The sequence below is a fragment of the Brachionichthys hirsutus genome, chromosome 4 (assembly GCF_040956055.1).
Source record: "Brachionichthys hirsutus isolate HB-005 chromosome 4, CSIRO-AGI_Bhir_v1, whole genome shotgun sequence".
NCBI lineage: Eukaryota > Metazoa > Chordata > Actinopteri > Lophiiformes > Brachionichthyidae > Brachionichthys > Brachionichthys hirsutus.
The window spans coordinates 11,542,293-11,612,667 of NC_090900.1; the positions used below are offsets into that span (position 1 = coordinate 11,542,293).

Genomic DNA, 70,375 nt, shown 5'->3' on the forward strand with positions numbered 1-70,375 from the left:
TTATCATTTTGAGGTTCTGACAGACTCATTGGACAAAAAAAATAAATAAAGCTGGAGAAAAGCCATACTTCTACTGCGGTGGTGGGAGACACGTGACAAGACAGGTATACTCTTGTGTTGTCCTAGTGTTACAAGATCCAGGGAGGAGGGGCAGCTCTTGATCTTTAAGTGAGCATGGTCTGCAACACCTCTGAGTTCCATCCACAGAGACCACTAAATGAGAATGTGCAATATTTTATTCTATTGGTCTATAACACATGTGTCAAACTCAAGGCCCGGGGGCCAAATGTGGCCCTCCAAGTCATTTTTTGTGCCCCCCCCCCCCCCCCCCAAGAGCTGTGTGCAGACATTTGTTTTTGTAAAATGCTGCATAACTTGTATTGGATGATATTTTTCTTTATTTATTATTTAATATTATCTACTTGAATACATTTGATCATTGATCGATGGAGTTGTGTGGTTTTCTTAACCTGATCAACTGAAAAGATTTATGTTACACAGCAATAATCTATCCATATATTTTTACAACTATGCAATTTAATATGCAATGTTTGTAACTTAAATAGTGAACTGATCAAACAGAAAAATTCAGCAACATGGCAATAACAATAGCAACACGCTGCAGTCAGGAAATTAATAATCTGCTGGCGGTGATGATTGGAAGTTATTTGAACTTTTTTTGTATAAGGTATAATTCCTAGTTTTTAAATTCAGCTGCCTTAAATTTCAAGACCATTTTAGAATATGGATGTACTTATTAATACATAAAGAAGTCCAACCATGGATGAGATACATTCCTTTATTGTAATTAAAATTCTGAAATGCTCTGCCGTGCTGCGAGAATGTCAAAACAAGAGTTTAAAAAAATCAGCTCAAATAAAACATTTCTTCATTGGTGAAAATGAAAAACAATTACATTTCTCAACAATTCCCCATCAATAGATGACATCAATGTAGAGTAAAAGAAAAAAAAAAGTCGCAGTGTAAAATGATTTTTTTTCAGACAGGAAATAACTGGACAAGAGCTGAAGTTTACATTTTTAATTTAAACTTCAGTGAATGATGAAAAACATGACATTTGAAGCTGCTCTGACAGCTGACAGGATGTGAAATAGCATTTTGGTAATGAAATGTGCAGGAGCAAAGCAAGAAAGGAGCACTTTTCCCACTTGGGAGGAAACAGTCACAATGATGCTACAGACAAAACACACTCCTGCGAGCACGACAGGTCCTCCTGCCACACCGAAAACAGCGTACAATTCCATTTTCAGATATTTACAGGATCTCCTGAGAGGAACGTTGAATAGTTTCATCTTCTCAGTGTAATATAGTTAGTGTAAGTTAGTTATGACAACATAGGAGGAAGTTGGTGTGAAAAATATTATGTGAATGAATAAAAGATCTATTTTTATTCTTAGCTTCTGTTTCTTAAAGTCATTAACATTTTACTTTGAGTGGCCTGTTTTACTACCTTACACGTACCTCCATCTAATCTACACACCTAAACATAATGACATGCAGAAAATCAACATACACGGTCGCTAAATTGAATAAATGCACTTTTGGTGACATCAGCATTGGTTTGGGAGCTAATTTTATCTGCAATTACGCCTTAATTTTCTTTTCTTTTATGTGAACGTTTTGGCAAAAATTATGATTTCAGTATCAAAAGAAAAGAAAAGACTTTAATTATGTTAATTAATCAAGTACTTTCACGTAGTTAGTCAAAGAAGGCTAAAAAAAAGAAAGCTTTTTCTTACAGCAGCAATAAACTGAACCAAAAGATGAAATTCTTCCTTTTCTGTTCTTTTTGACTCACGGAAGAAGAATATGTTGCCTTCACTCACGATCATACAGCAACAACAAAACAAAACAGAAAAACTCTTAATTTGAAAAGGCGTGAGGGGAAGTGAGAAGGTTGACGGGGAGTACAAAACATAAAATAGCAAACAATGCAGTCAGACGTCCTTCCTCACTGACTCCGGATCAGTTTCACAGCTCATGTTCCAAACTTTAAAAAAATGAAATAAAATAACACCACAAAGTTTATGACTAAAATAATCTACCGGTATTCAAGCATCGTTAGCATAGCAACTGCGAGATAAATGAATATATCCATTGGTGTAGAAATGTAATAAGTAACCCTGACAGCCAAAAACATGGTTTCAATATTCTAATATAATTGTACTTTTAAGAATTTCTTACTAGCTTTCTCTGGGTCCTTGACCATAACACAGCTTCTTCTCGAACCAGCTCAGGTTTTGTAATGTGGCCAAAATGCTCGAGTTCAACTTTTCATTTTTATGGCAGGAATGTGTTTCTTTGAGGTCAAATTTACAGAGAAATTCATCCAACAGTCTCCATGAACCCCATTTTTTTCTTTTTTCACAATAAAAGTAAATTGGAAAAAAAAAAGAAAAGAAAAAAAGTCTCCATGAACCCCATTCACTTCCAGTTTGGTGACAAAATCCAGTCGTAAAAACCGATGGGCGGTTGTAAAACACTGTTGGTATGAAGAGGAATGCTGTTGCAAGGTTACTCAAGCTCCATTAAATAATATGGATAGTGGGAAAAATAACACATTTCAAGTGAAAGATTTAATAAAAATTAGGTTTGGATGATTAGTTATTTCTTAAATTTCCTCTAGTCTGATTTCACTGAGAAGGAATACGAGTATGAGATGTGCAAAACTGTAATTAAAAAAGCATCAATCAGGGGAATGACAATGACGCCAACGGGACTTGAACACAGCACTGAAATCTGCAGAAAGAAAAGAGGAATACGTGTGTGAATCGGAGGAGAGTCGCTCCGAGCTGATTCGCAGGCTCACTTCACTTCTTCAGGGCATAACTGGCAGGATGAAAGTGACGCAGGAAGGCAGGTGCATTATGGGTACAGTGGCTTGACCGGACCCGGTCGGGACTGTCTGTTGAATGTGTGTGGACTCTATGAGATGGCCTTGGCCTCAGGTAAGAAGGCCTCCCAGTATTTTATCAGCTGGAGGAGAAAATTCATCTTTCAGTTATTTACCATCTATTAAACACTCTAGTTCTAGTTCTTTTATTTGTACATAACAACTAAGATAAATATACATATTTTAAATTTAGATCACATTTACAAATATATTTGAAAACTAGTGGCTTGATTATATTATTGGTGTTACCTGTTGTTGTGTCTGAACCAGTGACTCCAGATATTTGATAATGATGCTTTTAAAATCCTTCACTCTGACTCTCTGTTAAAATAAAATACACTGGATTACAAGTGTCTGTTACTGAAAGTACAGAGAATTCCAGGTGAATATTATATAAACAGACGAATATTAGTTTTTTTCCATCCATCCATCCCTCTGTCCATCCGTCTCACCTCAAACCTGCTGACTTCTTTGCGAATGGTTTTGGAGATTTGCTCAAAGTCCCTCTCTCCCTGCTGGACCTTACCCTCCAGCTGAAACACAAATGAAGGGAGACAGAATCTATGATGTGTGTTAAAATGAAAAACAAACAAACAAACATTTTTTTTGGTCACCTTTTCAGTTGAGAAATCGTGTTGCTCTATTTGGATATTCTGATTAATAAAATCTATAAATATTTTTATAAGCTTTCAGATTGTTACAGATGCTGGATATTTTATTGAAGCTACAACAACAAAGACCGAGTATTTTTTAATGTCACTTTTATACTAGGTCATAATACCTGCTACCAATAAAACGCTTTACCTGAAGCTGCTTAAACTGCATTTCTGTCTTTTGTTCCTTGTTGCTGGCATCAAATTCAGAAGGAGCATCAGTTTACCAAAAAGATCTATGGAGTTTGCATTTGCTTAATTTGCTGGTTATTTGAGGTTTCAGAGTAAACATATCTGAGAAATTATTGAAGCGGTCACATGAACGGGTTTGTCAGATATCACATTTTAGGCTTCCAAGTGAAAATTGTAATCAAATCAAAAACAAATTGAACATTGATGTTCACAAAGGAAAAATGTTTTCCCAAATGTAAATTGGAGTTCAGCGACTCAAATCGTCAAGAAATGAGTGCCACCATGATGATACTCCACTAAATGATAAAGATGATAACCTAATTCTACAATAAGGCAAATAAGAGGTGTGAAGCAGGCAGGCAGGCAGACAGACGGGCAAACGGGTGGGGCAGGTCCTACCTCCTCAATCTCCTGGTTGTGGAAAGGCATGGCAGGGAAAATGCAACAAAATTTAAGAGGCAAGAAAAAAAAAACTCCAAAGACATGACGAAACAAAATCACCAGCTTGAAACAATAGAATACTGGCAGGAGACAAGCGCGTTTAAAGCGGAGTCTAACCCGCAACTTAACGGTATGCAAACACTGTACACTACCAACAACTCAGGAACTGAGCTGACACAGACTAAAAGTGGAGGTGCATATTTGTCATGTTTCTGATCATCAGTTTGATCCTTTTTAGGCCACGTTCATGTACGTGAAATTCCGTGTGACACGTAAATCAGGCTTTTCAGAAATGCGTTATTTAAATTCAGAACTTCATTTGTTATAACCGAGCAACGCATGTTACCAGATTAAATACGTCCACGTTTTCAGAAAAGATGACCTTTTTATAAACGAGGATGGGATTAGGAGGTGGATGTCCTCCATCTGGTGTCTCCGTGTAAAGCTAGGCGGATTCTCCTGTACATTTTATTACACAATGTTAATCAGGGGAACCAAATGGTGCATCAATCCGGATCCGACACCGACGCTATGAACTCTGCAGGCCGCTAAATTGTTGCTCTCCCTATGGGAATATTAGCAACTACATTTGAGCAATGGCCAACTCTGTTTGTTAGCTGAGATTCAACTGCAGGCATCTGTAGAAAGAAAGTATAACTAATACACGCAACTAGTTAAGCTGGATGTCTGCTAACCACCAGGCTAATTTATACCATCGGGTTGAGTTGCTAATGTTGACTAGAACAAAGCAGCATGAGTTGGGAGAGAGAGGGGTTTGGGTAAAAAGATGGATGATGTAATACTACATCTTACTACAACTTGTAATTTAACCCACTTCACAATTTAATAAAATTGTTTTATCTTTCCTTTCAAAAACAAATATACTTAAATAACAAAATGTAAACTGGACATCAGACCAGTAAACTTGCAGGAAATCTCTACTTATGATTTAAAAAATAAAATTCCAGGAATAATTACCTCCTGCTTTTTATTTTCTGAGAATAATAATAATGATTTTCTTTTTCGTAGGATTCTCAGAAGCAGGTTCAAACTCCAGCTGTTGTTTCTGTTTGTAGCCCACAGGTGGCAGTGTCGTTAAATAATCTGACCGACTCTCAAAACACCACTGTGTATTTATATCACTGAGAAACATTACATTTCTCCTGCGGTCAAAATTGACAAATTCAGCACCAAACTGCATGTCAGAGCAACATAATATAAATATGATATATAATATATGTTTGTTCTAAGAACCAACTGTGGAAGCAGTAAATAAATACATTTCTTCGTGTGTATATATATATGAACTGTGTTTCTACTGCTTTACGGCTGCTGCGTTCACAGATTCGACTCCTCGACTGCTAATCTTTCAAACAGAAGTCTCCTCAAGACGTTTTAGGTTTTTGAGCTCAGGACTACGTCCAGGTCACCGATTGTAGATTATTTTTCCTCTCGTCTGGAACAGCTGTTTATCAACTTCCCAACAGCAACAGTGTGAAAACTAAAACTCCTCTCTTCTTTCGACCACAGAAAAAGCCGCTGTGTGTTTTCTGTTGCTGTTGTCAAGGCGTGAACCAAGACCGGCCTCCTGACAGGCGGCAAAACTCATGTCGGCTCCAAATAAATGTTGGTTGTAACTCTACTGCGATCTGTCCTCGTCTGCAGCTCCTGACAGCCTCCACTACCTCCTAAAAACACCCCTTCACCCCCCCCCCCCCCATCTGACAGCTCCTCTGCTCTAATACAAGACCCCTGACCACGCCAACTGTGAGCGTGTGTGTGAGAGCGAGGAAGAGTGTATGTTTCATCCTGACAGAGCGGATGAATTTGTGTGGTGACAGCTTCAACAGACGCTCTAATAAAGTACTTTTCTACTCTCTTGTTTGTCGTACTGAGCTCATGTGGAGTCTGCAGGCTGATGGAAAACAAGATTTCTGGACCCCCCCCCGCCCAAAAAAAGGTTTTCACATGACTGAACTGCAGAGGTGCACTTCTTTTAGCCGACTGGACATACCAACAGAGAGGAGAGTGATTCCTGGGAATTGTAAATTTCATAAACAGGATATAGTATAAAAATGACAAGGAAAGCAATTGCTTTAAATGCTTCGTTATGTAGCATTAGCTTTCTGATGGATTTAGATCATATTCCTGTCACTTTTCCCACTGTTTGCTGACACTCTTTTTCCTCTATGAGAGGAGAGTGAAATTAGCATTTAGCGCCGCCGTCTCACCTCTTTGATTTCATCTTTGGCCTGCTGAAGTTTGTCAGGTTTGTTGGTGAACTGCAGCTTGGCTTCCGCTTCTCGTTTCTTCTGCAGCAGCATCTGGCTGTCCTGCCACTTCTGCCACGTCTTCATGCGGTGGTCAAACACACCCTGGTCACGCACACACACAATTAAAAAATCACTTTCAACAATCATTGTCAAGTTTCAATTACAAGTCACCGTTTACTAAAGTACGATTATCTGGAGCAGCATCCAAGCCACAGGAGCATGTAAATACATGTACGGTATTCCATTCCGTATCCCCTTCAGTTGTCGTTTCAATGCACCAAATCGTACAATAATGTTGCCATGGAGATGGACCAATTATTAACTTTCACAATGTCAGTAAATTTGGTAAAATGGCCATATCTCACAACCATGACGACACAAAAAGGGCAATTTAGAATCCAGATTCTAAATGTAATCATCCTATCCTCGGCCCACCAATCACCAAAACACATAACCTGTATGTGAACAATGGAAATACTCTACGCGTTAGATGAAACGCATAAAGAGCTCAGATTCTGGCGTTCCTCATCGTGAAGCAGGATCTCCGGGCGGTCGCACCTTCACAGCGGCGATGAGGCGGACGTAGTCTCCCAGCAGCTCAGCGAAGAGGTGGAAGTCTGCGTTGGCCTGATCCTGATGAAGCTGGTCGATCTTCTCCTCTACCTCAGCCAGCTGGGACAGAGCACGAGAGAGCGCGGTGTGGTCCTCGCTGTTCCCCAACATGGCCGCCGACTTGGCGAACTGCGCCGTGTTAGCAGACAGCTCTGCAGAGGAGACGTGGCGGCTCGGGGTCTCAGACTGTTTTTTGTGATTTTCACAACTACACCAATTCTGAAAAGTTTCACTTTGAGAAAACAGCAGCTCTGTGTGACACGATGAAGAGACGGCAACTTTCCAGACCTGAAACACAGATGCGACTTTTCACGTCGTACCTTTTCTATGACAGACCAGAGACTCCACGCTGATGTGAAGCTTCCTCAGCTGGACATCCAGATTCTCAAAATGCTGCTGCTTCTCCTCGAACCACTGACACAGAGACAATTAGAAGTTATATCATCTCTTCCACTCTTCTGCCACCCTAGTTCCTTGCTTCCATTTTCCCTTCCTTCTCATCCCTTCATCTCTCCTTCCATAATTCTTTATTTCACCAGCCTTCTTCTCACATCTCTTCCCTTATCAGTTCATATTTCGTTTGATAAATATTTAATTTACACTTTCCTGCTCACTCAATTCCCTTCCTTCATCGCGCCTCCTCCTCTCTTTGTTTCATGCTTTGCACTCTCCTCCCTCTTTGACTCACAGCGTCTGACTCGTTCATCTTGATTGTCATCTTGTTGACCGCATCTGCTGCCTTGTTGACCATTCGGAGAAGTCCGGCGCTGCTCAGAGCCTGAGTGCTGACTGCCCGCGGCAACTGGACAACAAACAAACAAATGAACATTTTAAAAACAGTTCATGCTCTCCTTTTAAAAAGGTGCATTGAGGATATTTTAGTACAAAACATCTGCTTTGGTATTTGTTGTGCCGAGTCGTCCAGTTGGCTTCCAAAGTATAAATTCCATCAGTATGAGCATGAGATAGAGTCACCCCTCTCCTGAACACATTCTCTGTTCGGTGCTAATTCATTCCAGCTGATCCAGCTTCTCCATCACGAGAGCCGAACACTTTGTGCACCGGTGTGTCTTGTTTAAAGTCTTAAAACGCACGATCCACCCCATTGGGAGGAAAAACATTTCAGGATTTAAAGAATTCACTCTCCCGTTGTTCAGTTCCATCATCTCATTCTTCTCTGATTCCTTTTTTGGAGTTTGCTTCTCTCTTATCAGGGTGATAACAGTGTGAAGGCTCCATTGTTTTTGCTCCATCCATTCTTGCATTGGTCTCTTTTTCTTTGGTTCTTTCATCCCTTCATTTTCATCAGATCTTCTCCCTCATTTAAAATAAAGTACTTTCATGCACTCTGTTGTCTTTCTTTTCGTACTTTAACCTTCACATCTCTTCTATTCTCACCTTCTCTTTTCTGCTCCATACTTTCTCTCTCTCTCTCTCTGGTCTTTCCTCTCCTCTGCTCTGATTGTAAAGTCTCTCACCTTTTTAGCACCAGTCAGATTTAATCCAGCCACTTTGTGTGGCGAGCAAATTTCACAGCAGCAAAAACCATCACTTCACTCTGAGAACGGCTGAAGGTCTGAAAATAAGCTCATTTTTCTTCATTTTGGGAAAGTTTACTTTTCCCCCGGACATGCTGGGTTTCCTCTGGTGCAGGAGCAGATTTACCCCCCTACCCTCCAATTTCATTTAATCGGAGCCACAGCGGCAGCAAGGGGACGCTCGGCCCCGGAGGAATATGCCGAGGGTGGGACGATGGTAAACTAGTGGAAGCAGAGGCAGTTAAAAAATAGCTTTCAATTGCCCCCCCCCCCCCCTAGTTGTTTCATTAGGCGGGCCGGGTGAACCGACACGCTCGGTCAAGCGTCCGAGTGATTCATCTGTTAAATCTGTGACACAAGGCCATTTATTGTGGGCCCAACGACTGCTGGCTCCTTCCCAACACAATCCCACCACCGCTTAGGTGGGTAGCAGAGGAGGAGGAGGAGGGGGAGGTGGTGGGGGAGGGGGAGGAAGACAGTTTGAATCAACAAGATGAAATGTTACAGAAGATTTAGTTGGAGTGGGCAATAAGAGGAAACAGGAAACGCCACGGGGCCGTAAACCCTCAGGCAGTTTTTAGCGGCCCAGCCACACTCGCTGCTTTGACCTTGTTGGGACGTTTCACTGCTTGAGTCTGCATTCACGGGGCAGTTTTTGTCTCTTTTGGAGCGGTTTTATTTGTATTTGCCCCATTAGAGGCAGAGCTTCTGAGGCACATTCTATGGTTAGTGTGTCCAACAATGATGTTCCGCGCTACTGGATCCATTTAACACTACCGCCTCCATAACAATTACACTCCGGAGGAACACTTCAGACAAAAGCAGGCATGTGGTTGAAGTTGTTCACGAGACGAAGCCAAAATTCCCTTCACAGGTTGGTCGATTACTGATGACGAGGTTTCTAGTTGTGGCCTCGTCAGTTTACCGGTAACAAAACGTAATATTCAGAAATGGTGCAGAAATGAAGAGCAGAGCTCCGACTCTGCTCCGAGCAGCTTTGTGGGGGTTTGTTGAGTCACACTGACTGACGTTGATGCCAACATGTTGACCGAATTATCAGATCATTGTTTAGTTTACCTCTGAGTTCTCTAGAAACTGCAGGACATCAGTATCCTTCAGCAGGATGGGATGCTTCACTGTTCGCATCAGGTACCTGAAAGAGAGAAAAAATAACGCTCCATAGAAAATGCTTAAAACGTCACTTATTATGACGACCTGCTTCTAATCCAGTCATTCAATATGATCCTCATGGCTGATTATTTAAAGATTAGGGTGTGTGTGTGTGTGTGTGTGTGTGTGTCCATCAGCATGGAGTCCTGCAGCCCTGAGCTCCATCACACATTCCTATCAAACACAACCAGTAAAAGGCAGCAGAATGTCGACCCCACCCCCTCCTCAGTTTTCAACACGCACACAAACACACAACATGCATGCTGTGATAGTGACTTTTGTGTTTCAACCTGTCATACTGGAAAGTTGTACCCGAGTTTGCGTTGAGTGATTGAATTATAATGCGAATAAAGATGGAAATAATTATTTTATATGAAAAGAGAAAACCGCTCATGAACACCTGCTAGCAGTTTCGTGAGTTAGGCTGAACAAACCACAGAGGACAGATTAGAGAACAGCTGACTGCTTTGTATTGCTAGTCTCAAATATGAATTCAATCCAGTGACTGCCTGAAATCAAACAACTGTTGGATGATTTATTCAAGTAGAAATGTTTCTGTGGAGAAACGGCTTCTTTAGATTCTCCAGAACAAGCAGCAGAGAACAATTTATTATGCATCATCGTACCTCTCCAGTGCCGACCTCCTCTTCTCCACAAACTCATTGGACGACTGGTCCTCCTTCCCCACCTTCACCTTGGTCATCCCTGCAGAGGAGAGCCTCATTATCAGAATTGATTAACGATCGGGACAAAAACAATCTCGCAAATGCGTAGGTACGATTCCACACAGACTGTATTAGGGGGGGGGGGGGGGGGGGGGGGTTCCTTAAAAGTGATTGCCAAACATCTGGCAAAAAACATGTCCGACATTTGACTGGTGAACTTCTGTTTTGGAGAAAAGTGATCATGGTAGAGGGAGCGTGTGACTTTGCTTACCCACAATGCTTTTCTCCGGTGCCGGAGGGACGATGTAGCCTATGTGCAGGTACCTGGAGGCAAGTTTACTGTGCAGACCCAGAAAATCACTGAAGCGTCTCTTTACTGAAAAGTCACTGTTCTTAAATGAAGACAAGGAGGTCTGGGTGAGTGACAAAGAGGGAGAGAGAGAGAGGCAGCAGTTAACAAACAGGAAATGACCTGAACGTTCACATTAACGCTGACGCTAACAGTACGCTGCTATTCTAACCCATTCAATTACAGTACGTCATGTTACTGGCTTAAGTATGACTATGCAGTAACATCACATTCATGTTTTTTTAACCATTATGTCATGCACCTCTATAAAAAAGGTGAAAACTTGTGTCTATCTTTTCCTCTGGAACAAATATAATTCTGTGTTTACGTAAAAGCGCGGCCCGATGTTTGGGTTGATGGATAGAATTTTCCTTTTACCATCCAAGTATGAGAGACATCAAATTGTGTGATGTAAATCTCACCCTGGTCGTCACTTTGTAGGCCATGTATGCATTCATTCCATCACCTGGAACACACACACACAATTCAACATTACCTCATCAGTAATGAGCGGCAACAGGCACACAAGCGAACACAGTCAATTTCAAACAGCACTAATTTGTGTGTGTGTGTCCTGCTACTCGCACCTATGAATGTCTTTCTATTGTTCTGCAGTAGCTCAGTTCATTTAGTTCCCTTGTTTCCACCGTAGTGAAGATCAAGCGGTTCAAAGCGCTCCATGATTCTCCTGCAACACTGTTTCCTCTCATTTCCTTTACTTCCTACTTCAACCATATAGATTGATCTTCTCCTCTTCCAGACCAGCGTGTCTCCATCTTCAGATCTTAAATGGAACATCTGCTCCAGAAGGCAGGCTTTGCAGGTCATGCCTTTGCAAGTCCCAGCTCCGTTGGCGTTCATCAGGGTGTTATTCGGTAGAAGTTAAATGGTGCCATGACAGTTTCTAAAGTCAGTGACTGAAATCATATTTAAAACTATTTAAAGCCAAGTCTATCATTTTTTATATACGATTCTACATCATAAGTTTTGATATTTTTTCATTTTCAGGATAAATTAATTCTGATAATTAACTCATTCTAAAATGATGGGGCGACATTACGCTTTGGGGCTGCTTGCTTTTCTGCAAAGGGGACAGGATACCACGTCAAGGTCCTGGAGTGGCCTCGCCAGTCTCCAGACCTCATACAACAGAAAATATCTGTTGGGAGTTGAAAGTCTGTGTTGCCTAGCGACAGCCCCAAACCACAGCTCTAGAGCTACAGGGAATGTTTGGCCTCTGTCATTGCCAACCGAGGTTGCACTACAAAATATTGAGTTGAACTTTTGCTATTGACCACATATTTATTTTCTACACTATTATATAAATAAATTGTTTATTTATTTGTATAATCCCCCCCCCCGTCCTCATCTATTAAAGTGGGATAACTTTAAACTGTTGCTGCCAAATACTTTTCTTCCCCACTGGAAATAGAAGAATTCATGTTTGAAACAGAAATACAAGCCAACATCAAACCGGTTCAACTGGTTGTTGAATTTGTTTTCTAGTCACAGAACTAACAGGCATGTTGACAACCTAATAATCTAAGCTCTGAACAGGAAACTCATTTTAAACTTTGTTTTCTAGTTGCAAAACCAATACGTCACGTTGTCAGCTCTACACCACAAACGTTGGTGCCAATAGGGGCGGTAATGACGCAGAACAGGCTGCAGGGGGCGACAATCACGGCTACGTCGTAAACTGCTGTCTCATTTCACCCCTCGTCAGCTTTGACAGACATAAGATGATGTGAAATATGTCCTCCAGCATATCCGTCACGTTCCGAGAGGGGGGTGAGCATTACAAAAACGCCAGTCTGACCTGATCTTCAGCTGCAGGGATGTGAAATGAAAGCATACTCACCAACTTTCTCTGGGTCCGACACTGATATATGGATGTCAAAGGAATCGGCACCCTCCTCCTCCTCGACCTGCAGGTAACACAAATACGACACTTGAAAAGGGCCGCTGTCGTGGTTACACTCGTTAATACGAGAGGAGAGCAGGTTTACAACGCGAGATACTCAATGAAGTTTTTTCCTTGCGTCTTTATATTCATATGAATAATTAAGTAGAATACTGTAATAATATAATACTTCTCTGAAGTGAGTCAACGTAAGTGTGATCACACCTCTAAGAACAAACATAATGTATGAAGAGAAAATCTATCAGTGAGAAAACTAGAAACCAGGGCAAAGAACAACATACATGCAAAAAGATCAATAAACAGTATAAAAATCAAATACTTTTGTGATCATGACTCTGGCGTCCAGCTGAAACTCTCAGCTCAGACTTATTAGTTCACCTTTTCAAAAGCTGCCCACAAACAGAAAACACAAAACCCGAAGGATGCGAAACACCGACAAAAGTAGAGTGTAAAAATTGTGTGTGTGTGTGTGTGTGTGTGCGCGTGTGCGCGTGTGAGAGCGCCGTCACCTCGTCAAAAGAGGAGTGTGTGAACATATCGTCGTGGGCGAGGGTGATGCGAGGGGCGATGACGGAGGTGGGAGGCGTGATGGGGGTGATGGCAGGCGACGGGCCGTCAGACAGAAGGACGTCTCTCTCTGGACTGTCCAACAACGAAACCTCCTCCGTGGCCTCTACGAGAGCACAAACGAAAAAAGGCACAGTGAATGTGTGTGTGTGTGTGTGGGGGGGGGGGGGGGGGGGGGGGGGCGTACCTGCAAACAGGTCCTCTGGATCGTCATCAAACAACGAGTCCCGTTTGGGCCCATTTAAGTGGGTGCTGATGTCTTGAGCAGGTAGACTGGCTGGTCCGGACTGAAAGACAGAACCAGACCAGTTCAGAAAGTACCGCAGAACCGAGATTCTCGAACGACTCAGGAGTCGAACAAAAAAATGGAGTTTGAATTGCCTTGGAAGGCGAACAAATTTTCAGAGTTGGAACACTCGAGTGGAGCCGAGGCAAACCGAAGACACGCGAAAGAAGGCGGAGCCTAACCGAAAAGGTTCAGTTTGAGTGGACCGGCCAGAGGAGAAAGGTTGTGCAGGTTTGTTGCTTCGCTTTATTCTCTTTAGCGTAGGAACAGAGTCATCTAGTAATATATTTTCGGTTTTTGAACAAATCTGTTTCCGAACAGTGTTACGAAACAATTTATGTTCGAGAACCGAGGTTCCACTGTAAGTAACAAGTAATAGAAAGTGGAGTGCTGCTTAATATCATACGTTACTAGTATAGATAATTAATTCATCTTCTACATTACTATTGTTTACCATATGCCGGCAGTATTTAATACTTAAATCCTTCATTGAAATAAGAGGTTCAAGAGTACATCGTCACTGACGCTTCGTTAGTCCAGCATCAGGCACGCCTTCATCTGAGGAAAGCAGCAACGGAGGAGAAACCTCTGAACTGTCACTGTGCAGACTCAACATATTTCAATGAAGAAGAAGAAGAAGAAGAAGGAGGAAGCTTCCAGCAACTTGTGTCATCCTTCCTGTTGTGCCACAGGACTTCCTGCCTGCCAGTGAGGAAAGGGAAACAGCCTGGCGCTCAGGAATAAGTAGCTAAAACTACACTAGTGACAACGAGGGCGACTTCGGTGTAGCCTGAGCTGTAATACTGCAGTACATTTGTGTTCCCGTTCCTTCGTCTGAATGGTACAGCGTCATGACAGGCGCAACAACGACCGACTCAAGTATGAAATGCTGTAAAGCTTGGGTGCATTGAAAAGTCTTCTGAAATGGGTTTAGCGTTTACAGTAGATCTAATAAAATAAACCAGCACGCCGTCCATCAGCTGAGCGGCTGCTCAGCTACTGCTGGAAGCGGCATTTTCACTGGATGCATGATCAGTTGCACGGAGGGTAAAATGTTTAGAACTTTGACCCTTAAAATGTAATAAAAGCTGTCGTCGCTTGTTTGTCATGTCAGGATTCCTCAAACTGGACTTTGATTTCTACCCCCCCCCGATACCGGGACGGTGGAAGCTTAAAGCGAGCGAGAGCGGTCCATCCTCTGCAACAACTCCTGCAGAAAGAAACCAGCGCTCATAAATCAACTTCACAAGAGTCGTCCTTCATCTGAGAGCTGATCACATGACGGTGTCCCAACTCGGACACCTTTGGACAGGATTAGAAATGAGACAATAAGAGGGACAGTGAAGGTTAGGCGTTTTGGAGACAAAGTTAGACTTTGATGGTTTGGACATGTCCAGAGGAGAGACGGGGACTATATCGGTAGAAGGATGCTGAGGATGGAACTGCCAGGGAACAGGGCTATAGGTCGACCCAGGAGAAGATACATGGACGTAGTGAGGGAGGACATGAGAGTGGCTGGTGTCGGGGAGGACGATGCAAAGGACAGGGTGAAGAGGAGAAAGTTGATTTGCTCAGGGGACAAGCCCAAAGTCCAGTAGGACAGTTTTACAGAGTGCATCGTCTTTATCTAAAACACGAAGGATCAACAGACACTTTTCTGTTTATAGAATCGATTCTTGAGACATGAATTATCGTGGAAGATTCTTTAACTTCCAGTTCTGGTGAAAGCCACACAAGCTAAAGCTTTAACTCTGAGGGAGCCCGTCACACAAACGTTAGGGGGTTTGATCAGCCGGCAGGCGGGGGCTTCTCCCGTCGGCTCCAGCGTGAGGAACGGAGGGGAGGGAAGGATGGAGAGACTCTAGCTGAGTGCATAGAAAGAGGAAGGGGTGAACGGAACCAAGAGGAAGTGAGTGATGATAACGAGGAGCTTCCTTCTTCCTTACTCAGCAAACGCATGGAGAGGTCAGAGGAAGGAAACACACACACACACACACACACGCACACACACACACGAACACACACAGTTTGACTAGCCATCCATTCAAAACGTCCGAGACTAATCCGGATTCAACGGAGAATGATTTAATGGACCAGTTGAACAAACAGCAGCTCTAATATCTGCACATGCTGACAGATATAAAAACAACGAGCATTAAACTGGGAACAGAAGGAACAACCAGTTACATCTGACCCAGCGTTCCACCAACACGATAAGAGAAATCACAGCGAAGGCCGGGACTCAAAGCAGCACGAGAGAAGTCACTCCTCCCGGTGGGAAACATGAACGCAACGCAACGCAACGCTACAGTCGTAGCATCTGAACCAAACTGCCCGTCGCTTTACTTCAACTTTATGTAGCTGCCAATTCCTGCGTTGAATGTCTGGGGAGTTCATACGAAAGGAAAAGAAACAAGCACAAAAGAGGATCGATCAAGAATGACTAAGAGAAAGTCCCAAGTCCGGTGCGCTAAAAGACGGAGACGAATGTCAAAGGTCCGCACGGGCTGTGTTTACGCAGATCTGTTTTAAATGTGGAAGACGCTCTCTTTCTCGGGAAAACCACATGTTTCTACCAAACAGGAGAGAAGAATGTGTGAATTAATCCGAATCTGGAACACTGTGTGTGTGTGTGTGTGTGTGTGCGTGTGTGTGTGCATTCAAGTGAACCAGAAAGGGCTGTGTCGACAGTTACCAAAATCAAACACACCATTTATCCAACCGCTAAACCAAACCAAGCATTACGAAACATGTTTAGAAAGCGGAGAGAGAGGGGGAAAAAAAAAAAAAAAAAACTCGTTCCACAAGTGTGATCATCATCAGGGCCCAGCCAGCGGCTCGGGCCGAGGCCGACAGTAACGCCAGAGGTGCCCAAACACAGTCCAGGAAGTCCCCCGCAGGACACGCAGGCCTGGAGAGAGACGTTACGACCGAGCTCTCGGTGAATGAAAGAGACTCCGTGAAGTTACTGCAGCTTCTCGATGTCGCTTTTATTTTCATCATTGTTTACACGAAACATGGGTTTCCAAAGCCGAGGACGACACAGACACGCTGTGGACACAACACATAACATGCAGGAAACTGTGAGGAACATTTCCAAACTTTACCCGTCGACTTCAACTAGTTCAAATATCTAATATTTATACAAGTACTTTGAACGTTTCGACTATTTTCCGGTCTGTCCTGAATGCATCACCCACACCTGCGTGACTGTCACCTGACGGTGGGTAAACACGATTAGCATGCGCCTTTCTCTGACTGAATATGACCCTCCTCGGCCGCCGTATGTCGTATCGAAGGCCGTCTTCGGCGCTGTTACACGCAACACCGTAATAGTTTAAGTGTCCGTTTCACTGAATGCCGGCAACGGAAATGATTTATTAATTTGGAGCTCCGACAGAAGCAGCCTCGTTCACGTATTCACCCTCACCCCGTTCACGTATTCACCCTTTAGCGGGTCTCCCTTCAGCCTCTCTCCCACCCACCGCCACCATACAGAAGCATCACGCCCTGCCTGCCACAGCTCCACTCGGCCTCCTCCTCCTCCTCCTCCTCCTCCTCCTCCTCCTCCTCACCTCCTGCGTGGCGGACGGCTCTGGGAACAGTTCCTCCCCGTCTTCCAACTCATGGAAGTCGGTGTTCTCCACTGGAGGGTCCCTGGCTGTGTCCGCCATGTTTACGTCGTTGGTGGTGGGGATAGCTAGCAGTAGCAGCTAGCTAGTAGACAAACACAGTGACAGACAGAGAGAACAGCCGACTGACAGGAGGAGAGGAGGAGCAGGGAGTCCCAGCTCCGTCATGTGACCAGCTGAACTCCTGACGGGAGCCAGAGAGGAGAAAGCCGAGAAGAAGTCGCACTCTGATGCCGTTCCTTGAATCCCTCGTTTCTGGGCTACGAGGGCTGCTAATGCAGAAGAGAATGAGAGCCACGTGATTATTTTTTATTTCTTAAAAGTCAACTTTCTGAAATTAAATTGAGAACTTTTATTTATTTTGAAGTAGCAGTAAAAAAATTGTTTGTTTTTAAAATAAGAGAAGTGTGAGAATTATTATTTAAATGTCATCCTTGAATATATAACCTCTTTTTTCACCTGGCCATTCCACAGATGACTCTTTTCAGATTTTTTTATTTTCACAAAAATTATTCATGGCAAGCAATTACTCGAGCAATTAAAATGGTATCCATGCAGACCATAATATTTAAGAATCAATTACATGTTAAAGCAATATTTTTTTTAATCTGAATTTTACTGATAAAATAGATAGATAACGCAACGGCAATGATATGATTTTGCTGATAATACGTTTGTACGTTTCTTGTTAGCGACTATTTGCCGATCGATTAAAAAAATATATATTTATAAACGATCTTTGATTTGTTTCTCACGGACCACTTTCAGCGACGCACCGTCGTTTATGTACAGTTAGCGAACTGCGGTGACAACTTAAGTATGACGTTTAAATTATTATTTTATATAATTGTAATTTGATTGGAAAGTCGCTGTTGTCGATAAAGTTATTTCAACACATTGTTAATTAATATATTATCTGGTCAACAAATCTAACCCCGAATGGTTTAACTTCTTCATAGTTGTACTTCCGTTAGCATGGACGCTAGCTGGGAGACGCTTAGCATGGACTCAGAGGAAGAGCACGAAACCCAGAGTTTGACGCAGGAGGACGACCTGGAGCTGCGGTTAGCAAGCATGGCGGTGGAAGGTAGGTTAGCGTCACCGCAGCAGATGCGTGACGATGGGACGCTAATGCCGTAGCCGCATGTAAACAGTGTATATAAGCGGAAGGACAACGATCCAGCGCTCATTGTTTATATAGGTACACACACACACACACACACACACACACACACACAGCACGTGTTTGCACTATTCAAATTAAACAATAATGGTTTGATCCATAATCACAACGTATCTTCCGAGTGTTTCCCGAATATACCCGTAATACGAGCTTAACTGACTTCTACAGTCTTGAAATTACTCTCTCTTTCATGTCGGGTGTCTTGAGACCTCGGTTCTCCAGAGACCCTTTTGTTGCCTTGCCCAGCCTCCCTCACACGTTACGCCGGAGGACACTTCCAAACTGTGTTTACATGCTGCAGCCACCTTTTCCCCAATTCCACCAGAGAGATTCTATGGGATTCACTCTGGAATGATCTCGGACTTGCTTTAAATAACATAGCCCACAATTCAAAATGGAGGCCGACACAGATTAAGAGTGTCCCTCCCTTTTCGACTCTAATCTCCTTCCAGAGGGGAAGGGGTTAAAAGTGCTTCCTTATTCCCCGGATTGTCCGTTCCTTCGCTCCTTTACTAGACCCGCCTCGGAAGGTGCAGGCTGTACAGACGGACAGCATGACGGACACGCTGGGCGTCAACACGGACCCGGACTGGGAGAGTCAGGTGGCGGCCATGTTCGAGCGCAGCTCCGAGCTGACGAAGCGGTACAGCAGCCTGATGAAGGAGCAAGACGAGGAAGAGGGGTCGCATGAGAAAGTCAAGAAGCAACTGGAGAAGAAGAAGGAGGACGCCTCCAGCCAGCACCAGGTGACCCCCACACACACACGCACGCACGCACACATACACACACACACGCGCAGACCTCTGAAGCAGGGGCGCTAACCGGTGTGTGTTGCACTGTGACTGCTTTCAGGCTCTCCTGGACAAAGTGGAGTCTGTGCGAGTTAAGCTGCAGCTGAACAACTCCAAGGGTACCAGGAAGAACTTCTTAGCCAAGAAACAGGAAATGACATCAGAGAAGAACAGAGCAGAGGAGGAGAAGAACAGGCGAGTAAACGGGAATAGTCTAAATGCATGAATGAACGAATGAAAAGACGAGGGAAAGTGGTTTTTGATTCACATGAATAATTTTAACTTCAAAACACACACACCTTTTATTTCTTGAACAAAGCGCATTTTTATTTTTCTGTATTACGTAGCCAGCCTGACTATTTCTTCTGAAGTGAACAGAAGTTTAAATACACACATCTTTTAAATATTACGGATACTATATGTATTGAAGAGTCAAATAGCCTCTAAACCCTCGATTAAGCCCCGCCCCTCTTCTTCTGAGCATAGATAATAGTTAGCTGATCAGATGAAGTATTCGCCCATCCCCAGCAGATGGACCAACAAAAATATTTGTGACCACTACTCCCGAGAATACTGCATTGTTGTTGAAGTGTTTGGCTGTGTGGAGACTTATGAACAAAAGTTAAGGATCATTTTGTCTAAAACAGAGATATTTCAAGAGTCTCTTGCGCCAGACATGAAGCAGTTTTGCAGCCGGGGCATCAACTTTCACCGCTCAGTGATCGATCATTAGACCTGTGGCTCAGCAGCGGTCTACCACGACCCGGATGAGTAAAGTCAGTAAATGTTTTAGTCAGTAAAACACTTTCAGTTTCGGCTTCGACTACTGCCAAAGTTCAGATTCATCCGGGAATTATTTGTTTTTTACGATAAACGGAAAGAAAATATTCAGAGAAACATTTTCCGAAGGATTAAGTTGACCCGTCTTTTTCTTTCTTTCTTTCCTGACCAGTGGTCCTAAAGTTTTCCTGCTTACTGTTTTGTTAAAAATTACAAAAAGGTGAGATTTCACTCCTAAACTCCAGGGTAACCAAGGAGCTGGGGGAGAGTGAGGGAAAGCTAACGGCTCTCACGGAGGAGCAGCGCGAGGAACAGCAGCGGTGGCAGGAGGAGCTGGAAGCGCTGAGACAGGAGATGGAGCGAGTGAGGAAGAAGGCGAACGACGCCGAGTGGCTGGCTCTGCAGGACGAGGTCGCCGCGGTGGAAAAGCAGAGAGACGTCGCCATGGATCACATCGACACCTGGCTGACGGAGGTACTCTGATCCAGTCTCCACGATCGCTAACTATTAGTCTTCATGCATCAATAGAATCTGGAGTCACGTGAAATAAAACAAATGGTAGCTGGGGAATAACAGTCCAGAACACTGTGAATGAAACCTTCCGGTCACGCTGACCTTGTCCCAGGTGGCGCAGTACCTGAACGCCCTCCGGATGGAGTTCCCACAGCAGTACTATCACGAGAGGCAAAAGTGGGAGAAGAAGCAGGTTCTGGTCCGGAAGAACCAGGATGATCTCCTGAACCGTTTCCAGGAGGTTCTGCAGCAACTGCAGCAGGGTCAAGAGCTACAGTCCCTCCCCAGGATCAACGTGCCTTCTTTACCAGAGGTCCCCTTGGTAAGACCGCCCCACCCCCACTGGGAGTAGCCGTCCCTCATTCATCTGAGTCGGGACGCTTCATTTATATTCCATATATCTTTACCTCTATCGACCCTCCCTCTACTGTAATACCCTTCATTACTCAGGCTTCCTGCTGAGGTAGACCGTTTTGTTTCTCCGTCCTTTATCAGCCAGATCAGTTTATGGGGCTGCTTTAATGGAAATATTCAATTTATCAAAAACCATTTTTATTTTTAAGGTATTTCACCGAGCACATTTACGCCACCGTCGTCTTCTGTGGTTTAATGGCACAGGTAGTCATGCCCCTAGACTCATATTTCCTTAGTCTGCAGCTGGCTGGAACTTTGTGCCAGATTTAGACAGAAAGTTAATCATTGTTGTGTGTTATTCCGGTTTAAAGATATTTGATCTTTGTTACATGTAGAGGAAGGACAAGTCTTTTTTTCTTTGAGTACCGGTAGCAAAGGGATGCTTGCTTTAAAAATGACCTGAAGAATTTCTCTTTTCTTGCCATCATGTTGATGTTTTGTAGTACTTTAGAGTTTTGAAACTTTCAGATGATTTTATATTCTTTGACTCATTTTTGAGGATCTTATTTTCTCCCTCAGGCTGACCTGGTATTCAGTCAGGTGATTCAGTCATTGGCCCCGCCTCCACCCAGGCCATCTCCTCATCCAAGCACAATGAGCCGCGACGTCCCTCCCCAGAGACACCCAAACGTCTACCAAAAGCAGTACCAGCCCCCTTACCATCAGCGCTACCACTCCCCACCACCCAACCACCATTTCCAACCGCGCTTCCAACCCCCGCATCAACCACAGCATCCGCTCCAACCACACATGACAGCTTCTCGAGCGGCGTTTCCCCCAGATAGCCCCAACCACTCCCCTCCCCCTGCTCGGCTAGTCCACTCTGTCCCTCCATCCACAACACCTCCTCCCACCGACAACCTCGACAAGTTCCTCGATAAGCTCGGGGCCCGATTCCCACAATGCTCCAGGATCCTGTTACAGAGGATGCTGCAGCAGGTGAAGAGCTCCCGCGGTATGCTGCGCGGCATGCTAATGGAGGAGGTCATTGAGCAGGTGGGCTTAAAGCTGGCAGAGAACGAAGCTTCTGCCCTGGGGTCTGTCAGCCAGCCCATGCCAGGGTCCCCAGGCCCCGCCCACAGAGCGACCCCTCCACCGCAGAGCTCAGTGATGGGTGGCGGTCAGGCTACCGGGCCCCGTAAACTCTGCCTGATGTGCCAGAACCACGTGGATCCAGAGAGTCGCCACCCGCTGAGCTGCTCCCACATCACCCACAAAGACTGCATCAAGATGTGGCTGCAGTCCAGCAAGAACAACGCATGTCCCTTCTGCATGGCCAAAAACGACTCGGCTCAAAACTGAACCTCTCTGTTCACGAGAGACGCGGATTCAGGTTGTTTTCAAGTGTTTCGTTAACTAAATCGTACAATAAAGATGATATGACATTTAAAAGTATCTGTTCATGATGAAAAACCTGACAGCAAATGAGTTTGCTAAAGGCACATTTTAACATTGTAGCATCATCATTAGAAATTCATAAATAATTAAATAAAAACAAGGAATTTGAATCTTTAACATTCACTTATGTTAAAGTGAGTTTTCTACTGGGGTCCAATGCTAAGGTAACATGCTAATACTGTAGTTATCACATGTATGACAACATGCCATAGACTAGAGCATGCTAACATTGGAGTAGTTAGCATTCAATACATGTGTAATGACATTACACTATTAGTATGACTACACCATAGTAACATGTAGCAGGTTAGTGCTAATGCTACCACAGAGTCAGTCAGCATTTAAATACATTTTATATCAACAGTCTAAGACATTCGTAAATGTGTTCATTTGTGTGTAGAAACAGTGTTAGAGCTCTAGAAGTGTTTCGACTTTTGAATTTTAAACCACTCAACTCCCTGAATATCATCAGTCGCCAGAGCGCACATATTTAAGTCAAATGCTTAACTATTTCTATTAAATAATATTGTTGTGCTTTGTCCCGTTCTTTTACTTGGACGACTTTTTGCTCAAGCCAGCACATCTTAATTTGTTTTTAGCACTGAAGACTCCTGATCTTTCGTTAAAAACTTCATTATTCTAACGTCGAGTCAAACATGCTGCCATTGTTTCATACTCATTCGATCGCCAGTCCATTAACAAACTAAAGTTATTAAAATTTTCCTGTTTGCGAAAATACATTGTAAATTTAGTTGGCATGAGATATTTTATGATAAAAATAAGGTAACTAACTCCCCCTAAAATCATCTCAGATTAAGACAATTCACAGATTTGTTCGTTAAATTAAGTTGCAGAAATCCACTGATCGGCAGTAAAGTGCATTCCGTGAAATTACCACTCAACAGAAAAATATTTGAGACTGAACAGTCAGAATATATTTTTTAAAAGCAAGTTAACTTTTCATTAAATGCATTTCTTATTTTAGGAATATGCATTTTGTTTTTCTTATCAGTTTCACTCTAAACATTGTAGTTTAAATTTCTGTAATGAGCTCCCCCATCATTGGTTCAACATTAATAGTTCCTATCCCTGAATTGTACACAAGGAGTCCATGGCTGGAGTCCAGTGGGCGCTGGATACCTGCAGCAGGTAAGATTCCACCCGACATCAAGATACCGAAAAGAGAGGGAAACGTCTCACCTTTCGTGAGAAAGATGAAGCTGAGATCTCTAAACTCTACAGGACAATGATCTCAAGCAAATCTCAAACTCCACCAAGGCTTGGTTTCTGTAGAAGTTCTGTTTCATTCTAGATTCTGTTGTTAGTCCCCAGACACGGATCCGATAGGAAACCTCTGCTGGAGTTGGAAGTTTCAGCAGGTAAACCATTAATATTCTGGAATTAGAATCCGGAACGCCGTCTGTTTATTCATCATGTCTGCAGCAGATCTTAAAGGGTCTCTACAAAGTACAAGTCGTTGTACCAACGAATGCACTGAGCTGTTTGAAGCCATTATTTCAACAACCCAATATGCAAGTTCAACTTTGCCTCCGACGCTGCAAAGCGATGGAAAAACCAGCCCATAAACACTCCAAGAAACAAGCCTATTGCCATTTAAAGAATCCTTTCCAAGTCAAAAACATACACCCTCACATCCTCTCTCCCTGGGGACATCCCAGACAGCCTTAATGGGAGTGCTGGGCGGTCGATGGCTTGGGTTAAAGGAGCCGTCGCTTCCCAATAAACATCAGACCAAACACCACAGCGTGCTGAAAATAAGTCTCTCCATGCACAGTCCTGTTTGTAGAACTGCTGTGAACTAATGACTTGTGTGTGTTTGTGGAGCGCTTCCTGTTTACTGCCTGAATGTCCATCCTTCCTCTAACAAATGCTCCCTCTCTCTCTCTGTTTAAAGGTTAGTCTCTCTGCCAGCTCTGACCGATTTTACAGGCAGCAGTGCCAATAAAAAGCTGCTCACCTCCCAGTAAAGCTGCAGTAATGAATGGAGAATGCTGGCGAAAACAAAGACAAAACACTACTGAGGGTCCAAAGGATGAAACGGAGAGGCTGCAGCAGGATTCAGGCCTGAAAGAGGAGGGGGGGGGTTTCCCCTGAAGGGGCCAGGTGTAGGGCAGGTAGGGTTGCATTAACTGTTCATGGATGAATTGAAACAGAAATGTGACCTCTGGGTTCAGGTTTGGCAGGACAAGCTCCATTTAGTCAGGAATAAATCCCTGTGATAAACGCAGCAGTTCAGTCCGTGAAATCTGAAACACTGAGACAGAAACGGCAAAGCGCTTTCACAGACTCCGAGATCCTGACGGATGACACTCTTTCTGTTCTAAATAAGATCAATGGACTCTTACTACTTTATCAAGCAGCAGCAGCAGAATTTATAAGTCATTTCTTGGTTTCCGAGTGATCATCCAAGTCTTGGAAAAAGGATCAGGATCAGGACATGGAGAGCCTACAGGCTAATGTCCGGACGCATGAAGGAAGTCCGAGTCCGTATAGTTCTAAAATAGACAATAGCACCACTAAATCCTGTTTTGTTTCATCCTGCATCAAAACAGACGTGCTGAGATTGCTTGCTTGCATGGATTTACGCCAAACTTGTCTGAATTCACTGGTTGCTGAAATTTCATTAAGTAAAATTCGGCTCCTCCACAAATCAGTCCGATCGGGATCAAAGTAAATTCCCAGATCTGCTGATGCAGAATGTTTAAATCTATGGAACTAATAATATAATATAATATAATACAGACTGGTGTCGAGTCCAGCGCATCTTCAAAAAGACAAAAACACATGCATGTTAATCCGGACGCTGCCTGTTGCATGTACTCAAAGTGACTTGTTTTGGTTAAACAGACTTTTACCTGCTGAGAGAAGTCCTGACATGAGAATGAAATAAACTCCTTCCTCCTGTGGGGCCTCAAGTATCAGGACTTGCGTGGATTCCTTTACTAATCACCGCGCGTACGCATGAATCCAAGCACATTTCCTGATTGCATCCCAATCAACGTGGAATTGAGCGCACATGTTGGAGCAGGAGCCAACCCCGCCCTGGCCACGCCCCTATTTACATACGCAAATCATATGCAAATGAGCCCCCCCCCCCCCCCCCCCCTGAGGGTTCCGTGGCTGCGCGATGAAAACAAAAGGATGAGTAAATAAGAGAAACTTCTCCGGAAGCGAGTCGGAGACGCTTTTGACCGAATTAGAGTCGCGCAAAAATACATTGTTTGGCACGCTGTCCTCCGTCCGGTATAAGCAGAGCGTGTGTGAGGCTTTGCGCACGGGGTTAACATGCGTTCTTTACGCACGGAGTTATTAACATGAGCTCTTTACGCACGGGGTTATTAACATGCGTTCTTTACGCACGGAGTTATTAACATGAGTTCTTTACGCACGGGGTTATTAACATGAGTTCTTTACGCACAGAGACAATCAGCGGCTTGTTAGGAAGATCTGAAGCTGCGTTTTAACCGTGATGGTCGTGATGCTGTGAAGACGGGACAGTGTCTGGGGGCGCACCTGCGCATCACGGGACGATTGAATGAATGCATTACTCTTAAAGGATGGAAATGTTACCTGTTGATAGCTCCTCCGGTGTCGCGCTCCAAGGCCGGCCGCAGCATTACGCACAGTTGCGGGAGGATCACCCGCTGGAACCTGAAGCGGCTGATGATGTATGAGTGTTCGTATGAGTCTGACCACACGCTCTCTTCCAATGGCACCATTTGCAATGTCTTCAAGTTCCAATAGAGCCAAGGCAGCCATCGTTGACGGTGTTTCCGGCACCACTTTGCGCAGCTCGGTGCGTTAATTGTCCGTCGGTGTTCATGTGTCTCTGATGTGACGTTTATTTATTAACAGTTTCCCAGCATCACCTCTAGGTGTCGCCAAAGGGCCAACAGCTGTAGAAACGTGCGTACGCCAGCCGTGAAGTTGGCGTGATTGCCACCGCGCATTTCCACGGTCATTTCACTCTTGATCTGAACTTTGACGTGAGAATGTACGCATGCGTACGCACGCCGGGTGTTTGTGCGTACGCACGGTGGTGCACGCGGCCCCTGGTGTGCTGCAGCTTGCCGTTCCTGTTAGATGTTCTGTCTTATCTTAAAACTCTACTTTTATCTCCGCTGCAGTCAGAGTGGTGTGTTTTTAGAGACTGAGGGGAGCGCCTCCAGAGGTCGGGGGGGGGGGGGGGGGGGGTATTAGTGATGTCTGCTGTGGCCCCATGTCAGTGTGATTTACAGACCACCAGACAAACAAGCATCATTACAGCAGGCCTGTAAATGCTGCGCTGACTAACTGCTCCCAAAGTGGAGTCTGGGGACCCAAAGAGGCCACCGAATATCCCCTCCGAGAAATGACAGCATTTTATATTTGACTATTATTTCATTCAGCAGAAGAGACTGAGTGGGAATGAGCGATCTGGGGTTTAAGGCTCTGCCGTCGTCTTCTGACAGAGTAATAACAGTCCAGGTCCTCTGTACTGCCAACGTTTTATGTTATGGAGTCCGTGCTGTGACGCACGGCGCTTCACTAAAGGATGAGTCCACTCAGCATGTTCAGTAATGTCAGCGAGAGGAGAGATCAGGAGAATCAAACTCGCAGCATCTTTTCTCCTCCTTTAGCAGAGTGAAAGTGGAACATTTTCTGTGTTAGAATTATTCTGACATCTTTTCAATATAAATATGCTTAATTGTTATTTATTTTTCTTGACCTATATCCTGTGGAAAATCTGCTTGATTATTTCCCCTTTGAAGATCAAATGTGTTTCAAAGAAAGTCATTAAAACAAGGCAATAGTAAAAGAAAGAAAATGAACTTTGAATGAATTATTTTCTGTTGTTGGATTCAGTTCTCGCTTTTATTTCAGACGCTCATAAAAAAGGTTTTGTGTGATCAGTCTATCTGACTCCAGCAGTATTCAAAATATTTGAGTATTATATATACAGTATATATTTATTTCAAAGCACTTTAAAGTCTAAAATGAACATTTAGAACATGCCCTTCATCTTCATCAATCAAAAATATGAAATTACATTTAGACAAACCACAATATGGTTCCACACTAACCGATTTCTGATTACAAATGATGCTTCATTGTGGTTTAAATTTCACCTTCAAGGAAAATAAATCCTCCGACTCTCGCTGGAAGAGTTAAAGTGTCTGGGTTGGGTTTCTGCTCGTGCACAAATGCAGAGATGTAAATGAGTCGTTGTTCTTTTAGGTCGATGAGGAGAGAAAAGCAGCAGTTTACTAAAAGACGTCTGCTGAAATCTTCCAGCGACAACTTTTAGGGAATAAGGAGGAGAAGGGGGGGGGGGGGAATCAATCATCTCTGAGTTTAACACTTGTGTACATCTGACATTTTCCAGAACATCATAAACAAGCGTTCTCGCTTCCAGGTCACAAACTGCTTCTGCACTCGGAGGGAAACTGAGCCCACTGTCAATTACAGAGGCAAATTAAAATAAGTTTACTGCAGGTTATTCATGATATGTGTTCCGGGTGTCGGTCCTCCGGGGACACACAGTCTGATGGCCAAACAAACCCTTTAACAAGGCGTCGCTTCTGTTTCCATGCTCTGAATCAACAAAATCGACTGCGTGACGGAGGAGCTAAATGCCAAACGCCTGCTAAAGAGCAAAACCGCTGCTGCTGCTGGTGCTGGTGGTGCTGCTGGACTCCGCTGGCTCCAGCAGGATGATGTTAAAAACTGCAATGTTGCCCCCCTCTGACTCTTCAGGGGAACTACTGACCAGAGATAACTGCAACACAGATCTCAGTTTATAGCAAACACACACACAACATTATAATGGATATCCTATCAGTAGCATTTTGATTTACTTAAATTTTCACTTGATGTATTTCTTGTCTTATATTTTTAGCTAGTATGTCTTTCTGACAAAATTAAGGTCCTTTGAGTTGAGCTATTCTGAATTCCTTTATATCCTGACTGTTAAAATGTTTACAACTATTTTAAAAGCTTTACACATTCCAGGGAAGTTATTCATTTGCAAAAACAAGCATGACTGAAGCAGTAAAGAGTTAAAGGCATGAAAATATCGGGGGGGGGGCACTATTGAATTAGCCGATATGACCCTGATAAAAAGGGCAAAAAGGTAAACATGAACTTGTGTTTTGAAGTTTCATTTTAATTCTCAGTTATCACAATTTGCTCATTGTTAAAGACAGATTAAGTCCTAATTTATTTCAGATTCATATTTCAAATAAATTTGAATTAAAAATACATTTTCACACACAACAGGCCAATGTCATGCTTCAATAACCTTCATTCATTCACTGTATTTTTGGTTATGGGTGTTTTATTTCTCTAAACCAATGACAAAAGAAGGTTTTCTACATACCAGTAGTGTAAAACAAAAAAAACAAAAAAGCCTGAATAGATTTGTGTGGAAGGTTTAATTATGAAACACTGATCAAACTCCAGATCAATGTGTTGAGTGAGAAAGTAGCCTGCAGGAAAGTGTTCTGTGAATAAAGCGGAGTGATGCTCTGGAGAAGAGTCATCCCCGTGTTTTAATTTGTTCCGCACGTCGCTGTATGTGTTCTCCTAAAATAAGACAGAAACCATTATCCTATAAACACTGATTAGAAAATGAATGGAAAATTGTATTTTACTTTGAGTTCATAGCGCTTTAAAGAATCGGGTTTTCATCTTTCACTTCTTTTCTGTCTGGAGTATTGATGTTTTCTGTTCCCCCCTCAATAGTATGTGTGAAGTGTGTGCCCATAACATGAACACTGAGCTCACTAACAGGCTGACCTGTCAAACTATAACTGGACGAAACATAAATAAGAGATCCAATCACAAATGCAGTTAAACCTGTTAAAGTGATTACGTATCCTGTTGGAACTTTCTTCTCACAGATATCAGATCAAATGATCTTCAAAGCAGAATACAGACCGTATACAAGTTGAGTGTCCAGAAAAGCAATATATAAATAAAATGTATTATTATTATTATTATAAAATATGATGGAAAAATAATGACTTTACAACCAATCAAAATGCAGCCCGTGATCCAAAAATGAACAGTAGAATAGGAAAATAGATATAACCTTAACAAAATATAAATACAAAACGTCTTCTGATCCAGTTAAATGTTAGTTTGCATTTCATTAATATTTGAGTACACCAGTATTTGGTTTCTGATGTGCGCTACAAGGTGTCGTACCATTTGGTTTTCTAGTCGGGCACCTTCTTTTTCCTGTTACTTCTCATATGCTGAAGTTGAGGGAATAATTAGTTCAGCTTTATTCTCTAAGTTTTACTTTAATCAATCAGCAGGTTAAATTCACTTGTTGATGACTTTCCTGGTCAGAGAAGGAGAAAGGACTGAGATCTACCAGCCTAACTTTCTGTCCAAGGTTTCTGCCTGTTAAAGGGAAGTTTTCCTTGCCTGTCTTTCCCTGCTGCACCTGTAAAGTGCCTTGAGCTAACGTTCTGTTGTGATCTGGCGCTATAGAAATAAAATTGAATTGACTTGGTTAGATAATAATACATCTTGATTTACTGGTTAATTCATAGATTGCAAATCTAGTATATTAATTATCTGGCGGTACAAATAAATGTGGAGAAATAAATGATAATGTAGTGAATCAAACATCTAAAGTAGCATATATGCTAAAGTACCTGTACTGGACATTTACTGCAGCACGCATGTACTTATTTTCCACCAAATGCTGCAGGAGTTTCCATTTTCCATCTGCGTCTGTCCCTGATCTCCTCAGACGGACACAGATGTCAGTCCATTGAGGTGCAGCAAAGGGTCCCATCCAGTTGCCTGTGACAAAATTTCAATGTGATAAAGTTGGAACCTCGAAGCTCAGGAGGGAAAACGTCCGTCTTCCACGTCACCAGCAAGGTTTATCCAACCAGACGGAAGCCCCTTTTGGGCTGTAACCTGACTGACCTCTGTGAAAGGTCAGTCAGATTCACACCTTGTAGTGCCAACAGGTTGACATACTTGGATGAGAGAAGACAGGCGATGAGTAAAGGATGGAGAAGAGGGAGAGAGAGAGAGAGAGAGGGCAGTGGTGTTTGAGGGTGAAAAACACCATCGGCTGAGTTTAGCTCTTTGCAGGAAAACAGTGAAAGACGCGTTTCTCGAGGCGCCGGCGCACCTCTGCCTTCTTGTTGAGGCCAAAATGCAAATGCTTGAGTTTGATCTGCCTGTAAATGATGCCTCGTGTCCGAGCGGAGGCTTCCGTGGAGGACGAATGGTGTTTATCAGCCAGTCTGGACGCATGGCGTTTGACCGGGACGCCGTCTAATTACTTTTTTTCTTAAAGGTTGTATTTATTAGTATCCATCATCACTGTTGTTACATCAATTAAAGCCATTGACGGGCTGAGGAATTGTCACCTTCAGCCCCCCCCCCCCCACACCCACACCTCCCACCTCCCACATCCTTCACAGGCAGAAGAACCTCCTCTCCTCTTTGGCATTAAAGGCCTGTCATCCCAGCATACCGCGGGGGCCCCGGCCCCAGCCCAGCGGTGTCAATTAAATTTGATTGACTGAGTAAAAGAAGCACACAAATAAGGCAAAACAACAGACACAAAAATCTATACATGACTCCCCCCACCCCCGCTGCCCCTGCTGTCAAATCAAACACTTGTCTCGTCCATTTTCGTGGCGTGTGCCGTGGCCGTCCGCTGTGAGACAACCGTTTCAGTGTGTGTGTGTGTGTGTGAAATATACCGCTCGTCCCACCTGCCCCACCAACCCCCATCAGAGCCCCCCCCCCCCCAGCGTCAACCACCCCTTCCATCCACACAGTGAACCAATTAGCGGCCCTGGAGCCTCGTCCACGCCGCAGAGCAGAGGCCCATGGGTATCGACTCAAACTGTTGTCCAATAAATGAGGTCTAATTTATCAGTTTAACTTCACCCCCCCCTCCCCCCGAAAGAGAAGGATGAAAGTTGTATTGGCAATAGAATAATTACTTAGCAATTAGCATAATGACAATTATATAATTGATAATTGCAAAAGCAATCAAGTAATCATTAAGTGGAGATTGAACAATGTTAAGTAACTGATCTACAGGGACGGTTAGTAGGACAATAACTGTCTGCAGAGGTTCCCATTCACGCTTCACCGAAAGACCTTCGTGTGCGGCAGAGTTTTCGTGATAAACAGTTCTGGACTGCGTCTCCGTGTTTGACACTTAGTCTCCGTGTTTGACACTTAGAAATTATGACTTCCTCCCACATTGTTACTTAGCGTTTCTCTTGTATAAACACCTGCCTACTGTTCCAAGAACCAAAGAATGTGTGCCTATATAAGCGAGATGTGCTCACTGCCCTTGGCTTCAGTCGGACAACCGGTGTTCTGCTTGTATGACTGAAGCCCCAAGGCCTTGGTAAAATAATTAAAGACCAATCTTACATAATCATGTGTCTTTATTATACAATTATTCAAAGTAACAGAAAACTGCCAACACAACTTGGTGTCAGAAGTGGGATGCCCTGGCTGGCCGCCGGAGTCTGGGTGAACAGTGAAGGCCACCAGATCTGTAGCAGATCTGCCTCTGAGTCCGATCAGTGTTACGGGGAGAGGACTGTTCACGCTGACTTCTGGTCGCCACCACGGGTCTAAATAAAAGAAAAAGGAAGCCTCCAACGATTTACTGGTAAGAAAAATTTAATGTTTACACTTGTTAACTGCTTTCCATTTTTCCTCATAATAATTGCTAGGGTATTGATGTCCAGACGAGACGCCGGTGTTTCAGGACTCCAAGTGATAAGTCCCCCGGGGCCTCTGAGTGAGAAAGGGGAAACGTCAGCAAGCTCGCTACGCACACAAAGTGGTAGCTGGAGATAGAGGCACTGCTCGCCCGAGGTATTCTGATTAGGTACTGAGTATCTGGCCGAGGCACTGCGCTCGTTGCTGACGGCCACTAGAGACGTCTAGTTGGTTATTGGTGCACTGCTCGCCCGAGATATTCTGATTAGGTATTGAATATCTGGCCGAGGCAACCGCCGGAGACGGGATCTTCAGGCGGCAGACAAATGAAGGATTCTGATGATCAGGTGGTCTGGACATCACCAATAATGTCGACATGCAAAGGAAATACGGTAAGGAAAGTGCTAACTGTTTCCCACATTTTGTATCTCGGTATGGCTTCCCGAACACTGGGAGCCTGAGTAGTCGCCAACTGGCCATTTTAAGAAGTAAGGTTGACCTGGAGAAGACTGTACTGCTCCAGAAGAATTCGGTAAAGACAGCTGAACTGGCTGCATGGGAGGAACGTAATAAATGCCTTAAGATGTGGGAGACAGAGAGCCGCCTCCGTACTGAAAAAGGGAAACCAAAGGAAACATGGAAAGCAGAAATTAAAGTGAATGATCAGGTAGCCAGAATTACCGAGGCAACTCCTAATCAAATCAATTTTGATTCTAAACCTGCAGCTTCCGTTCCCCCACCTTGTTCTAATAATAATCCCTTTCTTCCTCTCCTTTCTTCTCATCTCTATCCGAGTTTGGGACTCGCGGGTCCCTCTGGACCAGCACCGATGGAGGACTGGGCCCCACCTCCGCGCCGCCAAAGGCCGACAGCACCTCCGTCCACGGCTGCTCCACCGCCCCGTCTGCATCCTCCACCTGGCCTGCAACCCCCCCCCCCCTTCATGCCTACGTTCACACCAGTCTCATCGGGAGATGGGCTAATAATAGACTGACTGCTTGCGTGTGTGCGTCACGCCAAACATGCTGAAGCACAAGAAACTGAAAAAAAAAAAAAAGAAGAAAAAGACAGGGGGGAGCTGCATCTGCTTTGGCCACACTGGATGTCCTGCAGTCGTCCAACGCTGCACTGACCACCATGCTCCAGACCAACATGCCTCCTTCAAGGGGACGCGGACCCCGGAGGGGCCCTCCTTTCAGTGATAACAGAAAGAGGGACTTCACCCCTTTTCCCCCTCCGGCCCATGGCTCTGATGTCTGCTTCCTCTGTGGAAACTTGGACACTGGGCTGCTGACTGCCCCCAACGACGGTGGAACGAAAGGCGGAATGGTCGCCAATGGTTCCGAGGTGATGGTTTAGGCCGTGGTGGACGTGGAGGTGGCCCGGGATCCTTCGCTGCTGGCTCCGACTGACTGACCGTCGAACAGCCCTCGGACAGTGAGATGCACACACACACACACACGTTAGCATCGCCGGTTAAACCACAGGCACCTGCGAATGCTACTGATGATGTTCATAGCCCGTATGCCTTTTTAAGACATGCAGCTTATCAAACTTTGCCCTCAATTAATTACTTTTCTTGTTAACGACGTCGCTGTTCCCTTCCTTGTCGATACTGGTGCCACGCCTCAAGAGGAGAGATAGTGGCACAAATATCTATGTGCCTTTAATCATAATAATAATAATAATAATAATAATACTAATACTAATAATTAATAAAAAAAAAAAAAGAATGTGTATTCTGTTGGAAGCCATTACTCCTGTGATTGTTATTCTCTTACTGTTTGCTTCCTGCGCTTTACCATGTCTCAGGTCTATGTTACAAAAGATGATAGCATGCTAGGCTCAGAGGTTCGAGTCGGTTGATGTAATATGGTATAATATTATGTGATAAACGTGATAAATGTCTAAAAATGGGGAGCAGAAAGTTGATTCAGAAATATTAAGTCAATATGCAGGAACTAATTGTTTTCCTTTGCTCCACAAACTGCTCCACTGTGCTGGAGTTTGGCCCCCGCGGGTCACTCTGTTCCAGCCACTGGGGGTTGGGTGCCTCCTCCCACCGCCCACGACCAGAAGACATCAATCACCATCACCATCAGACCAGAGGTCCCCGTCCACCTCAGGGTGCACTCCACTGAGGGTCCAATGCCCCCCCCACCAGCCCACACTGCTCACTCGAGCACGATATGTGGGGCTAACGACAGACTGACCGATTGAATGCGCCACGTCAAACAAGAAGAAGAAGAAAGAGATGAAGAAAAAGACTTTCCTCCAAAGAGCATGCAACGCTCGATGTCTCAAGGCAGCGTGCCTCCCGTGAGAGGACGTCCCGTGGGAGACATCTTCAGGAACAAAGAAGAGAACGTGCTCTGATCCGTTGGAGGAGCGAAGACCCAGACATATGCTTCAATGGTGAACAGAGGGGACGCTGGATGAGGGAGTGACCGGAACCACTGAGGGACAGAGGCCAGATACGGGGTGATCAACAGCGGTGTCGTGGATGAGGGGGCGGGGGTCCCTCCTTCTCTGTGGCTGGCTCGGATTGACTGACTGACGGATCGCCCTCCGGTTCACGTGAGATGAAAACACAAACACACACACAAACACAAACACACACACACACACACACACACAGCTCAACTGATGTTTAAACTTAATGATGCAAAGAGAGATGAGCTCAAACAGCAGCAACACACGTTAAAACACAAAGCTTATGAACAGCATCCTGTTGTTCTGTTATTGATGAATGCGATTCATGTTTTATGTTTAGTTGATTCTGATGCTGTGACACACAAACCTCTATCTAAGCTGTGATAAATGTTTTAGACTTAGAGTATCACAGAGTTTTTACGTATTCTTTATGTTCTGATTATTTTCGTTTGGTCATGATCTCATGACGCCTTCTTTGAAACAACTTTTTGTGATTCTAATGGCTTCGCCGCCATGACGCGCATGCGCCCCGACTGTCCTGACCACGGCTCTGACACTGTGCCTCCTGACCTTTCTGACCCTTCCTGTTTGTTGACTGATGTCTCTCTGATGGTTGCACGTTCTTTGTTTGTATACAACTGGTCTTTGAATGACCCTGATGGTCAGATCTGGTTGAACTCTGTCATGCCCTTTATTGGCACGTCTCATTGTGTCATGTCCGCCTCTGCCCTACATTGCACCACACACGTGACTCGTGGTCCGGACCTAGACTTTGAAACTTTTTTTTATGTTTCTGTCATTTCTGACATGCTTTCTGTGACTGATGTCTTCTTTAATTCTATGTTCACCGCGGTTGTGGTGAATCTCAATCCTGTTCAGCTACAATTTTTTTGGTGTCGCCTTTTCTTCTCCTCACATCTCGGTGTCAGGACATGGGGGCCTTTGCTGGAAGGACTTGGACCTCTTTGTGAACACTGCTGTGGCGGCCGCTGACTGGTCGGCCCCAGTGGTGCCCGTTTCTCCGCCTCCTGCCGAACGTTCGGGTTCCCTTTGTCTGTCTGTGTCTCTTCTCTGAGGACGCGCCCTCCACAGCTGTTTCTCCTTCTCCTGTGCTCCTCTGCCCTGCTGTGGATCCTCGGAGTGTGTCTCCCCTCCTCTCTCAAGTCCCCCCCTCACTCTGGGCTGCCCATAAACATGATGTCGGCCTGATAAGGAACTGTCAGCCTGTCTCCCTCATCCCTAAATCTTCTTTCCACACCGGGCGACGCCTGCGAGGGCCTCCCTTGTTAATGTAGTTTGGCTTGGCCCTGATGAGATGCCGTGCCTCCCTCAGAACCTGTTTTTGCCCTGTGCTAAATTGACCCATGGGTTTGACCATGTGTCAAAGGGGAGGATGTGTTGCTTTCAAATTTGGTTGAAGCACAAAGAAACAAAGTGCTTCAGCGATGGAGAAAATGATTCTATCTGACAATGGTTCAACAATGACTAACAAAATGCTTTCAGAACTCAGTGACAGACTCAAGTTGGACCTGAAGACACACTGCAGTTACCAGACGCACTCTGGTGGCGCTGTAGAACGAAACAACGCCACACTGAACGAAGTTATGTTGGAATTATCCTGGATTAAATGTTTACCTTTGGTACTGATGCAATTACAGATGAGAACTAAACCACAGCATAATCCGTTGTCGCCAATTGAGGTGTTGGTTGGACGACCTCCAACCACTGGACTGGTTCCTATTGCCAAGCACACTGTGTGATGATGCACTGACCCAATACTGCATGAATCTGACGCAGGTACTGACTGAGACCAAAGAGAGAGGACGTGTCGTCTTGCCAGCAGCAGCAGATGCACCTGCCTGAACATCGGATCCAGAGACTTCGTGCGGGTAAAGAACACCCGACGAAAGTCCTGGACACACCAACAGTGGCGGAATCCCTTCTAAGTTCAGCTGACGACCCACACGGCTGAAAAGTGACCCATCAACACACACTCCTGACCGAAGAAGCTGTGCCAGAAATAAAGAGTGATTGGTGAATAAAAACGCATCACTCCACCGACCCCTCATCACACGCCCCTGATGGAAGAAAAGAGTGATTGGTGAATAAAAACGCATCACTCCACCGACCCCTGTGCACACCATCCTTCCTGATGCCGCTGCTTTTCGACCTCCTGCCCCTGCTCATCGCTCTCACCAACTTCGCTGGGCCGGAGAGGGACAGCACTACGAAGATACAGGACATTATAATCATCATTTCATGCATAACTCCTGGTGCCGTCGTTCTGCCATTCGAGAATCATGAGTTTTGCCTACATGTTTGAATTGTCTGTGGTTCGCAGAGACCGCAACTAGTATGGTGTATGACATCTCACTGCTTTTGGTTCTCTGTCCTATCTTCTTCATTTTTAGTGATCACTTTTAGATGTGATCAAAGGGGGAAATTGTATTGGCAATAGAATAATTACTTAGCAATTAGCATAATGACAATTATATAATTGATAATTGCAAAAGCAATCAAGTAATCATTAAGTGGAGATTGAACAATGTTAAGTAACTGATCTACAGGGACGGTTAGTAGGACAATAACTGTCTGCAGAGGTTCCCATTCACGCTTCACCGAAAGACCTTCGTGTGCGGCAGAGTTTTCGTGATAAACAGTTCTGGACTGCGTCTCCGTGTTTGACACTTAGTCTCCGTGTTTGACACTTAGAAATTATGACTTCCTCCCACATTGTTACTTAGCGTTTCTCTTGTATAAACACCTGCCTACTGTTCCAAGAACCAAAGAATGTGTGCCTATATAAGCGAGATGTGCTCACTGCCCTTGGCTTCAGTCGGACAACCGGTGTTCTGCTTGTATGACTGAAGCCCCAAGGCCTTGGTAAAATAATTAAAGACCAATCTTACATAATCATGTGTCTTTATTATACAATTATTCAAAGTAACAGAAAACTGCCAACACAAAGTGGAAGAGAGAGGCCGGGAATGAATAGCTCTTGTTTTTTGCTACCTGAACTGGCGAGGAGGGCTCGGGAAATCGTGATAAATCCTCGACGCGTCACATTTCACATCCTGCTATCTCTCCGTGTTGTTTTGCTAATTGTGAGCCGGAGAGCTCATGCTTCATATTCACCGCCATGATTGAAGGACGCCATTACAGAAACCCCATTAGGTTCCGTGGGGAAGCCGCCGAGCCTGCGTGGGAACCATCAAAGGCCAATTTGCCACCCAAACGCCATAAATCCTGCCCCGTTAAATGACTGTTTTTGATGCCGCTGAGGCACAAAGAAATAAATATACGCTCCGTTATGTATTGTCCATTAAATTAGCAGAGCACAATTCACACACAGCATCCATCTTGATCAGCAGTGGTCAAAGGGGGCCCAGGGACCTTCCGAGGGCCCCCCCGCCCAACGGTGCTGGAGGAACTCTCGGCAAAAGTAAAGTCCGACAGCCGTTGAAGCAGTTTGCAAACTTGGATTTGATTCTATCAATCTTATGAATCAGAAGATATCATTTCTAATTTGGGTTTTCACGTCTATGTGAAGGAAACAGATTCCCAACACCTTTTGGTTTTGCTCGTCATCCGTCTCTTCTCGTCAGTGCTCATTAGGCTGGAATCAGACACTAGATCAATTTTTCATGAATATTTTAAACAAATGTACGACCTGAAAGGAGTTTTAAGAGAATTAACCAGTACACAAAGGAATCAGCCTCAAACGCATCTAAAATATAGGCATGATGGGAATGCAGCTCTCCTGTTTGACGTGAGAAACATGCATCGCCCCACGCAGAGCTGACCCATTCCTACCCTCAGTGGACGTTTAAGTCAGTCGTCGGTCATGGTTAATTTGTCTGATCTATTTCCATTGCACTTTAGAGTTCATCACTTTTTCAGAAATACATCTGTAGATATTCAGCTGATCTCCAAAACTAGGAGGCCTTTATTATCGACAGAAAACAACACGGCAACATTTATTCTCTCATAGCAACACTTCATTTCAGTTTCCACGACAGAGGAGCAGAAGAGCAGCCATCTGCCTAGAAAAATAAATTCAGATCAGACATCTCAACATTCATTGATATCGCATCTCTTTTACTTTCATTGAGATTAACCATCCGAATCGATGGCGAGGAGGTCCCTCTGAACAATTCAGAAAGAGACAGGTCAAACGTGTCGAGTTCTTCATCCTACAGGCGCCTTTTTTTTATGACGGTACTTCAGATACAGTAAACTGGGTTTCACAGAAAACTCAGAGGATTGGTTCATTTGGCGAGTAAAAGCGAAATAAAAGTGAAATAACACATTGTCCCAACTGCTGATTGGATTTAACGGGAGTTTGAGTTGGTGCCAGTTCGGATAATTTATTTAAATAAGATGACAAGAAAGGGGGGGGGGGGGAATTAAAACCGTCCATGTTTCAAGAACAGCTGAACATTTGAGAAACATTTGTTATTATTAAAACTCTATTCAGAAGAGCAGAGTCTCATTTCTGTTTAGAAATATATTACACATCCAAAAATATGTGGATAACTTGTCAAGTACACAGACCCGGTGTTCATTAGCAACTACAAGAAAATGCATTAAATTCAATGCAATCCTAGTTTAACTGGAAAACAAGACGAACATATGAACACGAGGAGGGATGTCCTGTATTGGGAAGATGGGGGGGAAGAGGATCTGAATCCCATCAGAGCATGTAAACCTAAAGTCTTAGGATCTGCTCAGCAGAATCTCACTGATCCAAACTGCAGACGCGTAAACATGCAGGATGTAAAACCTCCACGGACTGATGTCCAACCATCCTCAATGTAGATGAGAACAACACAACTGCAGCAACAAAACTCAAACTAAAGTGTTGCATTCAACCCTGGTAAAATGAGGTGCAATGCGCGCTGCCGCCTCTAGGGGCTGCTACTGAGGCCTTCATGTCACTTTAAGCGCACCACAAAATTATGCACTGGTTCAAATTTAGCAGTAGATAAGTGCATGTTCAGATAAAACTGATTAATATGCATAGAGATTTTCTAAAAGCCTAAAATAAATGATATAAAAATACGAGTAAACATCAGAACTCCCGTCACAAGGTGGTGCAGGAGACGTCTTAGTGTTAATGCTGCCTGACTGAGGCATCAAACAGGACCAGTGATTCTAACCCTTTACTACACAAACTTAGTTCTAACATAAGCAGAGTTCATCTGTAAGCAGGTTAGCAAACAGCCATAAACAAATACTTCTTTTGTCGATTTTTTGCTAGATTTCAGTGGAAACAGCCTTCCCATCTTCAACATACCGATATTCAAACACTGGAAGCATCAGATAACAGCCGTAGTATACTAGTTTCAAGCTTTGTAAATGTTCACAGTCTTCTGAAAGCTGGACAAAACTTCTGGAAGGACAAATACGCATTGATGCATCATCTTTTGCGTCTTAAACGTTCATACAACCGATGGGCTGCTTGCTGCTGTAGAAGGTGCATCCTTGAACCTCCCCGTCTGAAAAGCGTAAAAAAAAAAAACTCTAACGTCTACTTCATGCCAAAAGTACTGCATAGATAATATCCACAAAAAGTGAAAATAATGCGTGTAATATGATGGAATAATTAAATACTGTATATACAAAGTGGTTTTAAAACTATTTGTCGTGCTGTTAACCAGGTGTGTGTGTGATTACAACCACATTTTATAATTTCAAATCATGCCTTCATGAACATAAATATTAAAATTCATCTTTACTGTGTCAGAGAAACAAAAGACCTTTACTCTGAAATAAAGCTAAAAATGAGTGAAACGTTGTATAATGGCGACGTCAATAGTAGAAAAAAAACTCCTTACAGTTTGACACCTTAGCTGTCTGTCATGCTAACTGCTATACATTTCCCACGTTCGCTCTTCGTAACGGTCCGATCTTTAGGTGCTCTCTGCCCTTCAATTTGCACCGACTGGTTAAACGCTGCTGGTTTTGCTCTTGCCTTTAGCGGCTCCTCCTGGGCTGCCTTTACTCTCTGACTTCCTGCCAGGCGAGTTCTGAAAGGAGGAGCCGGTCTGACCACCGCTATGGTTATTGTTGTGGTTTGTGTTTCCACTCAGCGTCTCCATGATGGAGCGAAAAGCCCCGAATGACCGTTTGCTTTCAGAACTTCCCGTCGGAGTCCGCTCCTTCCCATGATGCCCTTTGCTCTGCTCCGCCTCTTGCCTGGGGCTCTTGTGGACCTGCTCATCGAAGGTCACCCTCAGTTTGAGGTTCTGAGACGTCTTCCTGCGAGATGAGGGTGACTTCAGGGCGCTCTTGGGGCTGGTGGCATTCTTCTGACTGTTGGCAGCATCGTGGAGGTCAGCGGAAGCATCTGGAGTTTTACCGTCTGCGGCGTCGGGGTCGCCGGAGGTGGGTGAAGGATTGCAGCCCACGCTATCCATCGACTTTGACCCGCTGATAGAAAGTGACAACTTCTTCTCAGCTGAGGAAGAAGAAGCGAGGGGGTTCTTCAGGTGGTCGGACACTGGCTCCTCCTCTGCGATCGGCAGGTGGGACGGTCGATCCGGTCGCAGCCCGGTCGAGGCCGGAGCCCCCTGATTTTTACCTTCTTCTGGTGGACAGCCATCTGAATCAGATTCACTCAGAGAGCGCTGCATGATCTGCTTGAGTCTTGCTAGTTTGAGTTCTCGCCGCTCCACCAGGCCGGTTCTGCGTGTTCCGGGGGCCCCGGGGGCCCCGAGGGTCGCGGGACCATCTCTGCCCAGGCTGCATGCTGGAGGCAGCCTCTCTTTGGGACACATTGCGTCTGGCAGGTCCTTCCCCAGCAGCTGCCTCAGCACAGGGTCCGACCCCACACCTCCCTGACGGACCGACCATTGACTGTCACCCTGTGTCCCCTCTGCTGTCAACATCATCTCTGGCCACGCCTCCACTGAGGGCTGATGGGAACTGGAGTTTAGAGAGAGACCGAAATGATCGTTTTTGTTATTACTACAACTATTACAGCCTCAATGCTGCCACTGTTACTACCAGTAACACGGTTACCTAGGTGATCTGGAGGGCGTCCCTTCTGCCTTGTTGGCTTCCGTCAGTCTCTGCAGCTGTTTCTGTAGAGTCATTCTTTCCACTGCCTGTCTGTACAATAAATATCAAACACACAACACGATAAATACCGACAACCCTCCACCTGTACACTGCCGAGTCATGTCTGATGACAATAGTCCGTGACTGCAGCCTCTGAGCCATTGGCTGTTAGCTACAGCTACTTTGTAAACCTATCAGATCGAGCATGGAGCCCAGACCGCCCCGAACTGCACTCCCGGAAGACATTAAAAATGAATGGGGAAAATGTGCTTTCAAAGAGAAGTAGACAGAAGTGTTTATTCTTTTCTTTTGAATGATAAATCAAGGACGTCAAACTGAATGAGCAACAAAGACAGAATGAAAAGAGATGGGAAGGCCCGACACCAACGGCTACAGATTACCGATGCAGGATAGAAGACAACCAAATCAAGTCTCGTTTCACGGACGCTCTTATGTGCAAACTCCAAACCGTAATGTAAATTGCTTTGGGCACCATGAAGGTGTAATAAGCGCTATATATATATATATATATATATATATGTGTGCGGCCAGTTTACCATTTATGATATGCACTGATCAGTGTTCTCTCCCACTGCTCACAGTACATTTCTCTGTGGCACAATGTTTTACTCAAGTTAGCATGTTTTGTCTACGAGCAGAGTTTATCGGCACCGGCTGGACAGTGAACAAGAAGATGTTTTGTTTCCCACATTATCCTCCTCCACTCTGTTTCGTTCGCAAGACACACTTCACTTCACGATTACTATATAAACTCGGTTTTTCCTCGTATTCGTCATAGTCGCGTACAGATACTAGCACTGTATGACCTTGTACCTTTGAAGCTTCAAATAAAAATGCTAATTTGACCATTCTGTGAGACTGGACTCTGTTTGAGAGTTACGTTATTCTCCGTTCCACTGTGATTCAGGAAACGGCTGCAAAATGCAGTACTACAGTTAGTAGTACTGCTGCTATTTAGAAGCTCCTTGCCTGCATCTGTTTGGTGGCTTAGTTCTCAGGGCAATATGCAGTTCTATTCTTGAAATATATGAAAATGAATCTGAAGTCATGCTGAAAAATCTAAATGAAATATCTGATTATACATATACAGTTTAAAAGACAAAATTAAATCTGCACAAGAAAAGGTTTAATGAAATAAAACAACGACTGAGAAACTACAAAAATAAGTACTTTAATATGTGAAGGAAAAGTACCAGTAATAACTTACTCATTGAGCTGTTTGGTGAGTTTAACCACCTGTGAGGCCAACGACATACAGGTTTCCACGACGACCAGGTATCGAGCACATGTAGTGTGTCCCTGCCGCTCGGCACTCTGGGAAGGCCGCTCCCCCTGCTGGTTCTGGACCGTCACGTTGGAGCCATACTCCACCAGAGTCTGGACACACACAGAGACTTTAAACCACTCTGAGGTCTGGCAAGTTTTCACACACGCTGGCGTTTGTTCCAGAGGCAGGATCCAAATCAGAACCATGAACATTTCCATTTGTAAAACGCTTCCCCCTTCAGCTCAGAGCTAGTGGAATCAGCTGAGGAGGAAAAGCATTTCACCCAAAACAGATCATTAAGTTAATCAGTATTTTGATTGTCGGCTCGGTTAGCCAACAGGAAGCAGACAGGGCTGATAATACCCGCCTCTACAGCAGGGTGTGCCACCTACCAGGAATAAAAAAATCAAAAAAACCTCAGCCTCCACTGCAGGAAAACCATCTCCAGATTGTCCAACACATTTCAGAATAAATCATGTTGTCATGATTAGAAGGCGTAGAGGAACCAAAAGTGGATGTTCCATAAAAACAGACCGATGAAGGTTTATAAAAACACAAATTTGGTGTTAACGTTGGCTTCTACACTGTTGAAGTACTGTAATATAAGTCTGTGGATTTAAACCAGTTTCATGTTATGGATAACTAGAAGTGTATTGTTAGTGCCGTTCCGTTGTTTCGAAGCTCCTAACCACCGCGTGATATAATCCTCTGAACAATGCATGTGTAAGCAAAACAATCAATAGAATTTGGCACCAGATTTCTGAAAGCTAATTTTATTCTTCCCTTATTCATCTGTGTCATTGGATTGCTCCAGAGCATTTTCGACAAAAACCGAATCTGACCACATTTCAGGCTGTGAAAAACGCAGATGAAGTTGCACACCTGTATACAGGTCAGGTGTCCATACTGAGCTGCGACGTGGACCGCGGTGTTTCCGTTCTGGTCGACCTCGTCCAAGGAGATTGCCTGTTCCTGCATGAACTGAAGCAACCACAACAGGACCTTCTCCTGGAGGGACAGGCAGAAACAGGAGCAGACGTGTTACTGCTCGATCAAAACAAGGGAGCCAAGAACGCCCCACTCACCGACAGACAACCAGCTCCTCCATAGGCTAAAACGGGCACCATCGTCTCCACAGGAGAAGAGCGCACGGTGAACTACTACTGTAGTTTAGTGAAAAACTAAACTACATTTGTTTAATCTAAAAAAGATACATGAAAAATAACGTTTTACTGGCAGAGTGCCTGTGCTTCTGTTATAAATGCACTTTGTTTATTTGTTTTCATCTCGTTAAACGTGATGACTGTTTCACTTATGAGTGTCACTTTATTTTGTAAAGTAGCCAATTTAAAATGTTTGCATTTCTAATAAGAGCAGATGCTACATCTCTGAGTTTTGTCATTTCTGAAAAGTATTAAACATGTACAGTGTATGCTTTCAATCACTTTGAAATGACGATCCCCGTGGACATCAGAGCTCCTGGTTTGTTCTGTACTTGTGATGCTACGTGTGCTACCTGTCCATGGCGAGCAGCGTAGTGGATCAGACTGGGATGCTCTCTGGTGCAGCTCAGCTCTGCGATGGCTTCCGTCTCACTCACCATCCACCGCACACACTCAAGATGACCGTTCTGAAACGCACGCACGCACGCACGCACACACACACACACACACACAATCAACATGATTCAGTCTGGGGTGGCTGGAAAGCAACTATTAATCTGAATAAACAAGAGGCGTGATAAAAGCCCGTCAGGACTGAGCGGCCCAGCTTGCCTCTTGATAACACACTTCCTGTTTGGCAGCCAATCAAGTGGCTGGTTTCCACTGCAGGACAGACACAACAGGAGCTGCTCAAGATTGGTTTCGTTGCTGAGGCTCATTTTGAACATTTTACCGCTGCCGAGAGAGCTGATTTAAATGTTATCATTTCATTAAAAACGTAATACTTTGACTCACTGACTAGCAGCCAACAGCCACTAAAATATCTACATGTCCACATTCATTTAAAGATATAGTTAAAAACTAATAATTCTACATAGAAGAATAAAATGGAGAAAAATAAAGCCGTTTAAAAGCAGTACTGACTTGTCCTGTAATAAATGTTATTTACATTTAGAGCTTCTATTGATATTTTCAAGCAGCTTCTGTCATTCTGCTTTATGACATCATAACCTAAAAAATATATATACATATATATATATATATATATATATATATATATATATATATATATATAATATCCTGGGACAAACTCCTGACAGAGCTGTACTCTGAGGATACTGCCATAATATATCTGTAAACGTGTCACCACATTGAGAAAGAAACAAGAACAGTTGTGTAAATAAGATAAATAACATAAGACTGTTCAGTTTGCTAAACAAAAAGACCGTCTCTACAGGAAGGGTAGCCTTAAACGACCTCTGTTGTGATCTGGAGCTACTGTATATACAAAAAAATATTAAATAAACTTAACTGGAGCTTCAAGGATGGGTGGGATTTAAAGCAGCTTTAAGTTAAAGCAAATCTCAACTTGATTTAAATGAGTCTTAACTCAACAGAACGAGTCACATGGTTTCTTATCTGTTGCACTAACATTCATAAATGAATAATAAACTAAGTTCCACCCAGACGTGTCTACATGACGCCGTTTACTGACCTTGACGCCCAGACCAGCAGGTGTGAGCTGCTGGCTGTTGCGTTCGTTGAGGCCGTCCTCCCCCATCAGCGAGGTGAGGTGCTGCAGACAGTCAGCGTGACCCTGGCAGGCTGAGATATGCAGCAGGTTGTTCCCATCCTCATCTCTGATCAGCTCCAGGTTATCTGCTGCCAGGTGAGGCTGCGGGACGAGGAGCGAGGGGACGAAGATAATGGGGTGGACGAGGAAGAAAGAGGTGGAAGGGAAGATGCAAAAGAGATCGGGAGCAGAAAGGAGCGACCGAAGAGGGAGGGATATAGAAGAGGAGGAAGAAGGAAGGTGGGTTCGACCCCTTAGATTGGCAACTCCCACTCTCTTTGGTCAGAATGTCTCCCACTCACCAGCAAAGAGATCTGCCCCTCTCGGACTATATTGATGATGTTCTGGTTCTTCTTGTTGTCCTCATCCACCTCCCCTCCAGTTACTCCACCTCCTCCGAATCTTTGCACTCCACTGCCTCCTCCTCCTGCTCCAGGAGCCCAGGGCTTAGAGATGTCCTGCCTGCCCGTGCCACATCCCGGCAGGGGGAACATCAGCGCCGGACCTCCTGGAGGCTCCACGCTCGGCCTCTGCGTCTGGGAGTCAGGATAGACCCGCGCTGACAGAAGCTTTTCTGGAGGTCAATATTTCAGACAGTCAAAACTCACCATGGCTATATACTTTGTTATTACTGTTTATATCAATAACAAAAACAACCGGTAAACCAGACAATGAGAGAAGCTGAGCCTTTTTTAGTCTGTACCTGCATCGGAGAATGAGGAGAGGGAGGAGGAGCAGCTGAGGAGCCCAGAGGAGTGCGTCTCGGACTGGTAGCCTCCCCCAACTGGGGAGCGGTGGAGGTGCTGGAGGTCTGGATCCATGGACTTGGACTTCCTCAGGTCTGACCACTTCACCGGAGACAGAACGCAGTACTGCAGCAAACAGATGAATTCAAAGATTCAGCAGAAGCCAGAAAAGAAAGCCGTCAACATATTAGATTGAGATTTAAAGTGACCTGCTGAATTTCCAGAAGCAATATTTCCGTTCAGTATTACTGCATGTACGCATCCTTGACATCTAACTAACGCGACTAATGCACTGCTGTATCTCGCCATGCATTCCCACCAGGTGGAGATCAGTGAAAACGCTGACGACTAAACCAACTTGTAACACGGACAAAAGAAAACTAATGATTTAAAGTTAAACAAATATTCCTTACAGCTACGGCTAAAGTGCAAAACATTTTTCAGGAATTAGCCGCCATGAAGCTTCTAATGTTCATCCCATCAGAAACCTTAATTTACCTGCTACACGCATTGATAAAATGTTTTTATTGTGTATAATTATGATTTCGTGTTTTGGCTTGCTTAGGATTATCCTCGCAACTCAAGTTTACACATTATGTCCACATTATTTGATTCTAGCCCCCCGCCCTCTTAGACTCCGTGGACCATTTACATAAAAATGAGGAATGACGTTGTACCGGTGTCTGTGAGCCGCTGCTGCCCAGGCCCAGCGGCTCATTGTGGGGTAATGTGGAGTTCTTCAGCCCTCCTCGGCTCCTCTCCAGCGTGCCTCCACCCAGGTTGCTCCCTGTCACCGAGCGCTTGTCATGGGGGACGCGAGGCAGAGTGGACGTCTGCTGACTGGACTTGATATAAGGCACATCCAGGATCTCATCCATGTCCAAATCATAGTGCTCCAGCTCCCCAAACAGACATTGGGCGTCGCTACCTCCAACGCCGAGGCCCTTCGCCTTCCCCTCTGTTCCCTCAGAGGAGGTGGAGGCCCGGGTCGCTTTGTCAGAGCCGAGGTCATCCTTGCTGCCCTCCCCGGGTTCGCCCAGTCCTTGACCCTGAACTTTACCATCAGAGTCCGAGTCAGTGGCCTCTGGTTGATGTTTGAGAGGGGAAACTCTCTTCACTGGCCGAAATTTACTATGGACGTCAGCGAGCCCCGTGGGTTTGATTCCACCGCCGCCGTGTGAGGAAACGCCACGGCTCCAGTTGATGGCTGGAGCTGCAGGAGAGGGAGACGCAAGGAAATACGTAAATAGTGAGGTGACTACACCACACAGCGTTATTCAAGAAGAGAGTCGGACATTTAAGTGAGCTATTCTTTCATGATCCTTCAGTCACCTGGTCTCTCCTCCGCCTGGCCGTCACTCCTCCTGGATAACTCTGGGATGCTCTTCAGAGAAGTCACAGAATACTGCAGGTTAGGGAAGACGACGCAGCATTTCAGCGGCCGCGTGAAGCATCTCCATTTAGACGGAGGTTAAGCGCAGGAATCGTGATACTGTATTTATAGACAGATGGTAGCAATGCAGTGGGGTGCAGCTTGCAGATGCGCAATCAGACACACATCTGCCAGTTATGAGGGCTATAATCCCTCCTTTATATCCAGACTGACTTATAGAGGTGTTGATTTAATGTCATGTTGATTTTGGAGGCGGTAATTTCTCATTTGTGCAGCCACCGAATTCTACTGACAAGCATCTATACTATTTATTGTTGCCTAGCAATAAGCAGCCGTTAGCTTGATTAGCTCACACTGACCACTGAATCATCGGAGAAGTCAATCTCATCCAGGTCCAGGTATTCAGGAGCTTCCATCATCACACCGCATCATCGACCTCCCAACCAGCTGCAGACAGGAACACACACGGTAACATTATGAGTAACACAGTAAGGAGCTGCAGGAACGCGAGAACAATCCCACTGGAAACTTCTGTTCACACATTTTGTTTCTTACTTTGATGACAAAGTGCTGCTCAGTGAATAGAGAGGAAACTGAATTCTAATTAAAGCTTGTTTTCCCATTTACTGACTAAAAAAAAGAAAAAGGCTGCATGGAAAAAATGTCGTTTGAAGAAAAGCAAATCATTTTCGTCTTGGGTTTAAAAGGGTTTAAGCTTCCTCCCCCAGATCTGCCTGAGCTGCTGCGATCAAAGGCCACACACGGGATAATCAGGGGTGCTCGGGCAGCAGCGTGGTTCCCATTGGGAACAAAGATTTAGGGATATAACACGCAACCTGAACCACGACAGCAAGAACAAACCCCGTCTCTGATGCTAATATTTCTAATAGTCCCAAAGAATACTAAAACTACTGAGGTTCAACAGAGCTAACTTTACAAGGTCCTCATCAACTACATATTAAATAATTCAGCATTAACCAGGCTGCTATCACGTTAAATATACAGAATAATTGTATTCCTTGTTGAACTTTTACTACATAGACGTTAAAACTAAATCCTCCTTAAAGCCATCAATGCTGGTGTTTAAAAAGTCAAACAACTGTTGGAACTGATTTGGTCAGAGGTGTTACGGCTTTCTGCCGACATTGGATGGGGTTTCCATTTTTCCCGCCACTCCCTTTGCAATAAATACATTCTCAGAAGTTCCTTTAAGTTTTGAGATATGCACACTTTCATTCGTGGTCACAAGATGTTCAGCGAGCAGTAAACTTGTGGCGTTTCCCCGAGTCAGAGTCAAGATGTTTTCAGACAGTGTGGGAGTGACTGCAGAATTACACCGGCCAAAGAGAAACCTCTGATTGCAGCTTTAACATCTTTGATAGCAACAGTTTAGGCCCGAAAGCCAACATCGAAAATAACCTTAGATCAAAAACAAAGGACAAAGTGTGCTCTGTTTACGTGAACAGCTGACAAACCCACATCCTTCCAGCCACCGGGGCACAAAAACAACGATCTAGAGATATGACATGTTTGGAGCAAAGTGGATTATCAAGGACGGGAGTTTGCAGAAAGGAATCTGAAAGCAACTGCATTACTCGTCTTTCCCTCAGAGGTCAGGTGAAACCCAATGAAAGAAAAACCCACCGATCAAAACGTCTCTCTCACAAGGACTCACATGCTGCAGCGGCAATATGAAAGGAAATGTTATGGCTGCTTTATAGCAGCCGTTAGCATTTGTTGAATACCAATAGCTTCCCGCAGGATCGCAACATTGTGAACAGTTGGGTTGTTATCTTATGATCCACCTGAACTGAAAAGCTGCCGATCGAATAAATAGACACATCCTGAACACCTTGAACTCATATTCGTTTCCTTGTGTGATCTCGGATGACGGCAGGCTCGGAATACAGGAAAATGCAAGATTTAGAAATCCTTCTTAGCTGTGGCTAGTCTGGCAGTGACTTACTGGCGTAAAGTACACGAAATAACCAAGTCTGAATTAGAAAATACGTAGGAGAGGTGGTCAAAATGGGTTGTCAATTCTTCAGTAACAACTGGCAGAAGAAATGGAAGGTGGATACGCTGGCATTGTTCCGAAAGCAAATCTGAAACATGTCAGCCAACGGTTCATGGACAGCATAGCTTAGGGAGGGAGGGAGGGAGGGAGGGAGGGAGGGAGCACCTTCTCCAAGAAACCTCTCAGCAGAGCAACAGGGAGCATTTCAGGAGAGACGCGTCTCTGTTAATTTATTTAGAATGTTTCAAATCCCTGCGAGGAGCACATTTTCCACTGAGGAACACAGAAACCGCTGCAAAAAATATCTCAGGATGTGGAAAATTAGACCCAATACTAGTGCATACACACAAATACCATGAAAAGAAGAGGATTTGTCATTAAGGGTCAGTTTAATGGAGAATGTTCTCAGTCAATTAACTCAAGACGGCAAACGTAAAGTAGGAATGGCAATAAGGACTGTCTCCTATCAACAGTGTAGATTCAATCTAATAAATGGGGCGCATCCAAACAAGCGTAGAGTAACGTCCGGTACTTCATTGTGTTTGATTGTTCATGTCTTTGATTTGAAAACTGCCTAATAACAAAAACATGTGCATTTCATTTCATTTTATGTTCCTCTCTCTCATCTGGAGATCAATGGTCGCCTCCGTCTCTGAACTCCCTTCACCACCTCCTCCTCCATGTTTTCCTATCACTTTCCTTCTGTAGTTGCTGGCAAACCATCTGAGAAATGTAATACCACCTCCAAGCACCACCTGGTGCATCCATCCTGCCACGTTACCTTGTTAGGCAGTAGTTTCACGGAGCGAGACGCTAGCCCTGCTTTCTGAACACAGCGGCACCGAGAGAGAACTCCAAGTGTAGAAACGTTAATGGCATTGCATAGTCTGTACTAGTACACACTTCTACTGCTGCACTGTATTTACTGTGATAACCAGACCCTAAGGACACCATCCAAGAGTGTACAAAAAATATATGTGCTTCTTGCAATATTCATAGCAATATAAATATATTAAATTAAAGCATTCTCACCTAGCCTTGTAACAGTGTGATGTTCAATAACAAGCAGGGATGTACCACCACCAGTATCTGGTATTGTCTAAATACAGCATAGTACGCACAGTATCTGGCACTGATAAAAAAAATCCTCTCAGGCACGTAGGCGTAGCAAAGTCAGCAGTTTTCCGATATTTTAAGATTAGCAATTACAGCACAAGTAGAAGAGACAGCAAACGGTGTTTTGCCTGATTGTCTGGAGTCCAGGAAGATGTTCAGACCTTCCAAAACAGCATTTATGACATTCTGATGGAGCAGAGGAGGTTGTGGGAGTACAAGCGTTCACAAAGATTCCATCATGCACCACTGGACTGCTGTTTGATTCGAGCATAAGCATAATGATCGTGTGTACTCGGATCGGTTCTCTATAAGCATGTACTGTACCTAAATATAGGTATGTGTATTTAAAAGAAGTATACATGCCTAGAAAGAAACCAAGTATACAGCCATGTACAGCCTGCAGATAACAATGATCATTGGAGCCAAGCATTGAAGTAAGAATGATTAATACTGCTATCAGACAAAAAATAAACAAGCTTTGTCCATATCTCAACCATCAGTGACGTCATTCTGACCACCAGCCAGTTAAAGGCCGTAACTAAGACTGCGTGGAAACCTGATCACAGGCATGCAGACCGGCAGACTGGACAGTCTCCAGTTAGATCCCATTAGCGCTGTGGGTTCACTCATCCCACTGTCAGTTGTTATCATTTCATTCGAGGTATTCCAGTAAAAGGAAACACACGACACGCTATCTCACATTTCACTGCATCAGCATTAAGAGACATTGTGCTGGGTGAGACGGCTCAAATATGTTTTTTCCACAGTAAACGTGATAGTTTTACAGTAAAACCAGCTGCTTTTAGTTGAGCCTAACACAAACTAGCATTTAAAGTCAGACATGCTCTCAGTCCAGTTCAGCGCTGATTCTCCCTCCGGATCATCGACTGTCAGCGTTAATCTTGATTATTAACGAATCATTTCTCACTTGGCTTTATGGTCAAGACTCACTTTCATCCCGTCTTTCTGTACAGTATTTATGACTTTCATATGATGTTTCTGTCTTATGTCTAAATCTATTTGAGGTTATTTGTTGTGCTGCACATACGTCATGTGGTCGTAACAAAGATTAACGCTCAACAACGCAATATAATCACTATAGTTTAAGTAGCGCTGCAATAAGATCGTTTCCTGTAGGTAATATAACCTTTAAAAGACAACCTCAGCTTCAAAATATGCATTAAAAAGCTAAATATTAAACGTCAAGGTAAAAACTAGAAGTCTTTATTTTTGGAGAAGGTATTTAAGGAGTGTGGCCTCTTATTCGGTTGTAATCGTTAAATTGGAACTTTATAGTGGCAAAATCATCCTAAATAACACGGATTTCATGTATAGTACTGTATATTGGAACAAAAGCCCCAAGATGATATGATGCGGCGTGAAAGCAAACATTAGCATGTACAAAATCAATATGTCTCATTGAGAGGCAGCTACTAGCAGGTCAGCTTCAAACACAGGGTGCGTAGATGTAACTCAAGTAAACAGTTATACAATCAGTATAATCCAAACCATCTGCCGCAGGTTGATTATTGCTGAATAAATACTTAAAATATCTGTTCCACAACAAAAACGTGAGGAACATTAGATTTCAGGAAGCACCGTAAAACAAAAATAAACTAATCAGTTTGAGTAAAGTAAGGCTTACAAAAATAACACATGCTATAATATATTATACAATACTAGTTAGTCAATGAAATGAATAAAATAAAATTAACTTACAGTAGCCAGTAAAGCTACGTAATTTCTGTTTTACAAATAAAACCAATAACTGGGGTGAATTTCAGGCAGACGGTCCTCTCCCTTTTTCTCACAGCAAGCTAATCCCGAGCCTCTTATAGCTGCTCATGAACCAGCAGGAGGCTAATTAGCTAACGCTAAGCTAGCTGGCTAATCAGCATCCAGGGATGCTAACGTGGAAGCTAAGAGGCTAACCAAGCAGTTTGAAAATTAGGTCAAAACAAAAAGCTCAGGCGCAACGACCCCCGGCCCTTGATGAAGAGCGGTTCCCCCTGTTGAAGGACGGTTTCTGCGCTGCAGTACCTTTCCGAAGTCGGGCAGTCCAGAAGAACCAGCAGGCTCGATGCGGGGACAGGGCTAGCTGAGCCGCTAGCTGCAATGATCCCTGATTCCAGCTGTTTTTTCTTCTGTCGCCTCTCTGTCTTGAAAAGCACAAAGACATATGGGCAGTACAGAGAGGCGGAAAAAAAGAAGAGCCCTCACTCTTAATCTAGTCTCCAGAGCGAAGGAAAGAACGACACTTCAGTGCGGCGAGGTTTCGGTGCAAATAAATATTTTAAATATTCCGATGGAAAGCCCAATGATTTGTGTTTCTTCTTTTGTAGTCTGTTATACAATTGGTATCGCTACTTTCATTTAAAAAATACAGACGCAGTCAAAGTAAAACAAGGGAACCAGCTGAATGACTACTTTAATGTGATAGCCCACTTCTGTCCAGGAAAAGGAAACAATTAGGAATACTTATGATAATGAAAAACTAGTGTTATAATTCATATTCATAAATCGTGGTAGATGTTAACTAGCACACTTTCACTTCCAGTGAATACTGGTACTGTATGGTCATGAGGGCATTGATGCTCTTGTGATTCATTTGTCTAATAGACGATCTTTAAAGAGGGCTGCCCTCATGCTGTCGGTCCGTTATCCTTAGAATAAAAACCACAACAACTTCTCCTGTCCCACGGAGGATCTACTTCTCACTACGGCATGAATTTGTTCTACATTTAATAAACAACAATTCTGAAATGAATATAAGACTACAACAAGAGTATCAGAATCTAAACGGAACTGAAGAAGCCTCTTGGATGAGAGGTGAAAGGTCCTCAATCAAACTTCAGTCCAGTTAATTTTTCGTTTTTGCTATTCATTATTTACCATGGCCTGGATGACTGAGATCCTACACAGACTCAATTCATGTATTAATATTAGATTCTGTGTTGATTGTTCGGCACAAGTTACCCTCCAAATTTGACATCATGAAGTTGCATAACTCTCAGTCTGCCTTGAAGAAAATCCCAGTAGATGCACCACAGCAGAGACTATAAATGTACTTTGTCTTTCCATAATAACAGCCTCTGGAGCTCTGGCTCCTTCCAGACCAGCAGAACGGAAAGTGGGTTATTTCGACCTCTCCAGTGCCATCTAGTGGCACAATCTGGGGCTGTAACGACTTCAATCAGAATAAGATGTATTTATTGGACAATTGTGTGCACGCATGCTAAAAATGTGTGAAATTAAAGTATAGAAGATCGCAAAAGCAGATGGAGCTTTTAAAATAAGGGAACCAGCACATAACGTTTTCATGAAATATTATATACAGTAATACAGTATTAAACGTTTTAATGTATTGTCTTCTTTTGCGTTCTTTCACAAAGTCAAAAGTCCCACAAAGCAGGTGGATGAAGACACACCGTGGTTTGTATGACTCAACACAACACTCTTCAAATTCAAGCCAACTTTATTGACATAACATGATGCGATAATGCGAGTTTGTAACATAAGTGTGAGCCCTCCTCTATATACAGCTCTGCAGATATATGTACTTACAGTCGGTTACAGTTTTCAAGTTTTTTTTCTCTACCAGCAACAAATTAAATTTACAGATGCAGCTTTTACATCACACTTAAAGGCAACAGTTACCCAGATTTAAACAGGTGGCATTTACTTTGAAGGTTTGAGAGGAAAAGGGACAACAAACTAAAACTGAAGACAATATTCAATACTATTATATTTTTATACTTCATCTATTCGTGAAAATATACCATTCAGAGCCAACAACTTTTACTTCATTTTATTATATGTGAAATGTAAAGACAAATAATATAAACTGACTGTGATCGACCAGGAAGATCTGTCTAAATAAAAAAAAAGCTGATGTGTGAATTAAGAAGTCATTCCTCCATTATCCGTTCTGAATAACTAATAATAATCTTGTCGTTTTTAAGTGTGTAAAGTATGAATAAAACAATTCATCCTACAAACAATTTGTCAGATGAAGCTGAATTGAATTATCTGGTGGCGAGGGCATCGTTTCTCACGATGTCATGGTGCATCCAGAGACGTGAGCGGCGGTGCCGGTGTACTGGACGTCACAACGAACCACGTTGTTGTTAAAGTTTGACTCTGGAACTTGCTGTTTGGGGTTTACTGTCACCTGCGAGGATAACACAAGAACACAGGCAATAATAGCTTGGAGTTATTCAATAGTGTCGACTTGTACAGAACACATGAGCAGTGTGTCTGTCCAGCTTCAGTTTCACAGCCTTTAGTTCAAGTGATAAATCTTCTTACATAATCAGCAGCCATTTGCGATTATCAAATGGAATTAATCCATATTTGGGGCTCTAATTTTTATTTATTTTTTCCCCCAGCGGTTAATCATCAAAATATAAAGTAATACCAAGCTTCTGCCAATAGAAACTATTTCTAATAATACAATGCATTACGCAATTTAGCAGCTTCCAGACCTTGAGGATGTATTTTCCAGGAGAAACATCAGTGATGTCAATCCACTGACAGTCAATGTCAGCATTATAGATGTCATAACAGCCTGGACTTAAGCCCTGCACACACACACACACACACACACACACACAGAGAGAGAGAGACAATGAGAGAGAAAGACTCTTTCATGATTCAGATCTGGTGGACTCAGTTCTAGTGAATCCAATGTAGAGACATGCTAAGCTAGGCTAACAGCATCTCTCTACTGAACAAATATCCTGGGGATGATCAAAGGTTAATAAGATATATTTCATGTATAATTATTTCTCTTTCTGTTGGGAGGAACGCTAAGAAAGGATTTTGATGTATTCCAAAAGGGTCACTATTCAGTTGGGTTCCTGGAAAATAAGACAAAGACATGGGTAAAGTGTTCTCCAAACTGGATGAGCACACAGGTGTGTGTGTGTGTGTGTGTGTGTGTGTGTGTGTGTGTGTGTGTGTGAGTGTGTACCTGAGTGTGTGCGGTGCAGGCAAACCGGCGGTAGTATCCTGGATCACAGGAAGTGTCCTCCAGACAGAAGCTGGCCTTGTGACCTTCTGCCACCTGCTTCTCCGTTTGGGCATCCAGCAGTTCATACAGGCTGAACTCATCCATGCTGTGGAAATGACTGATAAAAGACATGATAAAAGAAAAAGAATGTTAATGTTGCATTTAACAAAGATATCCAAATGTTTAATGGCTAATGCTAGTATCTGTGAGGCACCCACTTATGACAGCTGTGCCACTGCCAGGAATATCGAGGTTTACTGGGCAGGAAGTCGGCTGTTCCCTGGTTCTTCACCCTCTGAGGGAACCGCAACAAAACTCTGGTGTCGTAATGCTGAGAGTAACTGGCTGAACTGAGAGGAGGGGAGAGGAGAGGGGAGGAGAGGAGAGGAGAGGAGAGGAGAGGAGAGGAGAGGAGAGGAGAGGAGAGGAGAGGAGAGGAGGGGAAGGGGGAGGAGAGGAGCGGAGCGGAAGGGAGAGGAGGGAAGGGGAAGGGGAATGAGAGGAGAGGAACTTTTATAACAATGAGAATGTAAAAATCAAAATGCAGTAATCCATTTTGGATTCTGTCCAATTTGGGACATGAATGTAGCCAAACATAAAAAGCAAAAGTCCAGTGTGTAGATTTATGATTTATTTGCATTCATTTATCATATTATTTAAATTATGTTTTGATCAGTGTATATCTGCTCTGAATTATTGCTATGCTATTTCAGGGCCCTTTTGATTAGCTCCACCAAAGGAGGTTATGTTTTTGACAGCGTTTGTCTTTTAGCAGGTTTGTCATCTCAGCCTGAAGATGCTTGGGTTGCTGCCTCCCTTCACTTTCTATTAACATAAATCACAACGTGGCTCTGTGGGTAGCAATTGAGAAATCCTGAGGCAGGCAGGTGATTCCTTACGAAGAGAGGCAGTTCTCCTCAGCAGCACAGCGGAGGCTGTACATGGGCATCCTCTGCACGTAGGTGCCAGCCTGGATGTAGTTTGGATCAGGAACTAAATCAGGGAGTCCTGAGAATGAGAACAACCTGTTTTACTTGAGTGTTTCAATTGTATCTACATTTATACTGCTATACTGGATAATTCATTTTAATCAAGATATTGCTGATAATACTAGCATGCTTGCAGACCTGCTGCACACACACACACACGCACACACACACACGCACACACGCACGCGCGCACACACACACACACACACACACACACACACACACACACCACAGGCTAGTCTTGCTGATTCAGTGATGACTTCTTCTTGTTTCGGCTGGAACTGATTTAAAGGTCATGTTTAGAATTGATTAGGATCTCTGGAGCCCCTGGCATGCATTAGGGTGAATGGGTGAATGGGTGAATGGGTGTGGCCCATTTAGACGTGGCTGCTGGTTTTACCTTCAGTTCAGTCAAAACCCACTGATGAAAACCGGTGGAATAAGCCTTTAGTTTGTCTTCACATTAACTGACACTGCTTTTTAATAAAGCAATGGAGGCATAATATTATGTGATGGCAGAATGAATATCACCGGAGGCCACGTGGTCAGAAATACATTCTTAAAACATTTTTAAACGGAAACACCCGTCTTCATATACGGCTAAAATATGGCATCTGGTCAGAAACCAAATTCCTTCATTGCGTTTTCCTACCGTGCTGGTGGAAACGTGTGCCGTGTCCGTGCCGCGGGTGCGTCCTGGCTCTGGCTCTGTAGTAGGAGTTGTAGTAGTTATGATATGGATAATAGTTCCAAGCCTTGTACGGGTTGTATGGATCGTCTCCGACCATCGTGTCCTCCCGTCTGGTCGTGGTTGTCTCTCCGCCGTCGGAGGGCATCTGCTGTGCCCGGTGTAGCCGGCGCGTCAACGCGCGTAATTGCGCGGCGCTACTCGCGACTGGGCTGCCTCTGGACGCGGGGAGCGTTTCATTAACGCCGCTAAGGACTACAACCGGGTTAGAACTGCGGGATGAACCGGTGCTCATCCTGCCAGACGGCCGGTACTGAGATGCCTGGCTGAGGATGCTAAAAACCTGCCCGTTGTGTCTCCATGTCAATCCCGGACGGAGCGCGTCTTGATCACCTGCATCGTCCTGAGCGCAAACTCCGCGCAGAGAACTGCAGAGGAAACACAGGTGTACAAAAGAACGCAACAAGGCGTCAGGGCAGAATCCCTTCATGATGGAAATTAAATATATTTTAATAAACTATTAACGTTATTCTCCCGACAAAGCTGCTGATCTGAGGCGTTCCTTTCAAGTGTTGGAGCTCAGAGAAAGCAGAGAGGGGGAGAAAGAAAAGATAATTTGTGGGAGGGTGGGGGTTTCCAGAGCAACAGTAGCTTATAAAGAAAAGGTCCGGTGTTGCATGAGCAACATCATCTCCCTCTAGTCTAGACAAACACATTACAAATGCGTTTTTACCATATAAAACTTATTGACTATTATTATTTATTATTCACATATTTAGAGTCTGTGTGGAAGTTAATGCTGAAAAAAAGATTGATTATGAGTTTGTTTTTCAAAGGAGTTAAAAAAATAAATAAGATTTTCCTCTTCCTTTTTAAATAAATGCAGATCCGGACCTGCTTTCCTGTTTTTTTTTTCTCAAGCTTTTATTTTGTGAAACAGGTGACTGTTTGAGAAGACCTGATCACGGTGAGTTGGTAAGCAGGCATCATCTGCAAATGTGTGAAAGCCCAGATGCAGAGATGAGGCGACGAGAGACAGTCAACATAGTTGTTTAATTATATTAATCTAAGAAATATTCCTCCACTAAAAGTTCAGAATTTCCAAAATCAAGAGAGACGGGCTGGTGTCACAAATAACAAACAACAACAACAACAAAACTCAGGCACAGCAGAAGACAGAGTGACGTTACCAAACAGGGACCAGAGGGAGACACAGGGAAACGGGAGCACGGGAGAAAACGTGAGACTCGCAAACACGGAGGCGAAAGCGTAATCTAACAGGCAGAGCCAGGTGAACGGGATCTAAGAAGAGTGAGCTGGGAATGGGAATCAGGTGTGTCTCGTTTGGCTCCAACAGTCCGTCCTCCAAGACGAAATGAAAGAAACAGAACCTGAGTAACCGAAAAAAAATCAATACAAAACAATAAAGAAACAATGTCATGTTTCCTGACAACAGTTTTATGAAGCGTTCTCATGTAGTCCTTCGTTTCAGAAAGGGATCACCTCAGATCATCCTTGCTTGTGATGTTCCAAAACGATGGGGGGCTTTTTCCTCCAAGTCCAAATAGGTATAGAATAGATGATCAAACATATAGTAGATAACTGGATTATGATACAGGATGACAGGAACATCAATTAGCAAGATGAGCAACGACTTTCAGCAACGTTCAATCAGCAAACAAGCGGCGCTCTTATAAAGGATTTCATTTGACATTTTAACAAAGGCCAAACATCGATACAGATGTGAAAGAAACATCAGAACGTTCTGCGGCCACTGTGTGAGTGTGTGAGTGTGTGAAACTCGGTTACAGCTACCGTACAGCCCACTGAAGGCTCTTTTGTTTGGTTTTATTGGAGAAATGATGCCCCCCCCCCCTCTCCCCGACTGAGCAATCAGGATGCTTTTAAAAAAAAGGTGAAACTGAAGCTCTTGAGTTGTTTCCTTTTCTTACTACACTGTTCAACACACAGCATGCCACCCACGTGCACCACACACACACGCACACACACACACACACACACACACACACACGCACGCAGGCCCTTTTTGTCATTCCTGGTGTGGCTGTCTTCCTTGAGGGTCACAAAAGCACTGATCAATGAGCCGTGTGTGAATAGCAATGCACAACACAGCAGCAGACATGCTGGTCATGTGATCAGCTGCTTATCTGTCCTGAGGGTCACACGGGGTTGCTGGAGCCTTTCATACTAGGCTACGGGTGAAAGGCGGAGTGCACCACGGACAAGATGCCTGCTCATCGTGGAGCCACATTACAGACTAACAAGCGCACAGGCACACATCTACGGCCAATTTGGTGTAACCAATTCACCGAAGCTCCATGTTTTTGGTAGTGGGCGGAAGCCGGAGAACCCAGAGAGAACCCACACAAACACGGCGGAGAACATGCAAACGCTGCACCGAAAGGAATTGAACCTGGAACCTTCTTCTTGCTGTGAGGCAACAGCGCAATCCACTGCGCCACTGTTCTGCCCCTGTTCCATTTCATTCAGAACAATACACTGTCAGAAACATACAAAGATTCTGACGGACATGAAAGCAAGGAGCCCCGCGATGCGATGGCGAGGCATTCGGGGTGTACCCCGTCTCTCGCCCGGAGCAAGCTGGGAGAGGCTCCAGTCCCGTGACTTGCAAAGCAGAAAAGCAGTAGAAAATGAATGAACGAATGAATGAATGAATGAATTAATTAATTAATGCAAGGTACAGATGGACGAATCTCCCTGTATTTAGTTGCGAGGGCATCTAGCTCGTCACACACAGATTAGCTTTTGGGTTGCTAATGTTGTGTACCCCAATGTGTGTGTCGTTGTTTTTTTGACTGCCTTCAAAATGGTTTCAGGCCAGTATTATTAAAGCTGAATTGATTGGCGATGTGAAAACCACATTTCAGTGGATCCTTTGAGTTGAACTCAGATCAGGATAAGACACGGCAACACCGATACCCGCTGCAGCACAAGGTAGCCACGTTACCAGCTTGTAACATGTGTGCGCAGCTGAACCGATTACTTCATATGAGGAAAAAGGGATCAAGCTCCTTTTTTAATGACATTTGTGTAAAGATCAAAGAGAGGTTGACTTTATCGCAGCGCTCTGCACTTCCATCTCAGGAATACGAGGCAGCAGCAGCAGTTTTTCCAATGAGAAGCAGGTGTTGGCATTTTCTGAGCGGTTTTAAGCAGCTTCATAATTAGGGCTGCCTGACTGGAGGCCCCCCCCCGGTGATCAGGACACATAAAGAGCCATGGAAACACCAGACACAAAATGACTGGCTTCCATCACCAGCAACGTCACCAGTGTGTGTGTGTGTGTGCGTGCAAGTGTAAATAGATGACAAAACTCGTCATTAAAATCAGATTTTCTGTGGATGATGTGAACACAAAATTTGATTGATTCTGATTAAAGAAATATTTTTTTAATCAATATATGGTTTTAGATCGGATGCATTCCTGGCCATGCAACAGAAATACAAAATGATGGATAGGAATTAAAGTGACTTTGAAATAAAAAATCCTGAGCTTAACATTCTATATGAGCCTGACTTTTTAACTTGCTACCAGGAAATTTGTCACTTGCAACAGCATGACACAAAATAACTATCTGATTTGTACAGCAGCACAAGGGCTGAGAAGATAAGGACACCATTGAATTTGTATTTTGCTGCTCATTGTAAAAGCAGATTAATTCACCTTCAATCAACGTAAACGGCAAATCCGTGTTTATTGCCTGTAAAACGATTGCTACCCACCACGAACCTTGTTAAACTCAAACACATGAAGCCTTTGTTAATCTTTGAGAAATAAATAGCTTAAAAAAAACCTTAAATGAAACATTGAAAGTTCTCAATAAGTGAAGCCACAAAGAACATTCAGGCTGATCTAAGTGAAAATGAGGTTTTCATTATCAGAGTAGAAAATGGCTCTGCAGATTGTTTTGATTATTTTTCTATATAATCAATATTATAGCTGTTTTATAGATTTTGACAGCAAAATTAATAATAACGATTTAAAAAATACTCTGTTAGAATTATCTAAAGCTTTTTTGTTGTGTGCCTTTGTTACTTTTTGGGTAAAAAAAAAATGCATTCGAATAGGTTTACAGATTTGGAGAATGTATGCAACTACAACTGTAATAATGTTGTTCACTAGATAAGTGCTGAAAATGCTGGGAATTAATCCAGGAATGATTCCTCAGTACTTGCGATCTGCTGGAGACAAACGTCCAAGTGAAAGTAGCCCAAAACATTCCAGATGTTTGGGGCTTCACCTTTCCACATCTGTTTCTGCTCTTCTTTCAGCCCCTGGTTACTTCTCCATCTTTTCACGCTCTTCCTTCCTGACATTGTTGTCACCTGTAACCATCACAACTTTCACAAGTGAAGACTTCTTCGCCTTGACGACCATCACTTTATACTGTATTTTATACAAAGAAAAAAACACAATCCATACTCATCTGTTTATTATAAGAAGAATAAAAAACACACACACACACCATGACATGAAAGGGTACAGAGTGAAAATGATGAGGGACACAGAACAGTTATCCACTCCCAATATATTAATATACACAGCTGCTAGGCTATGTTCAATAGATGTCTGAAGTAAGACATCTGTAGAAGAAATGTTTAAAAAAAAAACCCAGAGGCTGTTGGAAAAACTAAAATAGCATAACCTTCCCATAATAAAATAGTCAAAGAAAAAGCTACTATAAATTCTGATAGATAATCAATACTCAATGACAATTATCACACCTAATCTGCATTCACACACTGAGATAATATAGATCACTTATACTGTGCTCTCTATCGGAAAATCACTAAATACACAGGCTCACTTTAGCAAAGGACTCTGGGAGATGAAGTTTAGTGGTTTCCATAATTTGTCCTTTTATCTTGCTTTGGAAAATAAGCTTTTCTTTTTTCTCTCCATCTTTAAATCACATACAGTAATCTACAGAACAGCCACTTTAATCCCACCTTTCTCCCAGTGCTCAAAGGAATGTCAAAGACAGCAAATGTTCTCTCAAACACACAAACACACACACACACTGAAGTGTGACGATACAGTACAGATAACGAAGCAATATTGTGTGTCAAAGTTCATCCAAAATATTTGCGTTCACTGTGAATATAAATCGACAATGTGATTGATGTTGTTAGAATGCTGTTGTGACATCTATAGATGGATGATCCTCATCGTGTTTTAGATCCTCTTGACAGGACACGCAGCGGCTACATGTGCCCTAGAATTCCAGCAGAAGGAATCTCTATGCTCTTAAATGAATCTTAAGGCCTTTAACTGCAAGCGACCGGTTCCTGCTGCAGGAGGAAGGACAGTACAGATGCATGCTGGTTATTCCATCCGTCTTACTCAGTCTCTTGTTGCTCATTGACCTTCAGCTCAGACTCCAAAAACACGGACGTCCATGTCCTGCCTCCTCTTACCTACAGCCTTAGTCTTGTTTGATCTTTATTTAATGGTTTTTTTTCCCCAGCAGCAGCTTGAGTGTGTCTGTATCATATGACTAAACTGAGCATCTTGTAATTATATAGCGCCAGAGACGTTTTTATTTAACCTTTATTTCACCAGGTAAGTCAGTTGAGAATGAATTCTCTTTTGCAATAATGACCTGGACCTAAGTTGCATGTTTTTGGTGGCGGGAGGAAGCCGGAGAACCCGGAGAGAACCCACGCAGACACGGGGAGAACGTGCAAACTCCACACAGAAAGGCCACTCTTCTTTTTGTCTTCTTTGGCGTCAATGTGCCGAAAACCAAAATCTCCTGCCAGCGATCCACTGACTGACTTTCAGTCTGTAAAGCCCACAGGTTTCAGCACAGCCTCAGTCAAGCAACACTCATGCACACTGAAAGAACCAATGAAGGTCAAATAGGGTCAAAGAAATCAGATAGAACAAAAAAAAACAACAAAAACTACACTGCATTTTGATCCCAGCCCGAGCTCCAGTGTGGGTTAATATATACAACAAGAATAACTGAGAGACACAGACAGTGCTTTACAATAATAATAAAAAACCACAGGGACAGGAGAAACTACCAAGACCGAAGAGTCTGTCCAGTTTATGGTGTCTTTAAAGGCAAACAGGGGGAGGAAATTAAGCCTACGGTGCCAAAAGAACAGAAAAATAAGTTACATCAGATGGACAGGAAAGATGGACTAAATGATGACATCAGAAATGGTAGAAATCTTTGTTAACAGCTGCAGGTTCTAGATTGCTCCAAAAGTCCCTCCTCTGAATTTACCGGCCGACTCTTCGTCCGTCTCCATCTTCCCTCAGAGTCGAGTCCTTGTGTTACCACAATGCAAACAAATCTTCAGACCCACAACCGCCAGCTTCTTCGCTCTCTCTGCCGGGGATTTACTCTTATAATGTAATCCCAGCCTCTTAAGTCAGTTTGTCATCTTACGGGAGTCCAGAGAGAGAGAGAGAGAGAGAGCGAGGCGCTACTGAGGAAAGCCACAAAGGCCCGTGCGTCTTGGCAGTCTGGGCTCACTGGCTGACATGCGGCCTCAGGGCTTGGTAAAGTCCTTCAAAGGTGGGCCGGTCGGGTATGTCGCGACCCCAGCAGCGCATCATCAGCTCAAAGAGAGATGGTGGGCAGAGTGGAGGGGCATAAAGGAAGATCTAGTCGAGAAATACAGCAGAATAAAAGCGGTCACATAGAATAAAGCCACTCATAGTGATCAAAAAAACAAAAAGCAAAAGCAAAGCACTGGAAGGTCTAAGTCACTGCTGCAGCGTTCCTACACTGAGCTGTCTGTCTGTGGGTCCCAACTCGCTGTATTTGACTGGTAAACATAAATGTTGTGTTTTAATTCAATGTAGAACATCATCTCAAATATAGATAAAATGTTACATCACTAAAATATTGCTCTGCTCTTCAGCAAACATCTTGTCCTGAGCCTCCTTTTGGGAGCCATCGCTGTAAGTAAGGCTCCGCAACCGACTCAACAATAACTGCACACCGCCCTCTAGTGGAAGACCTGCAACTGGCTTAGTGGGAGATTGTTAGCCGGTTGGATTTGTCTGCTAGTTTGACCGGCATGTCTTAAAAGGTTTAACTAGCCCAAAACAACCCAGTCCCGTTGATGCAAATGTGCAGGAGGGGGCTCGGCAGTGGACATGAAGAAACACGAGCTCCTGTCCTTTGAGGTGCGTGTGTGTGTGTGTGTGTGTGTGTGATTAAACCATACCTGTCTGCCCTGGTTCCTGAAGAACTCGCCAGTGTTCTCTATGACCTGTTCATCGGACAGCAGGCTGTAGGGCTGCTCCTTACACAGGGTGAAGATCTCCCACAGGGTGACGCCAAATGCCCAGACGTCGCTGGCCGTGGTGAACTTACCCTGGAAGAGAGGCAGACAGAGACACCGGAGTGCAATCAAAACGGTTTGTTTTAACTCCGGTGATTCTAAGGAACAAATGTCGACAGTATTTGGTATTTAAGGCATTTAGGACTGGCATTGACTAAGATAACATGTTAATATCAGGCAATATCCTGTAAAGGATTCAGATATTGAACAAAATGATCTTTTTTTTGTGGCGTTTTTTTGTTCTTAGCGGGTCTAGATCTGAAAGTTTTAGAAAAGGGGCTCCATCTGTGTTCTGCTTTTTTTCTTCTGTGCCGTTTATGCGTAGAACGACGGCGTTGAACAACTTCTCCTTTTATTTTCCATTCCCGTACAGTAAGGCTGTAAAGGCATCAAGCCGTTTACGCTGATCCTCCCTCCCTCACCAGCAGGATGCTCTCCCACGCCATCCACCGTATGGGCAGCACCGCCCGGCCCTGGATGCGGTAGTAGTCGCTGCTGTACAGGTTCCGGCTCATCCCGAAGTCGGCTATCTTGATGGTGAGACGCCGGTCCAGCAGGCAGTTCCTGGTGGCCAGATCTCGATGCACAAAGTTCAAAGACGCCAGGTACTTCATCCCCGATGAGATCTGCACTGACATGTGGAGGAGGTCGGACAGACTGGAGAAGAAATGGATCGGGAGTCAGAGATGAGAGGGGGGGGTGGGGGGGGGCGACAATAGTAAAATCACACACTCTTGTTTTTTGTTCTGCAGAAAAGTGCTGCTGATGTCCTTAAAAGTTTGCATCAAAGCGGGATGATTTATTGAAGCGCTCAGATGATCCATGGTGTCGGCATTTCAACAGCATGCGTCTGTACTAACCTGACTGAAGGGATGTTGTTGGCGTGTGTCAGCGTGCTCTCGATCTCCCGCTGCGACAGGAACATGTTGAGGTCTCCGTTCTCCATGTACTCGGTGACCATGCACAGCGGGTCGGATGACACGCACACGCACAGCAGCCGTATGATGTTTGGGTCGTTCAGACGAGACATGATCTTTATCTCCTTCAGGAAGTCGTTCCTGGCAGAGAGACGGAGGAGACGACGCGGGTTCATCTTCAGAGTTAAAGGAATGAACTGTGGAAACCTCACTGGATTGATTCGGAAAACGCCAAATCCCCAGCTGTCCTCTTTCTGTGTTCCGTCGTGTCTTTACCAAACGGGGGTTGAACCCAATGAGGATATTCCACTTGTCTCAATAATGCCATGAACTGATTCGTTTACATTTAGTCAATCAATCAGACGGATTCAAGGATCAATACACTTATCACACACAGGTGTGTCATGTACCTGGCCTGGCTGGTAGCATCAGCCCTCAGCTGCTTGACAGCCACCAGTGCTGAATGACCATCTCTGTCAGGGAGAGGCGACCCCTCCCCAAGGAATTCTGGGAGCCCCTCGGCCTCACACAGGTGGACCTGGAGGACAAGCAGGGATGAAAATAAACGACACTCTCTTCCTAGAAACAGACCATCGTGCGGAATGTCCTGATTTCTCCTTTCATTTGTAGCTGTTACGGATTCTCCGTGTCTCCCACGGCGCTCCCGGCTCACCTCCCCAAACTGGCCCTCGCCCAGCTTTTCCCTGAAGATCAGCTGTTGTCGCGGGAACTCGGCGGCAGAGATGTCCTTCCTGGTCAGAGAGTCCACGGTCAGGGCAGGGACAGCGTACATGTTGCTGCCGGTGACGCCCTGCAACCGCACGATATCGGTCTCGGCGTAGTGCGGCGCGTTGCTATGGAAACACTGGTGTGGCGTGCACTGGGTGATGTCAGGCTCGGCGTAGCCTCCTCCGCATGCTGTAAGAAGGAGGAAGTTGTTGCTCTTATACTTCTGTATTAGAAATAATGAATATTATTTTATACTCTGCTCCTATAGAGCGAGGAAGGGAAGGGCACCGTTTCTTACACCTCTCTGTCCGTGAACATCCTGCTGGTGAAATGAAAACAGACTACCGCATTTAATAGATATTTACATTTCTGAGGTCACACCTTTCAGCTCTTACCACGCGGCCAGCCTGACGCCACGCGGCACGAAGTCAGCAGGAGGAGGTCATAAAGAGGATTACCGAGGAGGAGAGCTGGAAGACGAGGAGGCAGAAATGTGGAAAGAGACAGACAGGGCTGGGAGGTGAAAGAGAGAAAAAGTGCAGAATGAATGCGTGCACGTTTTACAGCATCACCGAGCAAATACTGAAGAGTGAGAGGAAAAAGGGGAAGAAGAGAAATCAGATGAAGAGACACTGCGTAGGACAGATGGAATGGACGCGCCACCGTGACGGCGACTTTTAGAGAAGTGCCAGAAGGGGGCAGAAAGCAACACTTTTATTTTGCCGGCGGCCCTCTCACTGAGAATCGCACCACGAGCCATCCCAGAGGCTCCGGAGCACGATGTGTCTATGTTCACCTGAGGCCTCTGCACTCTGCGACAGCTCTGGCAGTTTGTTCCTCAGCGCCGCCGGGTTCTGGTACTGTGGGTCCAACAGGAACACCCTCTCATAGTGAGGGTCAGAGTTGGCTGGGTTTGAGCAAAGTGCAAGTCGGTAAATCCAGTTCAATTCATCAAGCTGTTCAAGCATGATGGGTTAAAGGTCAGCTTTCTGTTTTGTAAGGTAAGTATAAGGGCGCTCTACCTATAGAAGCATGGACGGAGCGGGGGGGCACAGGGGGAGTCTGGAGGATGATGGTGTCGCTGCAGGACGAGAGCCGGACCGTCACGTCCTCGTCAAGGATCCGGCGTGGAGCCTGGAAGCGAGGGGGAAATGTTGTTTCAGCTTTGGGGCTCATTCGTGCTAATTAATCTGTAATAATATACATAACAATACAAAGTTATGCACACGAGAGTTACGACTGTCTCAAGAGCACGTTTTGCATTTTCCCCCGATTGCATTTATTGAGTGGGGTAAAAGAAAACCTTTCTGATTGGAGGTGCTAATTCTAGAAGGAAATATTTTCCAGCAGTCTGTCTTTGGTTTGCGATCATGAATGGTTTGTAGATTTGCTGCTTTATGATGCTTCCTGCTGATGAACAGTTAGCACGGAGCTAACATACTAGAAAATGAAGCCCACTGAGCTCAGTCTGAGGCTTGTTAATCTCACTCAGAGCATGCAGCTCTTATTTATTGGGAGCAACAGTGTTATAAAGGCCTGTTGTTCAAGTCTTTTAACGTAAATAAATAGCATCAGCTCTGTCGTGTAGATCTACAGGTGACCCCGAATTTGAGAAATGTTTTAATCCTGTACATATTATGTGTCTTTTTAATTTCTTGTTATTTTTCATCTGTGGAGTAATTTATTTTTATTTTATTGGTATTGTTAAATATCGATGATTTATGTACTAAGGACTTTCAACGGAAACAAGACCGCAAGGGCTTTTTTGAAATGCTCCTCTTAGACAGGATGTTTGACTGTACTTGTACTGTAATACATACTACTGTTTGACTGTACTTGTAATGTAATACATACTACTGTTTGACTGTACTTGTACTCTAACATTCTATCTAATAAATATATTAATCATCATCATCATGCATGCAGCACAGTAAGGACGTTAGTGGGTTATTATAATTCCCTTATTATTTCATAATGCAGTCTTAAGGGCAGAAATTTAGATGAGCAACTCAACTCAACTTTATTTATAAAGCACTTTAAAACAAGCGTAGCTAAACCAAAGTGCAAGATTAAAGTGTAAATATGTGGAAAATAAGAACAATACGTATGAAATAGAATAGAACAAATAAAGAATGCTCCCAAGGCCACATTGTCACGCCGCCTCGAACGCCAATGAGTAAATGGATGTTTTTGTACTTACGTTTGAACTAAAAAACACAACTGAAGCCTTCTTTCTCTCTCTATGACTACTCACCTTCTCCAGAACCTTGCAGACATACTGGCACCAGAGGATAAGAAAGATGATGACGACCAACAGAAGGATGATGGTCACTAGACAACCAATCAGAATGGGCGTGTTCCCGTCCTCTGGTTGGTCACTGGCTGACGGATTGGCTGAGAGAAGAGGTCAGACGCGTAGATGTTGTTAACAATAACCACTGACTTGTGGTGGCAGTAAAAGAATGGCAATAAATCTGCATCATGCAATATTATTGCTGAGGTGACAGATTATCGACGGTGTCAGACTGAAGCACAGAATAACAGAGAAGAAGGCTAAGGTCAAAGGTCATACCTGGGTTTGGTGTGGCGGATATGGAGCTTCCCTCGTGGACTGGAGGAGAAGAGGTCACCACCAGAGTCCTCTGGGTTGGAAGTACAGTGTCCTCTGAGGGACATACGAAGGGAAATCGTTATGCATGTTTGACGATGCGTGTTTTATTCATATGTATTTATGTATGCGTTTGTGTTTTTTCGTGCTACCCGACTGAAAGGCGATTTCGCTGAACATCATCCAAACATCGGCGAAGTAGAAGCGGCAGCGGAGGGACTTGGCAGTCCGGCGATTCAGCGGCACAGTCACGTACCGAGCGCTTGGGTTTCTGTCATCCAACACTGTTTTGAACGCCACAGTCTCCGCCCCCCAGCCGGCAATGAGGCGGGGCTTAAACCAACAGGAGACAGAGGAAAAGATCTTCACGCCGCGGGAGAACATGTTGTTACTGTGAACCTGGATGGAAATAGAGAGGTGCGTTATGTTTGCAGCGGTTAGAGCAAAACAACAAAAATACGTGTCCATTTTCTTCCGCCCCTCCGCCCCGAGGGCCACGGGAGTTGCTGGAGACGATCCCAGCTCGCTCTTCTTCTTTGCCTCAACCAAACTTCAAGTATTTACATATTTTCTATCATTGCCTTCTGTCTGATGAGGCTTAGTAGACAAACATTTAAAACAATTGGATGGCCGAGAGGGGAGATGAGACGATGGCGTTAAATGAAGAGCATTTGAAACCTTCATGGAGGTGAAGTTCCTCTGCCTGTCGAAGACAAACTCCATCTCCACGTATCCCTGAGTTCCCAGCGAGTCGTTCCTCCAGCCCAGATAGTCGTAGCCCGGCCACACGTGGTACTGACGCGTCAGCAGGAAGTCGTCCAGGCCAATTACTCCGTCCGTCAGCTGCCCCACGCCCCCGACCAGCCTCCTGCAGAGCGAAACAGCCATCAGTCGCAGAGAAACGGGAGACGGCGTGACGACAGGCGGGCGCCACTTGCCTTCTCTCATGCGCTCCATCATACGTGGAGTCGTTGAGGCTGGCGATGGGATAACCGGGAGGCATCATGAGCTGACCCTCTGGCGCGCTGTAGGAAATCAGACCATCTGCAAGGAGGAGAAGAGACACGTTGACACCTGCAACTAAAAGACAGGCTCATTGGTGACTCCCTTTTTATGTGACCATTTAAATCAAACTTCTGTTGCGCTCGCTTGCTTGTGCGTTTTTGCAGACAGACTGTGTGACTAACCTCTAAATTGTAAAAGCTTTTGGCGTAAATTGTTTCCACCGTTTTAGTTTTATTGCACAATAATCCCTGTGTAATCCCTGTTCGGTTTCGT

General features: G+C 44.2%; 5 protein-coding genes across 5 annotated transcripts in view; 1 reads left to right on the top strand and 4 right to left on the bottom strand.

Moving 5' to 3' along the window:
• Positions 1–791: 791 nt before the first annotated feature.
• On the bottom strand, positions 792–17,264 carry snx2 (sorting nexin 2). The gene is made up of 16 exons (XM_068760661.1): positions 17,160–17,264; positions 13,486–13,585; positions 13,241–13,404; positions 12,669–12,735; positions 11,230–11,273; positions 10,730–10,871; positions 10,420–10,498; positions 9,701–9,776; positions 7,774–7,887; positions 7,406–7,499; positions 7,032–7,237; positions 6,432–6,575; positions 4,159–4,170; positions 3,367–3,447; positions 3,164–3,235; positions 792–2,997 (listed from the first exon to the last, which is right to left on the bottom strand). The coding sequence occupies exons 1-16, from the start codon at positions 17,256–17,258 to the stop codon at positions 2,947–2,949; spliced, it is 1,545 nt and encodes a 514-aa protein (XP_068616762.1). The 5' UTR covers positions 17,259–17,264; the 3' UTR covers positions 792–2,946.
• A 746-nt stretch (positions 17,265–18,010) lies between these two features.
• rnf214 (ring finger protein 214) lies at positions 18,011–22,792 on the top strand. Its single transcript, XM_068738615.1, has 7 exons — positions 18,011–18,033; positions 18,176–18,303; positions 18,916–19,145; positions 19,252–19,385; positions 20,216–20,444; positions 20,596–20,805; positions 21,417–22,792. The coding sequence occupies exons 2-7, from the start codon at positions 18,192–18,194 to the stop codon at positions 22,197–22,199; spliced, it is 1,698 nt and encodes a 565-aa protein (XP_068594716.1). The 5' UTR covers positions 18,011–18,033; positions 18,176–18,191; the 3' UTR covers positions 22,200–22,792.
• Positions 22,793–40,399: 17,607 nt separating this feature from the next.
• On the bottom strand, positions 40,400–48,095 carry sncaip (synuclein, alpha interacting protein). The gene is made up of 11 exons (XM_068738638.1): positions 48,036–48,095; positions 47,616–47,688; positions 46,961–47,496; positions 46,241–46,409; positions 45,840–46,111; positions 45,460–45,639; positions 44,318–44,431; positions 43,684–43,809; positions 42,742–42,911; positions 41,475–41,564; positions 40,400–41,378 (listed from the first exon to the last, which is right to left on the bottom strand). Exons 1-11 carry the CDS (start codon positions 48,093–48,095, stop codon positions 40,400–40,402), a joined length of 2,769 nt encoding a protein of 922 aa, XP_068594739.1.
• A 6,765-nt stretch (positions 48,096–54,860) lies between these two features.
• Positions 54,861–57,987, bottom strand: LOC137918141 (protein-lysine 6-oxidase). Its single transcript, XM_068760891.1, has 6 exons — positions 57,462–57,987; positions 56,720–56,828; positions 56,039–56,170; positions 55,782–55,938; positions 55,294–55,389; positions 54,861–54,980 (listed from the first exon to the last, which is right to left on the bottom strand). Exons 1-6 carry the CDS (start codon positions 57,985–57,987, stop codon positions 54,861–54,863), a joined length of 1,140 nt encoding a protein of 379 aa, XP_068616992.1.
• A 5,084-nt stretch (positions 57,988–63,071) lies between these two features.
• The window catches only part of ddr2l (discoidin domain receptor family, member 2, like), a 9,316-nt gene continuing 2,012 nt past the window's right edge, over positions 63,072–70,375 (bottom strand). Inside the window, exons 6-19 of the mRNA XM_068760721.1 lie at positions 70,036–70,141; positions 69,776–69,965; positions 69,250–69,496; positions 69,062–69,154; positions 68,744–68,883; positions 67,512–67,623; positions 67,286–67,396; positions 66,885–66,959; positions 66,434–66,678; positions 66,171–66,298; positions 65,704–65,901; positions 65,266–65,500; positions 64,727–64,876; positions 63,072–64,157 (exon numbers count right to left, since the gene is read on the bottom strand). Coding sequence (XP_068616822.1) covers positions 64,023–64,157; positions 64,727–64,876; positions 65,266–65,500; positions 65,704–65,901; positions 66,171–66,298; positions 66,434–66,678; positions 66,885–66,959; positions 67,286–67,396; positions 67,512–67,623; positions 68,744–68,883; positions 69,062–69,154; positions 69,250–69,496; positions 69,776–69,965; positions 70,036–70,141 — 2,165 coding nt within the window. The 3' untranslated portion in view covers positions 63,072–64,022. The remainder of the gene's footprint in view (positions 64,158–64,726; positions 64,877–65,265; positions 65,501–65,703; positions 65,902–66,170; positions 66,299–66,433; positions 66,679–66,884; positions 66,960–67,285; positions 67,397–67,511; positions 67,624–68,743; positions 68,884–69,061; positions 69,155–69,249; positions 69,497–69,775; positions 69,966–70,035; positions 70,142–70,375) is intronic.

Coding starts and splice junctions, on each gene's coding strand:
- snx2 (XM_068760661.1), bottom strand. CDS start 17,258: ATGGCGGACACAGCCAGGGACCCTCCAGTGGAGAACACCGACTTCCAT. Junction 10,499..10,729: donor ACCGGAGAAAAGCATTGTGG/GTAAGCAAAGTC, acceptor TCTCCTCTGCAG/GGATGACCAAGGTGAAGGTG. Junction 9,777..10,419: donor AGGAGGTCGGCACTGGAGAG/GTACGATGATGC, acceptor TCTCTCTTTCAG/GTACCTGATGCGAACAGTGA.
- rnf214 (XM_068738615.1), top strand. CDS start 18,192: ATGGACGCTAGCTGGGAGACGCTTAGCATGGACTCAGAGGAAGAGCAC. Junction 19,146..19,251: donor ACGCCTCCAGCCAGCACCAG/GTGACCCCCACA, acceptor GACTGCTTTCAG/GCTCTCCTGGACAAAGTGGA. Junction 20,806..21,416: donor CTTTACCAGAGGTCCCCTTG/GTAAGACCGCCC, acceptor TTTCTCCCTCAG/GCTGACCTGGTATTCAGTCA.
- sncaip (XM_068738638.1), bottom strand. CDS start 48,095: ATGATGGAAGCTCCTGAATACCTGGACCTGGATGAGATTGACTTCTCC. Junction 47,689..48,035: donor ACTTCTCCGATGATTCAGTG/GTCAGTGTGAGC, acceptor CCTAACCTGCAG/TATTCTGTGACTTCTCTGAA. Junction 46,112..46,240: donor CTCCTCATTCTCCGATGCAG/GTACAGACTAAA, acceptor ATTGACCTCCAG/AAAAGCTTCTGTCAGCGCGG.
- LOC137918141 (XM_068760891.1), bottom strand. CDS start 57,987: ATGAAGGGATTCTGCCCTGACGCCTTGTTGCGTTCTTTTGTACACCTG. Junction 56,171..56,719: donor GAGGAGAACTGCCTCTCTTC/GTAAGGAATCAC, acceptor CCCTCCTCTCAG/TTCAGCCAGTTACTCTCAGC. Junction 55,390..55,781: donor CCTGCACCGCACACACTCAG/GTACACACTCAC, acceptor GTGTGTGTGCAG/GGCTTAAGTCCAGGCTGTTA.